We start from the raw sequence: 72,089 nt of genomic DNA on the forward strand, positions 1-72,089 counted from the left end.
CACCACGAATAACTCCGAAAGTATGATGGTATCTGAAAAGAGTGTGGGATAAATGTTGCATGGGACAACGAGGGCCATAATTTGACGTTGGTTTTTTGTTCCTAGGTGAGGGCGTTTCATCTACATCTACGTGGTTACTGTGCAATTCACACTTAAGTGCGTGGCAGACGGTTCATCGAACCATTTTCATACCACTTCTCTACCATTCCACTCTCGAATGGCGCGTGGAAAAAGGAACACCTATATCCTTCCGCTAGATCTCTGATTTCTCTTATTTCTCACTACGTAGGTGGGTCTCAAGAAAATATTTTCGCATTCGGAAGAGAAAGTTGGCGATTGAAATTTCGTAAACAGATCTCGCCGCAAAGAAAACCGCCTTTGTTTCAGTGATTGCCACCGCAACTCGCGTATCATATCACTGACACTCTCACCCCTATTGCGCGATAACACGAAACGCGCTGCCCTTCTTTGGTCTTTTTCGATGTCCTCAGTCAATCCTACCTGGTAAGGATCCCACACCGCGTAGCAGTATCCCAGCAGAGGACGGACAACTGTAATGTAGGCTGTGCCTTTGCCGCATCTTCTAAGTGTTCTGCCAACAAAGTGCAGTCTTCCTTTCGCCTTCCCCACAATGTTATCTATGTGGTCTTTCCAGTTTAAGTTTCTCGTAATTGTAATTCCTAGGTATTTAGTCGAATTGGCAGCCCCTAAATTTGTCTGATTTATCGTATACCCAAAATTTATCGGATTTCTTTTAGCTCCCATGTGGATGACCTCGCACTTTTCTTTGTTTAGTGCTAATTGCCACTTTTCGCACCATACAGAAAGTCTCTCCAGATCATTTTGTAATTGGAATTGATCGTCTGATGACTTTACTAGACGATAAATTACAGTGTCATCTGCAAACAATCTAAGGGGGCTGCCCAGATAATCACCCAGATCATTTATGTAAACCAGGAAAAGCAGAGGGCCTATTACACTACCCTGCGTAACCAATGGCAGCCCATACCATCACCCCGGGTGATACACCAGTATGGCGATGATGAATACAAGCTTCCAATGTGTGTTCACTGCGATGTCGCCAAACACGGATGCGACCATCGTGATGCTGTAAACAGAACCTGGATTCATCCGATAAAATGACATTTTGCCATTCGTGCACCCAGGTTCGTCGTCGAGTACACCATCGCAGACGCTCGTGTCTGTGATGCAGCGTCAGGGGTAACCGCAGCCATGGTCTCTGAGCTGATAGTCCGTGCTGCTGCAAACGTCGTCCAACTGTTCGTGCAGATGGTTGTCGTCTTGCAAACGTCCCCATCTGTTGACTCAGGGATCGAGACGTGGCTGCACGATCCGTTACAGCCGTGCGGATAAGATGCCTGTCATCTCGACTGCTAGTGATACGAGGCCGTTGGGATCCAGCACGGCGTTCCGTATTACCCTCCTGAACCCGCCGATTGGATCTCGACCAACGCGAGCAGCAATGTCGCGATACGATAAACCGCAATCGCGATAGGCTACAATCCAATCTTTTTCCTGATGGAACACATTTCTCCTTCTTACATGAGGCATCACAACAACGTTTCCCCACGCAACGCCGGTAAACTGCTGTTTGTGTCTGAGAAATCGGTTGGAAGCTTTCCTCATGTCAGCACGTTGTAGGTGTCGCCACCGGCGATAACCTTGTGTTAGTGCTCTGAAAAGCTAATCACTTGCATATCACAGCATCTTCTTCCTGTCTGTTAAATTTCGCGTCTGTAGCACGTCATCTTCGTGGTGTAGCAATTTTAATGGCCAGTAGTGCATTGCCTTCTTCTGATTTTTTGTTAAAAAATTTGTCATTGCGTCTGATAGACATAGTCTTCCTCTGCTCTCGGTTGCCCGCTTTCCTTTTAACAATATTACAAATTGTTTTAATTTTATTATCGGAGGTGCTAATGTCAGACATAATGCCAATATTTCTGCACTCATGCCACTCTAACTGTTGCAAGCTTTCCCTAAATTTTGCTGTTGCTAAATCGCTAATGGAATGCACTATTTTGGAGGACTGTTTTGGATTACTGTGCGGAACTACGTCATATACTGCAGCTAGCTATTCATCATGATCTGACAGACCGTCCTCAACAGGAAAAGTACTTATATCAGAACCATACCGTTAGGTGGTTTGGTTCAAATGGTTCTGAGCACTATGGGACTTAACATATGAGATCATCAGTCCCCTAGAACGTAGAACTACTTAAACCTAACTAACCTAAGGACGTCACACACATCCATGCCCGAGGCACAGGTCGAACCTGCGACCGTAGCGGTCGCCCGGTTCCCGACTGAAGCGCCTAGAACCGCTCCGCCACCACGGCCGGGTAGGTGGCTTGCAGAGTGTGACGTGGATGTAGATGAAACCAAAAAAAATAAAAGTAACATGGGAACTGCCCTCTGGGATGCATCTCGTAGCCATCGCGGTTTTCACAGTGTGTATTTATTTGTATTGGTGGCATTACAAGTTGTTGTGCAGTGTACTGATGTAGATTAAGTTGTGTAAAAGGCCTTGATCGTCTAGATGTGCGCAGTGTGCAAGTCTACGATCGAGGCGGTGCGAGATCCGAGTTGGAAAGCAGGTGAAGACGAGACACGGTAGGGCAGGTAACAGACTGCTGGCTGGTCCCAGCTATGGTTTTCCCTTCCCCAGGCTGTGCTCGCCACAGATATGCAGCCCTCAATGTGCCGCAGCTCGCTGGAACACGCTTCTGTAATCCGCTTCAGGCAAACTGACGGGCCTGTTAATCGAAGAACACTGGTCTAATGCGGCCGTAGGTGAGTAACGTCTGACCACACTGTTGGCATACGCGCCAGAGAGCCGCTCTGCGATTTTGAGTAAGGCAACTCACTGCGCATGCGCGGGACCCGAACCTGCGCATTCCACGCACGCGTTGCGGCTCTGCGATTTTGAGTAAGGCAACTCACTGCGCATGCGCGGGGCCCTAGTCTGCGCATTCCACGCACGCGTTGCGGCTCTGCGATTTTGTTAAGGCAACTCACTGCGCATGCGCGGGGCCCGAGTCTGCGCATTCCCCGCGCGCCAGTTCAAAAAACGGGGCGCCTGTGCGCAGATACCGTCAGTCATACCTAGCCACGAGCAAGGTTGAACCATCTGAAGATGTCGGACAGTTGCTCTGAGGAAAGGTTGTGGAATATGCACAACGTGATCCGGCGGCAAACCCGTGAAAACAGTTGTTGTTGTGGTCTTCAGTCCTGAGACTGGTTTGATGCAGCTCTCCATGCTACTCTATCCTGTGCAACCTTCTTCATCTCCCAGTACCCACTGCAGCCTACATCCTTCTGAATCTGCTTAGTATTGTCATCTCTTGGTCTCCCTCTACGATTCTTACCCTCCATGCTGCCGTCCAGTACTATATTGGTGAACCCTTGATGCCTCAGAACATGCCCTACCAACCGATCCCTTCTTCTGGTCAAGTTGTGCCACAAACTTCTCTTCTCCCCAATCCTTTTAAATACCTCCTCATTAGTTATGTGATCTACCCATCTAATCTTCAGCATTCTTCTGTAGCACCACATTTCGAAAGTTTCTGTTCTCTTCTTGTCCAAACTGTTTATCATCCATGTTTCACTTCCATACATGCCTACACTCAGAAACGTCTTCCCTACACTTAAATCTTTACTCGATGTTAAATTTCTCTTCTACAGTAAAGCTTTCCTTGCCATTGCCAGTCTACATTTTATATCCTCTCTACTTCGACCATCATCAGTTATTATGGTCCCCAAATAGCAAAACTCCTTTACTACTTTAAGTGTCTCATTTCCTAATCTAATTCCCTCGGCATCACTCGACTTAATTCGACTACATTCCATTTTCCTCGTTTTGCTTTTGTTGATGTTCATCTTCTATCCTACTTTCAATACACTGTCCATTCCTTTCAGCTGCTCTTCCAGGCCCTTTGCTGTGTTTGACAGAATCACAATGACATCGGCGAACCTCCAAGTTTTTATTTCTTCTCCATCGATTTTAATACCTACTCTGAATTTTTCTTTTGTTTCCTTTACCGCTTGCTCAACATACAGATTGAATAACATCGGGGACAGGCTATAACCCTGTCTCACTCCCTTCCCAACCACTGCTTCCCTTCCATGCCCCTCGACTCTTATAACTGCCATCTGATTTCTGTACAAATTGTAAATAGCCTTTTGCTCCCTGTATTTTACCCCTGCCACCTTCAGAATTTGAAAGAGAGTATTCCAGTCAACATTATCAAAGGCTTTCTCTAAGTCTACAAATGCTAGAAACGTACGTTTGCCTTTCTTTACTCTTTCTTCTAAGATAAGTCGAAGGGTCAGTACTGCCTCACGTGTTCCAACATTACTACGGAATCCAAACTGATCTTTCCCGAGGTCGGCTTCTACAAGTTTTTCCATTCATCTGTAAAGAATTCGCGTTAGTATTTTGCAGCTGTGACTTATTACACTGATAGTCCGGTAATTTTCACATCTCCAACACCTGCTTTCTTTGGGATTGGAATTATTATCTTCTTCATGAAGTCTGAGGGTATTTCTCGTGTCTCATACATTTTGCTCACCAGATGGTAGAGTTGTCAGGACTGGCTCTCCCAAGGCCATCGGTAGTTCTAATGGAATGTTGTCTACTCCCATGGCCTTGTTTCGACTTAGGTCTTTCAGTGCTCTGTCAAACTCTTCGACCAGTATCCTATTTCCCATTTCGTCTTCATCTACATTCTCTTCCATTTCCAGAATATTGTCCTCAAGTACATCGCCCTTGTATAGACCCTCTATATACTCCTTCCACCTTTATGCTTTCCCTTCTTTGCTTAGGACTGGGTCTCCATCTGAGCTCTTGATATTCATACAAGTGGTTCTCTTTTCTCCAAAGGTCTTTTTAATTTTCCTGTAGGCAGTATCTATCTTACCCCTAGTGAGATAAGCTTCTACATCTTTACATTTCTCTTCTAGCCATCCCTGCTTAGCAATTTTGCACTTCCTGTCGATATTATTTCGAGACGTTTGTATTCCTTTTTTCTGTGAAGACTATTTACAGTTTTTCTGCCGGGAAAGCTTGAATAGTCGCAACATATACTCTGCTCGAACATTATGAATTACCTCGGAGAAAACGATTTATTGACACATAGTCAGCCAGGATTCAGAAAATATCGTTCTTGCGAAACACAACTAGCTCTTTATACTCTTGAAGCAATGAGTGCTATCGACAAGGGAGGCCAAATTCATATGATATTTGTAGATTTCCGGAATGCTTTCGACACCGTTCCTCTCAAGCGTCTTCTAACCAACTGCGTGCCTATGGAACATCGCCTCAGTTGTGCGACTGGATTCGTGATTTCCTGTCAGAAACGTCACAATTCGTAGTAATAGACGGAAAGTCATCGAGTAAATCAGAAATAATATACGGCGTTCCCCAACGAAGTGTTATAGGCCGTCTATTGTTCCTGATCTATATTAACAACATAGGACCCAATCTGAGTAGCCGTCTTAGATTGTTTGCAGATGATGCTGTCATTTACCGTCTTGTAAAGGCATCAGATGGCCAAAACGACTTGGAAAATGATGTATATAAGATATATGTATGGTGCGAAAAGTGGCATTTGACCCTGAATAAGGAAAATTGTGAGGTTATTCACATGAGTACTAAAAGAAATCAGCTAAATTTCGATTACGCGTTAAGTGACACAAATATGAAGGCTGCAAATTCGACTAAATACTTAGGGATTACAATTACAAATAACCTAAATTGGAACGATCATATAGACAATGTTGTGGTTAGAGCAAACCAAAGACGGCTATTCACTGGCAGAACACTTAGAAGGTGCTACAGGTCTACCAAACAGACTGCTTACACCACGCTTGTCTGCCCTATTCTGGAGTACTGCTGTGCGGTGTGGGACCCGCATCAGGTGGGACTGACAGACGACACCGAAAAAGTACAAAGAAGGGCAGCACGTTTTCTATTATCGTGAAACAGGGGAGATAGTGCCACAGACATGATACGTGGATTGGAGTGGCAATCATTAAAACAAAGGCGTTTTTCGTTGCGACGGGATCTTGTCATGAAATTTCAATCACCAGTTTTCTCCTCCGATTGCGAAAACACTCTATTGGAACCCACCTACCGAGGGAGAAATCTACATCACGATAAAATAGAAAAATCAGGCCACGCACAAAAAAATTTAAGCGCTTGTTTTTCCCGCGCGCCGTTCGAGACTGGAACGGTAAAGAGACAGCTTGAAGGTGGTTTATTGAACCGTCTGCCAGGCACTTCATTGTGAATAGGAGAGTAATCACGTAGATGTACAGAAACCAGGCTGTAGTTGTAAGAGTGGAAGGACGTGAAAGGGGAGAAATAGGTAGGAAGGGAGTGAGACAGGATTGTAGCCTGTCCTCGATATTATTCAGTCTGTAAATGCAGAAAGGAAATCTAGGTGAAATTTGGTGAGGTAACTAAAGTTCATGGAGCAGGAATTAAAATTCTTCCGTTTGTCTGTAATTCTGTCAGAGACAGGAGAGGATTTGGGGAGTCAATTGAGCTGAATAAATAGTGTCTAGAAAAGATTCTAGCAGATGAACAGTAACAAAAGTAAATTAAAAGGAGTGGAATATATTCGAATTAAATGTGTTGATGCTGAGAGAATTAGGTTAGAAAACGAAGCACGAAAAGTAGTATGTTCGTTTTGCAATTTTGGGGCCGGCCTGGTGGCCGATCGGTTCTAGGCGCTCAGTCCGGAACTGCGGGACTGCTACGGTCGCAGGTTCGAATAGAGTAGCACTTGCAACCTACATCCTCAATTATTTGCTTGACTTATTCCAATCTCTGTCTTCCTCTACAGTTGTTGCCCTCTACAGCTCCCTCTAGTACCACGGAAGTCATTCCCTCATGTCTTAGCAGATGTCCTATCATCCTGTCCCTTCTCCTTATCAGTGTTTTCCACATATTCCTTTCCTCTCCGATTCTGCGTAGAACCTCCTCATTCCTTATCAGTCCACCTAATTTTCAACATTCGTCTATAGCACCACATCTCAAATGCTTCGATTCTCTTCTGTTCCAGTTTTCCCACAGTCCATGTTTCACTACCATACAATGCTGTACTCCAGACGTACATCCTCAGAAATTTCTTCCTCAAATTAAGGCCGGTATTTGATATTGGTAGACTTCTCTTGGCCAGAAATGCCTTTTTTTTGCCATAGCGAGTCTGCTTTTGATGTCCTCCTTGCTTCGTCCGTCATTGGTTATTTTACTACCTAGGTAGCTGAATTCCTTAACTTCATTGACTTCGTGACCATCAATCCTGATGTTAAGTTTCTCGCTGTTCTCATTTCTACTACTTCTCATTACCTTCGTCTTTCTCCGATTTACTCTCAAACCATACTGTGTACTCATTAGACTGTTCATTCCGTTCAGCAGATCATTTAATTCTTCTTCACTTTCACTCAGGATAGCAATGTCATCAGCGAATCGTATCATTGATATCCTTTCACCTTGTATTTTAATTCCACTCCTGAACCTTTCTTTTATTTCCATCATTGCTTCCTCGATGTACAAATTGAAGAGTAGGAGCGAAAGGCTACAGCCTTGTCTTACACCCTTCTTAAGACGGGCACTTCGTTCTTGATCGTCCACTCTTGTTATTCCCTCTTGGTTGTTGTACATATTGTGTATGACCCGTCTCTCCCTATAGCTTACCATAACTTTTTTCAGAATCTTGAACAGCTTGCACCATTTTATATTGTCGAATGCTTTTTCCAGGTCGACAAATCCTATGAACATTTCTTGATTTTTCTTTAGCCTCGCTTCCATTATTAGCCGTAACGTCAGAATTGTCTCTCTCGTACCTTTACTTTTCCTAAATCCAAACTGATCGTCACCTAGCGCATTCTCAATTTTCTTTTCCATTCTTCTGTATAGTTTCTTGTAAGCAGCTCCGATGCATGAGCTGTTAAGCTGATTGTGCGATAATTCTCGCACTTGTCAGCTCTTGCCGTCTTCGGAATTGTGTGGATGATGCTTTTCCGAAAGTCAGATGGTATGTCGCCAGACTCATATATTCTACACACCAACGTGAACAGTCGTTTTGTTGCCACTTCCCCTAATGATTTTAGAAATTCTGATGGAATGTTATCTATCCCTTCTGCCTTATTTGACCGTAAGTCCTCCAAAGCACTTTTAAATTCCGATTCTAATACTGGATCCCCTATCTCTTCTAAATCGACTCCTGTTTCTTCTTCTATCACATCAGACAAATCTTCACCCTCATAGAGGCTTTCAATGTATTCTTTCCACCTATCTGCTCTCTCCTCTGCATTTAACAGTGGAATTCCCGTTGCACTCTTAATGTTACCACCGTTACTCTTAATGTCACCAAAGATTGTTTTGACTTTCCTGTGTGCTGAGTCTGTCCTTCCGACAATCATATCTTTTTCGATGTCTTCACATTTTTCCTGCGGCCATTTCGTCTTAGCTTCCCTGCACTTCCTATGTATTTCATTCCTCAGCGACTTGTATTTCTTTATTCCTGATTTTCCCGGAACATGTTTGTACTTCCTCCTTTCATCAATTAACTGAAGTATTTCTTCTGTTACCCATGGTTTCTTCGCAGCTACCTTCTTTGTACCTATGTTTTCCTTCCCAACTTCTGTGATGGCCCTTTTTAGAGACGTCCATTCCTCTTCAACTGTACTGCCTACAGCGCTATTCCTTATTGCTGTATCTATAGCGTTAGAGAACTTCAAACGTATCTCGTCATTCCTTAGAACTTCCATATCCCACTTCTTAGGGTATTGATTCTTTCTGACTAATGTCTTGAACTTCAGCCTACTCTTCATCACCACTATATTGTGATCTGAGTCTACATCTGCTCCTGGGTACGCCTTACAATCCAGTATCTGATTTCGGAATCTCTGTCTGACCATGATGTAATCTAATTGAAATCTTCCCGTATCTCCCAGCCTTTTCCAAGTATACCTCCTCCTCTTGTGACTCTTGAACAGGGTATTCGCTATTACTAGCTGAAACTTGTTACAGAACTCAATTAGCCTTTCTCCTCTTTCATTCCTTAGGTTTAAGTAGTTCTAAGTTCTTGGGGACTGATGACCACAGGTGTTAAGTCCCATAGCGCTCACAGCCATTTGAACCATTTTTTTTTTTAGTTTTTGGCAGCAAAATAAATGGTCAGGGCCAATGTAGACAGGATGTAAAATACAGACAGCCTATAGCAATTGAAATATTTGTGAAGAAGAGGACCTTATTATCGGGGAATATAAGTTAGTGAGGAACTCTTTTCAGAAACTATTTGTCTCCTCAGGGTACAGATTGACTAAAACCTCGTCTAACTTCCTTCTCAACAACTGCATTCCTTTCATGTCCGTCTACTCTTATAACTGCAATTGGTTTCTGTATAAGGTGTAAATAACTTTCAGCTCCCTGTATTTTATCCGTGCTACCCTCATAATTCCAGTGAATTGATTGTAAAATTTTTCTTTAACAAATTCTATAAACTTGGGCTTGCCTTTCTTTAACCTACCTTCTAAGATAAGTTGTAGTTTCAGAATCGCCTCCCGTGTTCCTGTATTCCCCGAAGATCAATCTGATCTTCCCCAAACCCTACTTCCTTCATGTGCAGCGTACACGAAGTAAACGGGTGCTTGTTTTTGCTAATCACAATGTACATAGAGAACAGTGGTGGTTTTGTAACAGTCGCATGGAGTACACAGGAAGTTAATTTTACGTCTAAAGATCTCTCTCCGTTGACACAGATACTTTGTTCTCTTTGTTACGAGCTGTTCAGTCCAGTCACTGAAATTATTTAGTTTGATTATTTATTCGAGTTATGCTGATCCATTATGGATATTGTTAAATGCTGTGACTGCGTATTTATTGTATATAATTCCAGATAGCAGTGACGAGTCACATAGGAAATATTCGTTTATTTCCACAAACAAGTTTATGAGTATTTTCAGTATCTTCTACGAATGAGCCAAATAGAGAAGTTGCATAAAATGTACATCCATTTAGAGATGAGCCTGAAATAGGCTGTAAATAAACGAATATTTTATTTATACCAATAGGCGTTTCGTGCTTTCGCTCATCTTCAGTTGGCTTTACACCTGTTTAAATCTGTAGTTGGCACAACGTTGAAAACGTCGACTGCAGTCTGGATGTTGCAGCTGCCCTGTGCAAAATAACAATTTTATTTAAGGACTACACTTCGCGAATGTGTATTTAAGCTTCATTACTCTTTAGGTGCACTTATTTTCTATTCAGCTTGTTACGCCAGTATTCTTCTTCTTTTTATGTTGCGCAAAAGCAGCGATGTGCCAGCCATTTTTCCGTATGACACGTTTGTTTTCATCGAAAAATTGTGCCAATGGTCCAAGTTACGTTTTCCTTAAGGTTCTGACACTACTACTGAAGTCAGTTGAGTGTAGTCTACGCATTGTTAATTTATGTTTCTGAACGCCTGAACAAAATGCTTAGCGCGCAATGTCCTGAATGTTCTTCATGATTCTTTACTAACTACGGTAGTGACTGGTTAACTACATATATGGCATGTTACAAAAATATTATATGTACATTATGTATATAGTATAAAAGAATTATATTACACATTTTACCCACAGTTAAAGAACTTGTCATATTGGGGTGGCACTTAAACTAAATAACGACGGAACAATTGACGTAGATGGCTCACGTTATATACGGCGACAAAAATATACGGTCTTTCATTTATTAATACTGTTATGTTTTTTCACGGCTATTCCTGGTGTATGATTATGTGCGTAAATTATGGAAGTATTTTTAGAAACGTTTGGTTGGGTAACATTCTTTGTTCATTTAGATTGCATTCAGGTGTTGCACGTTTGTGGGAATAAATTTTTGTTTCTTCGAACAGTTTCGTTCTTTTACGTTAGTTGGCCAGATGAAGTTCGATTAATGTAAATACAGGGTGGCGCTCGAAATGTGTTACCATTTTGTTTTTGAATGTAAACTTTAGCTAGCTCTTTATTCGCACGAAGTAATGGCCGCTATCGACAGGGGATCTCAAGTTGATTCCGTATTTCTAGATTTCCGGAAAGCTTTTGACACCGTTCCTCACAAGCGACTTCTAATCAAGCTGCGGAGCTATGGGGTATCGTCTCAGTTGTGCGACTGGATTCGTGATTTCCTGTCAGGAAGGTCGCAGTTCGTAGTAATAGACGGCAAATCATCGAGTAAAACTGAAGTGATATCAGGTGTTCCCCAGGGAAGCGTACTGGGACCTCTGCTGTTCCTGATCTATATAAATGACCTAGGTGACAATCTGAGCAGTTCTCTTAGGCTGTTCGCAGATGGTGCTGTAATTTACCGTCTAGTAAGGTCATCCGAAGACCAGTATCAGCTGCAAAGCGATTTAGAAAAGATTGCTGTATGGTGTGTCAGGTGGCAGTTGACGCTAAATAACGAAAAGTGTGAGATGATCCACATGAGTTCCAAAAGAAATCCGTTGGAATTCGATTACTCGATAAATAGTACAATTCTCGAGGCTGTCAATGCAACTAAGTACCTGGGTGTTAAAATTACGAACAACTTCAGTTGCAAGGACCACATAGATAATATTGTGGGGAAGGCGAGCCAAAGGTTGCGTTTCATTGGCAGGACACTTAGAAGATGCAACAAGTCCACTAAAGAGAGAGCTTACAGTGCACTCGTTCGTCCTCTGTTAGAATATTGCTGCGCGGTGTGGGATCCTTACCAGGTGGGATTGACGGAGGACATCGAGAGGGTGCAAAGAAGGGCAGCTCGTTTTGTATTATCGCGTTATAGGGGAGAGAGTGTGGCAGATATGATACACGAGTTGGGATGGAAGTCATTACAGCATAGACGTTTTTCGTCGCGGCGAGAGCTTTTTACGAAATTTCAGTCACCAACTTTCTCTTCCGAATGCGAAAATATTTTGTTGAGCCCAACCTACATAGGTAGGAATGATCATCAAAATAAAATAAGAGAAATCAGAGCTCGAACAGAAAGGTTTAGGTGTTCGTTTTTCCCGCTCGCTGTTCGGGAGTGGAATAGTAGTGAGATAGTATGATTGTGGTTCGATGAACCCTCTGCCAAGCACTTAAATGTGAATTGCAGAGTAGTCATGTAGATGTAGATGTAGAATACAATCTGAAAGGAACATATACTACAATTAAGAGCCGTCCATGGAGATTTGTTCTAACTCAGCACATGCTCAATATGTCCACCATTTCGTTTCCTAACTTCCTTCAAACGAACACTGAAGTTAGTGATAACCCTACGGCACATGTTTTCCGTAATTTCACTGCAAGCTTGAAGAATAAGTCTTCTGAGCTCCATTAAATCAGGTGGACGTTTCGGGAAACGTCCAAAGAAAAAGTCACATGGATTGAGGTCTGGACTATTCGGGGGCCAATTTTGTCCGTCATTGTAGCGGCGTGGAAACCTGAGTGAAATGATCCGCATGTCGAAATGCTCGGGTAAAAACTCCAGTACAGTGTTTGCAATAGTGGCCTTGCTCCATCTTGCATGAACCACTGCGTGTTGAAGGGCAAGGCAGTAGCAAGAAGCTGTGGAATGAAGCTATTGCGAAGCATGCTCAAATAACACTGGCTGTTCACAGTTTCTTCAAAGAAAAAGGGTCCAATAAGTCCGTGACTGGAAATTGCTGCCCACGCTGTAATGCTCGGAGCATAATGTTGTCGTTCGTGAAGCACTTGTGGGTTTTCAGTGGCCCAAAAGCGTACATTTTGTTTGTTAACCACACCGTCTAAATGAAAATGCGCCTCGCCTGAAAACCAAATGTTGTTGAGAGTTTCTTCCCTATCCTCCGCCCACTGAGCAAACAGTAGCCTCTGCTGCTTGTGTTCTTCAGTGAGCTTCTGTGCACAGGTCATCTTGTGTGGGTACACACGGAGGTTACTTTTAAGAGTGCGTTGAACGGAGCGTCTGGATATTCCCAGTTGCACTGCTGCCTTTCTACACAATTTCCCGGGACTTCTCTGTACAGCAACTCGTAGCGCTTCAATATTCTCCGGTGAACGAACAGGCTTAGGCCGAGGTCGCTTCGCTTCCAATACTGTTCCTTCCTGTACAAATTTATCGTACAACCTGTGGATGGTCTTCTTTCAAGGGATCCATCGCGTGTTAAACTGTTGTCGAAAACGCCTCTGAGTCACAACAAGGTTTCTCGTTTCAGGAAAAAGTAACTCAATTGCCGATCGTTGCTGTGTCGTCAGTCTGCCATTGTCAGCCATTGCTGCTTACTAGTCTCCTAGCGGCAGTGTCGTGAATTACACGTCATTTCGTAACTCATTTGTTTTTCCAAGCTCTGCTGGTACTGCTGTGAAGATCCCAGCGGGATATCTAATGAGCGTCGTAAATTGTGAAAGAAACAATTGGTAACACATTTCGTGCGCCACCCTGTATTTCGTAACTGATTTGTCGTAGTTGTCTATTTTTATTCCCGTGGTGGTTGACTTGAGCAGATTTCGGTCGCGCCCGAACATCATGAATTCTCCGCGTTCGTCGGCGCACGTCCATTCCTCTCTGGGCGCGGCCCATTTGACTGCCATTACGTAACTGCACCGCTGCCGGCAGACCCGTGCCCTCTTAAGGCGCGCAACAGGTGGGAGGCGACCTTCAGCTGTCCGCGCATGCGCACGAGCCTAGAGTGCTGCCCCACTGCGAGGCGCGCACCTGCGCCCGTGTAAACAAGAGGCGATCGCTAATAACCACCTACCGTACAACCAGCACTCACCTTCCTGCTTCAGAAATAAGACTGGGAGGCTGCATAAAAACTGCGATAACCTAGCTTTGCTTCTCTCGCATCTGTTCGCAGCTGCGGAGAGCGCTTTTTATTGCTCCACAAATTATGCTTCTGCGTGGTCAGTTTGCGTATGAAAGAGGCGGGGAGGGGGGGGGGGGGGTTTACTGCTTGTGTACCTCAACGCGATCGTTTGTTGGTGCTACTTTACGTTCGCCATCTCTGGAGGTCGATATGTAGAAGAGCAGTAGTATATTTGCAGATTCTACGGCCGAGGTTCCAGCAATTAGAGAGGAACGAAGATACGCCGTGCGTTATGCTAGAATTGGATGTCTAGGAAAGAGTCAATTTATTGCGTTGTGCGATTATGTAAATGTATCCATAAGTCGTATGGAATAATTGAATCCATATAATCGATAGTTCAGTTAACTGTTGTAGTATGTCTTTATTGTTTTTTTTTTCTATACATAATTTCCGTATAATTATTTTCATCACTTTCTTATTGGGTGGATTTCTGTCTGTCTGTCTGGTACAATTATTGCAACTGATTTTAAACTAACTTCTCGATGAGCTATATACCTGAAATTTTAAACATTGCTCAGAGTTGTATGGCAATGCAATAATAATTCGGTTTTTTGTCTTGTATGTGTACCACTGCAATTTCCCTCTTTTACTGTTCCAATCGCGGAAGTTTCGCGGCTAGAACGATTGCAGGTAAGTTAGCTCGATTCTTCCAAGGAATATATTGGTTGGGTCAGCAGAAGACAAAATTAAATAAACCTGAAAATTACTTGTCTCTTTTGTAATGTCATAAAAGTGTTTGAAATCGACTGAAAAATTTCGCACACACGAGACTAAAAAGCGGGATATAATAATTAAAATAAAAGTAAATTTGTGATATACCACGCTTTTAAATCGGACTAAAAAGCATAAAATAATTTCTCCTGCTAGCATACAGATTCCTAAACAGATACAAACAGTACTGAAAATTTGTGACCGAATTTTTAATAGCTGCCGGCCGCTGTGGCCGAGCGGTTCTAGCCGCTACAGTTTGGAACCGTGCGACGTCTACGGTCGCAGGTTCGAATCCTGCCTCGGGAATGGATGTGTGTGATGTCCTTTGGTTAGCTAGGCTTAAGTAGTTCCAAGTTCTAGGGTACTGATGATCTCAGAAGTTAAGTCCCATAGTGCTGAGAGCCATTTGAACATTTTTTTTTAATTGGTATGAAAATACTGTATTGTAAGATTTAAAACGAAAAACGTGAAGTGCATGCAATACATAACTGAAGGCTGCTTAGTTAACCTTCTTAGTATTATTTATTGCATACGTCTCACTTTTTCTTTTGAAAACTTAGAAGCGTTTTCATAGCTGTTACAAATTCATTATCGCACGTTTTTAAGGCTCTCTGTACAGCGTTAGGAATCTGTACATAGCTAGGAGAAATTGCTTTACTCTTTTTAGTCCAATTTAGAGATGTGGCATATTTATTTAAATAAAAATGAATTTTTAATATACGATCTCTTACTAAAGTTCATCTGCGCTGTACCCGTCGTTTAACCACATACCACACATTTATTTAAATGAAAATGAAGTTTTCATATTTGCGATAAAAGGTGTGATCTAAAAAAAAAAAAAGCAGAAGTGATGGCATTACTCTAAATTCTCTCTTTTGTAACTAACAATAGGTGCTCAGTTTTACAAAATATTTTAGTACCATTTTTTATTTTTAGCAGAAATATATACTAATTTTACATGGTTTTTAATCCTGATACGGCAGCTCACAATATATATTGGGAAATGAGCTGAGAAACACTAATTTATATAATCATTCCAGTGTGTGGTGCGTGGACGAAAAAAGAGGAATTTTTACTTACTTTCGTGCAGTGCGGGAAATTCATGGGGCCGTGCGGTTCTAGGCGCTACAGTCTGGAGCCGAGCGATCGCTACGGTCGCAGGTTCGAATCCTGCCTCGGGCATGGATGTGTGTGATGTCATTAGGTTAGTTAGGTTTAATTAGTTCTAAGTTCTATGCGACTGATGACCTCAGAAGTTAAGTCGAATAGTGCTCTGAGCCATTTGAACCAAGCCAATTCATGGGTTCGTGCACCTCATACCGAACAACATGTATGTTATCATTTACGGCAGAAGTAACAATGTTTGGTAGAAGCACGTCACAGAGAGGTTCTTGTTCACTCTTGTTACATCATTCATTTGTGAATTGAGACACACAGCACAAGACTTCGCCACGCGTAAGAGTCACTATTGTTAGATCACTAATGTTGGCAGCAGTTGTAAACAGAACACAATCGATATGTTTTGTAGGGTAGAGCCGTGACAACTCTGCGAAACAGTCGCTGCCGTGACAAATGTAATTGTGTAATTGTACATGTTGACGGTGGCTCGATTATGAAACTAAACCCCGGAAGAGGACATGAAAACCCGAAAAATGGTTCAAATGGCTCTGAGCACTATGGGACTTAACATCTATGGTCATCAGCCCCCTAGAAATTAGGACTACTTGAACCTAACTAACCTAAGGACAAGACACAACACCCACCCATCACGAGGCAGAGAAATTCCCTGACCCCGCCGGGAATCGAACCCGGGAACCCGGGCGCGGGTAGCGAGAACGCTACCGCACGACCACGAGATGAAGGCATGAAAACCCGACGTGCGAGTCAGTCAACTGGGGGGGGGGGGGCAAAGTGTCAGAACACCACGTAGAGATGAGCATAGAGGAAAACACAATCAGCGCGATTGACGTAACAACTTAGCACACGGAACAGGGCGTGGAGCAAGGCGAAGGAAAGAAAGGTTCGAGGTATTTAATATCAGGGTAAAAACTGAGGTGCCTGGCATATCCCCGCCGATAAGTAAACACCTTGGTGAGTGGTTTTGCCTATGCGCTATTTTGTATCCCACCTGGCAGGCGGCGCTTCGGCAGGAGCAGGAGCAGGAAAATGGCTCTGAGCACTATGGGAACATCTATGGTCATCAGTCCCCTAGAACGTAGAACTACTTAAACCTAACTAACCTAAGGACATCACACAACACCCAGCCATCACGAGGCAGAGAAAACCCCTGACGCCGCCGGGAATCGAACCCGGGCGTGGGAAGCGAGAACGCTACCGCGCGGCCACGAGATGCAGGAGCAGGAAAAATACGACGTCACTACACGTGAGTAAAAGTAGTTTACTGGAGCAAGAAACAAGTTAATACATGGTTACGTAACTTGCAATGAGGTGCGACACTGTGAGACGTCGTATGTAGAGCTGAAGCGAAGTGTCCCGGCCGTCTGCTGTTGGTCAAATGGACAGAATGTGGAGCGGCGCTCGTAGATCTGCACAGCGGCGACCAGAGTGCGCTGTCGTCGGTGTCTGTCGTAGTGCCAACATAACAACTTTAAATACGCCGTGGCATCGTTGCTATCTATACCCGACTCTACTCGGTCACGGGACGAATGCCGGCTGATCTCTATCCGTATCAATGAGTACTGGTGGGAAAACTACATCCCTCTCTCCTGAAGAGGCCATGTCCGGCCAAAAAAAGGCCAGCTTTGTGCCGCACCGTCCTTCACAAAACCGCGGGACTCCCGACAACGCATCTAACAGGAAAGTAGGCAAAGCTGATGCAGCTGGCACCTCCGGAAGGAGTCGAAGATTGCAGAGGGTGGCATGCCTGCATCTATAGGGGGAAGGACTCAGCTACTGGCGAGTGGAAAGGCGCCGGTTGCAGCTCCATAGATTCGCTGGGGCGATACCTACTGGCGCACTGTTCATAGTTGGACAGCTTTTCATGTTTCGAGAGGTAGCGTGGAAGAAAACAAGACAAAAATCTCCAGTACACATGTGCGCTAAAGTGCATAATTTAAGAGCAATGACGTTCGCCGGCCGGAGTGGCCGTGCGGTTCTAGGCGCTACAGCCTGGAACCGAGCGTCCGCTACGGTCGCAGGTTCGAATCCTGCCTCGGGCATGGATGTGTGTGATGTTCTTAGTTCTAAGTTCTAGGGGACTGATGAACTCAGAAGTTGAGTCTCACAGTGGTCAGAGCCATTTTTGGAAGTTGGGCAGCTTGTCACCTGTCGGCAGCTGGGCAGGAGGTACGCCGTTGGGCCCCGATAATTTGTTGCACGAGTGATGGCATCGACGCGTATAAGGTGGAATGGCATCCTATGGCATAGGTATCCATTCACCTGTTTCTGAAGTTCATCTGTTGTGATTGGCATTGGGTCACAGCGCAGAACCCGTCGTTCGACCACATCCCACACAGTTTCGAATGCCGAGTACTCTGATGATCACGCGGGCTAGGGAAAAAGGCTGACATCCTGTGACACCACGAAGCCACGTGAGTATGCAGGAACATGTGATCGTGCATTGTCTTGCTGAAAAATGGCATCTGGGATGTTACAGAGAAGGGGTATGGCTACGGGTCACACGCTGTCATTCACGTAGGTCACGCTGGTCAGCCGAGCGGGATTAGCCGAGCGGTCTCGGGCGCTGCAGTCATGGACTGTGCGGCTGGTCCCGGCGGAGGTTCGAGTCCTCCCTCGGGCATGACTGTGTGTCTCTGTCCTTAGGGTAATTTACGTTAAGCAGTGAGTAAGCTTAGGGACTGATGACCCTAAGATTTCACACAGACATTTGAACATTTTTTGACACAGTCATCACCGGTTTCGGCCATACAACGACCATCTTCAGATTCTACAACAACAGAAAAGAAAATTTATATTAAAACCAAATATAAGTCCAATATTTAACGAGGTTTATTAGTGATCTACTGAATTTATGCGAAATACGCTACTGGCCATTAAAATTGCTACACCACGAAGATGACGTGCTACAGACGCAAAATTTAACCGACACGAAGAAGTCGCTGTGAGACGCAAATGATTAGCTGCATTCACACAAGGTTGGCGCCGGTGGCGACATCAACAACGTGCTGACATAAGGAAAGTTTCCAACCGATTTCTCATACACAAACAGCGGTTGACCGGCGTTGCCTGGTGAAACGTTGTTGTGATGCCTCGTGTAAGGAGGAGAAATGCGTACCATCACGTTTCCGACTTTGATAAAGGTCGGATTGCAGCCGACCGTGACTGCGCTTTATCGTATCGCTACATTGCTGCTCGCGTTGGTCGAGATCAAATGACTGTTAGCAGAATATGGAATCGGTGGGTTCAGGAGGGTAATACGGAACCCGTGCGGGATCCCAACGGCCTCGTATCACTAGCAGTCGAGATGACAGGCATCTTATCCGCACGGCTGTAACGGATCGTGCAGCCACGTCTCGATCCCTGAGTCAACAGATGGGGACGTTTGCAAGACACCAACCATCTGCACGAACAGTTCGACGACGTTTGCAGCAGCACGGACTATCAGCTCGGAGACCATAGCTGCGGTTACCCTTGACGCTGCATCACAGACAGGAGCGCCTGCGATGGTGTACTCGACGACGAACCTGGGTGCACGAATTGCAAAACGCCATTTTTTCGGACGAATCCAGGTTCTGTTTACAGCATCACGATGGTCGTATCCGTGTTTTGCGACATCGCGGTGAACGCACATTGGAAGTGTGTATTAGTCATCGCCATACTGGCATATCACCTGGCGTGATGGTATGGGGTGCCATCGGTTACAGGTCTCGGTCACCTCTTGTTCGCATTGACGGCACTTTGAACAGTGGACGTTACATTTCAGATGTGTTACGACCCGTGGCTCTACCCTTCATTCGATCCCTGCGAAACCATACATTTCAGCAGGATAACGCACGACCGCATGTTGCAGGTCCTGTACGGACCTTTCTGGATACAGAAAATGTTCGACTGCTGCCCTGGCCAGCAAATTCTCCAGATCTCTCAGCAATTGAAAACGTCCGGTCAATGGTGGCCGAGCAACTGGCTCGTCACAATACGCCAGTCACTACTCTTGATGACCTGTGGTATCGTGTTGAAGCTGCACGGGCAGCTGTACCTGTACACGCCATCCGAGGTCTGTTTGACTGAATGCCCAGGCGTATCAAGGCCGTTATTACGGCCAGAGGTGGTTGTTCTGGGTAATGATTTCTCAGGATCTATGCACCCAGATTGCGTGAAAATGTAATCAATCACCTATCACTTGTAGTATAATATATTTGTCTAATGAATACCCATTTTATCATCTGCATTTTTTCTTGGTGTAGCAATTTTATTGGGCAGTAGTGTACCTCTGTGGTGCTCTTATCCTTCCCAACGCCAACGTAATCGCCATCTAACACATCTTCTTCTCTGAAAGCTACTTATTAAATTGAACCGTGGACTGGAGTTCGATGCATAGAGATAGTGGCCACGAATGACCGCGTTCAGAGGTAACAGGTGTGTGCAGAAGTTGACAAGGTTGGCTCGCTACGGACTCGGTATTCCAGTTGAGGGGGCAGATTTCTTCTCGGGCCGTCGCAGACAAATATGGAGCGGGCGCCCGGGGAGAAAGCGGCGCTGCACCTGTAAACACGTCCCCACTGTTGCGACATCAGGGGCTGCGGGTGTCTTATGTCCGGCCGGACCTGTCTGCGCTGGTCGCGGGGCGGTTGGCGCTGCAGAAAGGGAAGCCTCTCACTCATTCGCAGCTAAAAGCGAAAGTGTCTGGTGCGAGGGCTCCTCTTGTCCGCCACCTCTCCCAAAAGTGCGTTTCCCGTGCCGCCCAGACAGTGCAGCCACTGTGCTCCGTGTGTTTACATGGCGGGTCCACTGCCAGAGCTATGCGAATCACGATAATGGTATGGTCTGTAGTACAGCTACTAATGAAATACCGATGTATCGATGATTGTCCAAAAGACATTGGCATCGGTCGGCCGTGCGCTACGCCCGATATATCGATATCAATTACTTCGCAGCCATCGATACGAACAGGGCGGCGCTGCAGTCGCTGACTGGGGCTGTTGATAGAAATGCAAATTATCGATGTATCGATATATAAAAGAAAATTTGCCTGATATAGTAGGCTACATCTATCAAGGGACGGCCAAACTTTAAGGAAACATTCCTCACACACAAATATAGAAAAGATGTTACGTGGACATGTCTCCGGAAACGCTTATTTCCATCTTAGAGCTCATTTTAGTTTCGTCAGTATGTACTGTACTTCCTCGATTCTGATGATCAAATTGTAAATTTTCACAATCGACCTGTGTGGGCTGGCGAGAATCCGCACGCAATTGCGCAATCACGTCATCGACACAGATTTTCTGTGAACGTTTGGGCAGGCATTGTTGGTGATGTCTTCATTGGGCCCCCATGTTGTTCCACCTACGCTCAATGGAGCACGTTATCACGATGTCATACGGGATACTCTACCTGTGCTGCTAGAACATGTGCCTTTACAAGTACGATACAACATGTGGTTCATGCACGATGGAGCTCCTGCACATTTCAGTCCAAGTGTTCGTACGCTTCTCAACAACAGATCCGGTGAACGATGGATTGGTAGAGGCGGACTAATTCCGTGGCCTCCACGCTCTCCTGACCTCAACCCTCTTGACTTTCATTTATGGGGGCATTTGAAAGCTCTCGTCTACGCAACCCCGGTACCAAAGGTAGAGACTCTTCGTGCTCGTATTGTGGACGGCTGTGATACAATACGCCATTCTCCAGGGCTGCATCAGCGCATCAGGGATTCCGTGCGACGGAGGGTGGATGCATGTATCCTCGCTAACGGAGGACATTTTGAACATTTCCTGTACCACAGTGTTTGAAGTGACGCTGGTACGTTCTGTTGCTGTGTGTTTCCATTCCATGATTAATGTGATTTGAAGAGAAGTAATAAAATGAGCTCTAACATGGGAAGTAAGCGTTTCCAGACACATGTCCACATAACGTATTTTCTTTCTTTGTGTGTGAGTAATGTTTCCTGAAAGTTTGGCCGTACCTTTTTGTAACACCTTGTATATACAGGGCGAGTCAAAAGTCCTTGGACACCGTCATAAGTTGGAAGATAGAAGAAAAAAAATTAAAATGTGATGATGTTAACATAGGTTTGATGTGGGGCCGCAACTTTTGGAGTGAATGTCATTCATGGCCAGCATCTTGAAATTCTTGTATTCAAGTCATTTTTTTTTAAATGGGAAGGGGGTATGTGTTACATCAGATAACACTCGTTTGAGCTCTGTAATTTGTTTTTTTCTATCTTGTGCAGTTTAGAGGCTATTCATGGTTCAAATGGCTCTGAGCACTATGCGACTTAACTACTGAGGTCATCAGTCCCCTAGAACGTAGAACTACTTAAACCTAACTAACCTAAGGACATCACACACATCCATGGCCGAGGCAGGATTCGAACCTGCGACTGCAGCGATCGCTCGGTTCCAGACTGTAGCGCCTAGAACCGCACGGCCACCCAGGCTGGCAGCCTATTCATGTGTCCATTCGTGTTGTCCATTCCGTGCAGTGCACAACTTTAGTCGCCGCAACCACATTAATAACTTCTAAACTGTAGAAGACAGAGAAAAACAGATTACACCACTCAGTTCCAGAGCTCAAGCGACTCCTATTTGATGTGTCATAGACACCCCTTCCCAGTTAAAAACAAATGACTTGAATCCAAAATGGCGGATTTCAAGATGGCGGCCATGAATGACATTCACTCCAAAAGTTGCGGCCCCACGTCAAACCTATGTTCCCATCATCACGTTTCAGTTTTCCCTTTAATCTTCCAACTTATGAAGGTGTCCAAGGACTTTTGACTCGCCGTGTATTTTTCGATAAATATTTGCTCATTTAAAATTGTAGTAGAACATAATTTTACTTTCACTGCGTGAAGAAGTCGTTCTACTTTTTGAGCTTTCATCACGTCCGATCTTTCTTTTTGACTGAGAGAAGCAAGTGTGTGTGGCATACAACAAGAGGTCCTAATGCACTGGGGGGGGGGGGGGGGGGGGGGGGTTGCGGTGTGAATGGAATAACAAGATTTCCGATATGAAGAAATAGCACTCTGCTGTTTTTTCACATCGGCATTCTTCGAAAACAGTAGCTGAAAATAGTGAACGAAAATGTAAATGACAAGATTGGTCTTTACGGTGGACGGAGACGCGTGAGGGAGATTCTGACGTAATCGGCGCTCAGAAACTGCAACGTTCTACGTCATTGCTCAATTTTGACCCTACAACTGCTAGGTCGCTGGCTTTGGCAGAAGTGCATAAACAGACAGACAAATCTGATACTTGACGAAACCAAAGCACAGACCCATCGGACACCTTTTATTGTGCCACTTACGTGCAGTTACCATGGTTACGAACGTGGTTATCACCAGGCATGGAAGTGCATCGTATTTCTTTCAGTTCTTGCCCTCATAGAGATAGGCAAGCTGCTACCTTGTTTCCAGAATGAGATTTTCACTCTGCAGCGGAGTGTGCGCTGATATGAAACTTCCTGGCAGCTTGTTGATGGACAGAATATCTAATAATAAATCAATACTTAAATAACCAGCTCTGAAACTGGTAGTATATTTACGATGTACAACCTATTGTTTTTGTAGGCAGGTACGTCGATATATATTCCTTCCGCGTCTTGATAATTTTTCGATATATCGAGATTCAATAATGATGCATTATGAACTATCGATATATCGAATACCCGACATTTTTAAAAATGTCAACAGTCCTAGACCGTATATCAAATTGCTTGCACGCTCTTGGTTGGTCTTGAAAGTGCACACAAAATGTAGTTTTTTGTGTGTATTTCACTTTCCTAGTTTATTTTCCTCTTTTCCAGGGATGAGCTATCTAGTTCCCCCCCCCCCCCCCCCCCCCCCCCCCCAAGGCATTACAGTGTCGCAGCACTGTTCGGATAAAACGTTTCTCCAGCAAAGCTGTAGTCCTTGCTATCTGCTGTTAGAAAATTTTAGTCTAAATTCCGTAACATTTTTGCTGTTGTTGATTGCACTGACACGAGAGTCAGAGGCATTCATTAATTGCTGCACGTACGCGGTTGTAATAAGGGTAGACGGCGTGCAGACTTACGCTGTACGTTGCCGTCGCCGCCATGTTAGTTACTCCAGAATACTGAACAGAAGGGCGCTCGTACACTATTTGATCAAAAGTATCCGGACACCTGGCTGAAAATGGACTTACAAGTTCGTGGCGTCCTCCATTGGTAATGCTGGAATTCAGTATGGTGTTGGCCCACCCTTAGCCTCGGTGACAGCTTCGACTCTCGCAGGCATACGTTTAACCAGGTGCTGGAATGTTTCTGAGGGAATGGCAGCCCATTGTTCACGGAGTGCTGCACTGAGGAGAGGTATCGATGTCGGTCGGTGAGGCCTGGCACGAAGTCGGCGTTCCAAAACATCCCAAAGGTGTTCTGTAAGAGTAACAGGTGCTCGATCGTGTTGGAAGATGCAATCGCCATCGCCTAATTGCTCTTCAACAATGAGAAGCAAGAAGGTGCTTAAAACATCAATGTAGGCCCGTGCTGTGATATATGCAAGCCCCCTCCATGAAAACGATGACACCACCGCCTCCAAATTTTACTGTTGGCACTACACACGCTGGCAGATGACGTTCACCGGGCATTCACCATACCCACACACTGCCATCGGATCGCCACATTGTGTACCGTGATTTGTCACTGCACACAACGTTTTTCCACTGTTCAATCGTCCAATGTTTATGCTCCTTACACCGAGCGAGGCGTCGTTTGGTATTTACCGGCGTGATGTGTGGCTTATGAGCAGCTGCTCGACCGTGAAATCCAAGTTTCCTCACCTCCCGCCTAACTGTCACAGTACTTGCAGTGGATACTGATGCAGTTTGGAATTCCTGTGTGACGGTCTGGATAGATGTCTGCCTATTACACATCACGACCGTCTTCAACTGTCGGCGGTCTCTGTCAGTCTACAGACGAGGTCGGCCTGTACGCTTTTGTGCTGTACGTGTCCCTTCACGGAAACAGTGGAGCTAGGGACGTTTACAGTGTGGAAATCTCGCGTACACAATGGTTCAAATGGCTCTGAGCACTATGGGACTCAACAGCTGTGGTCATAAGTCCCGTAGAACTTAGAACTACTTAAACCTACGTAACCTAAGGACATCACACACATCCATGCCCGAGGCAGGATTCGAACCTGCGACCGTAGCAGTCACGCGGTTCCGGACTGAGCGCCTTAACCGCGAGACCACCGCGGCCTGCATCTGGCGTACAGGCGCGCGACACAAGTGACACCCAATCACCTGACCACGTTCCAAGTCCGTGAGTTCCTCGTAGCACTCCATTCTGCTCTGCCTAACCTAAGTGGTTTAATGCCGCCAGTAGCTGGAGTTGGGATATAATTGAGTAAGTAAGGAGGGAGCTAGATAACAAGGCCAATTTTGACTGTTGTGACTTCAAATTGACTTTGCTGAAATATAACTAAGGCACGAACAACATGGTGATTTGTTCTACAATGTCAAACTCTAGGGACTGATCAGTGAGAGGATACGGAACAAAAAATGTCTAATGAACTTATGTCCGAAAATGCATGGTTTCGATGCATTCCCATTTATTTTATTATACAGTGTTACAGAGAGACCGAGCGAGGTGGCGCAGTGTTTAGACACTGGACTCGCATTCGGGAGGACGACGGTTCAATCCCGCGTCCGGCCATCCTGATTTAGGTTTGCCGTGACTTCCCTAAGTCGCTCCAGGCAAATGCCGGGATGGTTCCCCTGAAAGGGCACGGCCGACTTCCTTCCCTTCCTTCTCCTGCCATAGTTGCTGGTAATGTTGTGTCCCAAGATTCACTTGTCTTGCTGGATGTGATACAGCGTTGTTCGCAAACGTTCCGTATTCGAATCGAGAGCTAGCGGACACGGTGTTTACTTACAGAAAGGCAAATGACAACGGGCAGCAAGGTTGTATCAGGAGACCTATCCCAGCTGACAACAGCCACAGCATTCAATGTTTGTAGCAGTGTTTCGCCGTTTGTCTGGGACAGGGTCGTTTCAGGAGGCGGGAAATAACAAGCGACATACCAGAAATGTTCGGACACCAGACTTGGAGGAAAATGTGATTAACGGTGTGTCAGTACCAGGCAGTACAGGGTAAGCCACGCGACTGTGTGTAACATTCTCCACGACAGTTGTTACAGCCCTTGCCACTTACAGCGTGTGGAGGGCTTACTAGCGACAGACTTTCCACATCTATCTACATCTACATGACTACTCTGCAATTCACATTTAAGTGCTTGGCAGAGGGTTCATCGAACCGCAATCATACTATCTCTCTACTATTCCACTCCCGAACAGCGAGCGGGAATAACGAACACCTAAACCTTTCTGTTCGAGCTCTGATTTCTCTTATTTTATTTTGATGATCATTCCTACCTATGTAGGTTGGGCTCAACAAAATATTTTCGCATTCGGAAGAGAAAGTTGGTGACTGAAATTTCGTAAATAGATCTCGCCGCGACGAAAAACGTCTTTGCTGTAATGACTTCCATCCCAACTCCTGCATCATATCTGCCACACTCTCTCCCCTATAACGTGATAATACAAAACGAGCTGCCCTTTTTTGCACCCTTTCGATGTCCTCCGTCAATCCCACCTGGTAAGGATCCCACACCGCGCAGCAATATTCTAACAGAGGACGAACGAGTGTAGTGTAAGCTGTCTCTTTAGTGGACTTGTTGCATCTTCTAAGTGTCCTGCCAATGAAACGCAACCTTTGGCTCGCCTTCCCGACAATATTATGTATGTGGTCTTTCCAACTGAAGATGTTCGTAATTTTAACACCCAGGTACTTAGTTGAATTGACAGCGTTGAGAATTGTACTATTTATCGAGTAATCGAATTCCAACGGATTTCTTTTGGAACTCATGTGGATCATCTCACACTTTTCGTTATTTAGCGTCAACTGCCACCTGACACACCATACAGCAATCTTTTCTAAATCGCTTTGCAACTGATACTAGTCTTCAGATGACCTTACTAGACGGTAAATTACAGCATCGTCTGCCAACAACCTAAGAGAACTGCTCAGATCGTCACCCAGGTCATTTATATAGATCAGGAACAGCAGAGGTCCCAGGACGCTTCCCTGGGGAACACTTGATATCACTTCAGTTTTACTCGATGATTTGCCGTCTATTACTACGAACTGCGACCTTCCTGACAGGTAACCACGAATCCAGTCGCACAACTGAGACGATACCCCATAACTCCGCAGCTTCATTAGAAGTCGCTTGTGAGGAACGGTGTCAAAAGCTTTCCGGAAATCTAGAAATACGGAATCAACTTGAGATCCCCTGTCGATAGCGGCCATTACTTCGTGCGAATAAAGAGCTAGCTGCATTGCACAAGAGCGATGTTTTCTGAAGCCATGCTGATTACGTGTCAATAGATCGTTCCCTTCGAGGTGATTCATAATGTTTGAATACAGTATATGCTCCAAAACCCTACTGCAAACCGACGTCAATGATATAGGTCTGTAGTTAAATGGATTACTCCTACTACCCTTCTTGAACACTGGTGCGACCTGCGCAATTTCCCAATCTGTAGGTACAGATCTGTCGGTGAGCGAGCGGTTGTATATGACTGCTAAGTAGGGAGCTATAGTATCAGCGTAATCTGAAACATCGGGAGCAGTTTTGTCACTGGTTTCTTCAGCCGGTTACCACGATTCCGGGATTTGTGTCATCCTTCCTCTTCACAGATGAGGCTACCTTTACCCAGTATGGTATCTTCAGCTTTCATAACAGGCATTTGTGAGATGGCATGCAGAACCCCCACAGTATGGTGACAGCGAAGCGTGAGCATCGGTGCAGTCGGAATGTGTGGCGACCGTATTTTGGGTCCAGTCTTCCTTCCACGTCACCTAACAGGCCCGAACTATCGGCTTATCTTGTGGCTGACTTTGGTCTCCTGCTCGGAAGAAGTGCCTTTGAAAAACAGCACTGCGTCTTCAGGCCACGAGTGGCCTACCGGGACCATCCGACCGCCGTGTCATCCTCAGCGGAGGATGCAGATAGCAGGGGCATGTGGTCAACACACCGCTCTCCCAATCGTTATGAAGGTTTTTTTTGACCGGAGCCGCTACTATTCGGTCGAGTAGCTCCTCAATTGGCGTCACGAGGCTGAGTGCACCCAAAAAAATGGCAACAGCGCATGGCGGCCCGGATGGTCACCCATCCAGGTGCCGGCCACGCCCAACAGCGCTTAACTTCGGTTGTCTGACGGGAACCGGTGTGTCCACTGCGGCAAGGCCGTTGCCAAGAAGTGCCTTTGAGGTTTCGACGAATGAGATTTTCACTCTGCAGCGGAGTGTGCGCTGATATACAACTTCCTGGCAGATTAAAACTGTGTGCCCGACCGAGACTCGAACTCGGGACCTTTCCCTTTCGCGGGCAAGTGCTCTACAATCTGAGCTACCCAAGCACGACTCACGTCCGGCCCTCACAGCTTTACTTCTGCCAGTATCTCGTCTCCTACCTTCCAAACTTTACAGAAGCCCTCCTGCGAACGTTGCAGAACTAGCACTCCTGGCGGAAGTAAAGCTGTGAGGACGGGGCGTGAGTCGTGCTTGGGTAGCTCAGTTGGTAGAGCACTTGCCCGCGAAAGGCAAAGGTCTCGAGTTCGAGTCTCGGTCGGGCACACAGTTTTAATCTGCCAGGTAGTTTCAATTATTATGAGGTTGCTACATGATGGTGCTCCAGCCCACTTCACCGCTAACGTCCGGGCGCATCTCAGTCCTATCTCCACTGGCCTACGGATCTGACGAGGGGGGTCTAGTTTCACGGCCTGCTCTTTCACTGGATCTCAACCCATGCTATTTCTCGTTATGGGGCCATCTCTAAAGCGTGGTGTATGCAGAGCCCATTCGAGATGTGGAAACACCGGAGCAACGTATTCGTGCTGCCTCCAACACAATTCGGATGTAGCCTGGCCGATGTGAACGTGTGTGACAGAATGCCGTACAGTCCATACACGCATGCGTTGAGGCAAGTGGAAACCATTTTCAACACATACTGTAACTGTGGCTGCATACTAGAGCGTGTATTAGAACGCAGTCTCTGTAAATGGTTCAGATGCCTCTAAACACTATGGGACTTAACATCTGAGGTCATCCGTCCCCTAGAACTTTGTTCGTAGTAATAGACGGCAAATCATCGAGTAAAACTGAAGTGATATCAGGTGTTCCCCAGGGAAGCGTCCTGGGACCTCTGCTGTTCCTGATCTATATAAATGACCTGGGTGACAATCTGAGCAGTTCTCTTAGATTGTTCGCTGTAATTTACCATCTAGTGAGGTCATCCGAAGACCAGTATCAGTTGCAAAGCGATTCAGAAAAGATTGCTGTACGGTGTGGCAGGTGGCAGTTGACGCTAAATAACGAAAAGTGTGAAGTGATCCACACGAGTTCCAAAAGAAATCCGTTAGAATTCGATTACTCGGTAAATAGTACAATTCTCGAGGCAATTCAACTAAGTAACTGGGTGTTACAATTACGAACAACTTCAGCTGGAAAGACCACATAGATAATATTGTGGGGGAGGCGAGCCAAAGGTTGCGTTTCATTGGCAGGACACTTAGAAGATACAACAAATCCACTAAAGAGACAGCTTACACTACACTCGTTCGTCTTCTGTTAGAATATTGCTGAGCGGTGTGGGATCCTTACCAGGTGGGATTGACGGAGGACATCGAAAGGGTGCAAAAATGGGCAGCTCGTTCTGTATTATCACGTTATAGGGGAGAGAGTGTGGCTGATATGATACACGAGTTGGGATGGAAGTCATTACAGCATAGACGTTTTTCGTCGCGGCGAGACCTTTTTACGAAATTTCAGTCACCAACTTTCTCTTCCGAATGCGAAAATATTTTGTTGAGCCAATCCTACATAGGTAGGAATGATCATCAAAATAAAATAAGAGAAATCAGAGCTCGAACAGAAAGGTTTAGGTGTTCGTTTTTCCCGCGCGCTGTTCGGGAGTGGAATGGTAGGGAGATTGTGGTTCGATGAACCCTCTGCCAAGCACTTACATGTGAATTGCAGAGTAGTCATGTAGATGTAGATGTAGTAGATGTAGATGAACCTAACTAACCTAAGGACATCACACACATCCATGCCCGAGGCAGCATTCGAACGCATTCGAACCTGGGACCGTAGCTGAAGCGCCTAGAACGGTTCGGCCACCCCGGCTGGTAGGTAGCTGTGGTTTTATCCCATTGTTTCCGCCCAGTTTTACCCCAACTGTGCCGCACCAGTAATATTTTTTTTTTTTTTTACATAAGAAAGAAGTTGAAGAATCTTTTTAATTACATTTGTTCATAAAGCCTGCTAAAGGCATTATTCATTGTATTACTGGTATCGGATTGTAATACTACTGTGTAATTGTCTTATTGTCCGTCCCCAGTAGCTGAGTGGTCTATAGCTCAGCGTGTTCGGTCAGAGGGTTAGCTGCCCTCTGTAATAAAAAAACTGAGTTAATGGATCAACGATGAACAAGTTTCATAGGACGTCCGCCCCTAACAAATACAACGATCAATTACGAACAAAATGAGATTAAAAAAATAGCGTAATGAGTAGAGTCACTGACCTGTAGTGATTTTTAAAATGCCGGACGGTAGCTCAGCGTGTTCGGTTAGACGGTTTAATAAAAAAAACTGAGTTAAATGATTAACAACGAACTTAAATGGATGTCTTACGACGTCAGCCCCGAGCAGATGCAACGAACAGCAGCGAAGAAAATGAGATTTAAAAAAAAAGTGGTCAGCGGGACAGAATGTCAATCCTAAGGGCCCGGGTTCGATTCCCGGCTGGGTCGGAGATTTTCTCCGCTCAGGGACTGGGTGTTGTGTTGTCCTAATCATCATCATTTCATCCCCATCGACGCGCAAGTCGCCGAAGTGGCGTCAATTCGAAAGACTTACACCTGGCGAGCGGTCTACCCAACGGGAGGCCCTACTCACACGACACTTTTTATAGTTCCTTATTGAACACAAAATATCACAATAAATAAAAAACACTACCACAAAAACCTAACAAATTATTTTGCTGGAAAGACAGTACCAAGCTTCCAAAATAAGATTTTCACTCTGCAGCGGAGTGTGCGCTGATATGAAACTTCCTGGCAGATTAAAACTGTGTGCCGGACCGAGACTCGAACTCGGGACCTTTGCCTTTCGCGGGCAAGTGCTCTACCAACTGAGCTACCCAATCACGACTCACGCCCGGTACTCACAGCTTTACTTCTGCCAGTATCTCGTCTCCTACCCTCCAAACTTCACAGAAGCTCTCCTGCGAACCATGCAGAACTAGCACTTTCCCGCGAAAGGGAAACGTCCTGAGTTCGAGTCTCGACCCGACACACAGTTTAATCTGCCAGGAAGTTTCACACCAGCGCACACTCCGCTGCAGAGTGAAAAATCTCATTCTGGAAACACCTCCCACGCTGTGGCTAAGCCACGTCTCCGCAATATCCTTTCTTTCATGAGTGCTAGTTCTGAAAGGTTCGCAGGAGAGCTTCTGTAAAGTTTGGAAGGCAGGAGACGAGGTACTGGCAGAAGTAAAGCTGTGAGGACGGGGCGTGAGTCGTGCTTGGGTAGCTCAGATGGTAGAGCACTTGCCCGCGAAAGACAAAGGTCCCGAGTTCGACTCTCGGTCCGCCACAAAGTTTTAATCTGCCAGGAAGTTTCAGTACCAAGCTTCATGGTCATAACTAACGTTGCGGGCTGTCTTCGTGGTTTAACAGCGTAGAAAAAAAGTGTTGCCAACTAGTAAAGAGAAATATGAGGGTTCCCCGTTTCACCACCACACTCGATAAAACCGCAGCCTCCCTTACCTCATCTCCTACCTTCCAAACCTGACGTAAGTAATACCTCTCGAGAGCAGTACTGATAGAACAAAGGTTATTTCGGAGGAATTTTTCTAAGGGGACGTTTCAATGCGAATTGGTCAACCCTCTCTTGTAGCAATGAAGAGAGTTAATCCGCGTCCAAGATTAAATCCGCAAAATAGGGCTGCGAATGAAAAATCGAAATATCAATACTTTATCGAGAGAGAATATTTGCAAGTCGGCTGTATTTTTTTAACATGTGTATCGATATACCGATAGAGAAATCGCAATATCGAACACCGATATTTTTATTTTATATTATGTTTTTTCGCAATTTTCGGTAAATATTTGAAACCGTTCTTTTGAAATTGTAGTAGAGTGTAATTTTACTGTCACTGTGTGAAGGACTGTTATTTCTTTTTGAGCTTTCATCTTGTCCAGTCTTTCTCTTAGACTGTGTGAACCAGCGTGGCAGAAAGAAGAAAGAAACAAACTAGTGAGCTATTTCTTCACATAAGCATTCTTCGAAAGCAGCTGCTGAAAATGGTAAACAAAAACCTAAATTACAAGATTGGTCTTTGCGATGGGCGGAGACGTATGAGGGTAAATGCTGACGTAATCGGCCCTCGACGCAACCAACAGAAACTGCAACGTTTGGCTTCACCACGGAACTACACGCTGCAGCCGGCCGGAGTGGCCGTGCGGTTCTAGGCGCTACAGTCTGGAACCGCGAGACCGCTACGGTCGCAGGTTCGAATCCTGGCTCGGGCATACGTGTGTGTTCAGTCCTTAGGTTAGTTAGGTTTGAGTCGTTCTACGTTCTAGGGGACTGATGACCTCAGAAGTTAAGTCCCATAGTGCTCAGAGCCATTTGAACCATTTTACACACTGCAACAGCGAGGCCGCTGGCGTTGTCAGAAGTGAAGAAACGTGGAAGCGACATGAAGTGGACAAATCCGATGTGTGACGAAACCTAACGACGGACCCATCGGACACCCTTTACTGTGCCATTTACATGCAGTTACCATCGTTAGCAAAGTGGTTATCGCCAAGCCTGAACGTGCGTCATTTTTCTTCCAGTTCATGCTCTAAGGCGTATAAGCAGGACGCTAGTTTGTTGATGCAAAGAATATCCAATAATAAATCACTACTTAAATATACTGCACTAAACATGGCATATTTACAGTCGATCTTTCTGCAGACATGTGTATCGATACATTTTGCGTCACTATTTCTATGTCTCGATATTTTTTTTTTCGATACTTGCAGTACATGTAGTGATGTTGTTACAAGTCGATACATCGCATGCTCGATATTTTTAAAAATATCAAATGTCGTACAGAGAAGTACGGCGCGTAATATGCCTCGCGCACCACACATGGCTGAGAATATGCGGATTCTACCGCGGTCGTTGCGTGTGTGATTTCGTGCGATGCCAGGCAACCTCCGACGTACGGACGCAGGAAACGTTTCAATACCGGCGTAAGTGAAGCTGTGAGGGCTGGTCGTAAGTCGTGCTTGGATACTTCAGTAAGCGAGGCCGTAGCCCGCGAAATGTTAATCTCTTAGCTCCTGCGACAAAAAATTTCGCAGGAAATTTTTCTTTTTATGTTTTTCAGCAAACTAATAAATGAGCATGACACAACTGGACATGAAATATTTGCCTGATGATTCACCAGGACATAAATAGACGTCCACGTATGTGGACGTCACGTCTCACTTTCCGTGAAAACGTATCGGTCTTCACTTTGTGTCTCGTATCTCTTTTCTTCCATAAGAACATATATATATATTCCTGGAAATTGAAATAAGAACACCGCGAATTCATTGTCGCAGGAAGGGGAAACTTTATTGACACATTCCTGGGGTCAGATACATCACATGATCACACTGACAGAACCACAGGCACATACACACAGGCAACAGAGCATGCACAATGTCGGCACTAGTACAGTGTATATCCACCTTTCGCAGCAATGCAGGCTGCTATTCTACCATGGAGACGGTCGTAGAGATGCTGGATGTAGTCCTGTGGAACGGCTTGCCATGCCATTTCCACCTGGCGCCTCAGTTGGACCAGCGTTCGTGCTGGACGTGCAGACCGCGTGAGACGATGCTTCATCCAGTCCCAAACATGCTCAATGGGGGATAGATACGGAGATCTTGCTGGCCAGGGTAGTTGACTTACACCTTCTAGAGCACGTCGGGTGGCACGGGATACATGCGGACGTGCATTGTCCTGTTGGAACAGCAAGTTCCCTTGCCGGTCTAGGAATGGTAGAACGATGGGTTCGATGACGGTTTGGATGTACCGTGCACTATTCAGTGTCCCCTCGACGATCACCAGAGGTGTACGACCAGTGTAGGAGATCGCTCCCCACACCATGATGCCGGGTGTTGGCCCTGTGTGCCTCGGTCGTATGCAGTCCTGATTGTGGCGCTCACCTGCACGGCGCCAAACACGCATACGACCATCATTGGCACCAAGGCAGAAGCGACTCTCATCGCTGAAGACGACACGTCTCCATTCGTCCCTCCATTCACGCCTGTCGCGACACCACTGGAGGCGGGCTGCACGATGTTGGGGCGTGAGCGGAAGACGGCCTAACGGTGTGCGGGACCGTAGCCCAGCTTCATGGAGACGGTTGCGAATGGTCCTCGCCGATACCCCAGGAGCAACAGTGTCCCTAATTTGCTGGGAAGTGGCGGTGCGGTCCCCTACGGCACTGCGTAGGATCCTAGGGTCTTGGCGTGCATCCGTGCGTCGCTGCGGTCCGGTCCCAGGTCGACGGGCACGTGCACCTTCCGCCGACCACTGGCGACAACATCGATGTACTGTGGAGACCTCACGCCCCACGTGTTGAGCAATTCGGCGGTACGTCCACCTGGCCTCCCGCATGCCCACTATACGCCCTCGCTCAAAGTCCGTCAACTGCACATACGGTTCACGTCCACGCTGTCGCGGCATGCTACCAGTGTTAAAGACTGCGATGGAGCTCCGTATGCCACGGCAGACTGGCTGACACTGACGGCGGCGATGCACAAATGCTGCGCAGCTAGCGCCATTCGACGGCCAACACCGCGGTTCCTGGTGTGTCCGCTGTGCCGTGCGTGTGATCATTGCTTGTACAGCCCTCTCGCAGTGTCCGGAGCAAGTATGGTGGGTCTGACACACCGGTGTCAATGTGTTCTTTTTTCCATTTCCAGGAGTGTAGATAAATAACGGTGTATATTTAACATCATTTGTACTTGTTTGTACCATAAAAATTGTTAATGTTAAGGTAAATTGCATCTTAGTGAAAATGAACGAAATGTAACTACTTTTAATGAATATATCCTATGTATAATATCTTTATAATATATTTATTTTGTGTACTACCTCACAGACTACTACCTTCTCGCATTGTTTTGTTTTATGTATGGTGGTGTTATATAGGGCCTGAAGATGGCGTTGGCGCAACGTAGAAACTAGTAGCCAAATAAGTATAAAATCTTAAGTACAGCTGGAGGAGTTTCACTTTTAATAAAAATTATACCAGCTGTGTCTCACCTTGGTCCAATTTAAATATGGATGTACGAAGATTGCACATGAGTCGTTCCTTGCAAGCTGCTGCGGCCTGTTGCCGGACAGAGTGGCCGAGCGGTTCTAGGCGCTACAGTCTGGAACTGCGGGACCGCTACGGCCGCAGGTTCGAATCCTGCCTCGGGCATGGATGTGTGTGATGTCCTTAGGTTAGTTAGGTTTAAGTAGTTCTGTATTATAGGGGGCTGATGACCTTAGATGTTCGGAGCCATTCGAACCATTTTGCGCCCTGTTTTTACAGCTAAGAACTGAAAGGTACACGCTCGCAGACCGTCGGTCTATAGGCCAAATATTACACGTATTGACGGAGGAAAAAAAAAATGGACTCAGGAAACGAGGAGATTATGGTTACCGGTTCGAGTCCCTATCCGGTACACACTTTTAGTCTTCCAGCGCACGCTACCCTGCAGTGGGTACTATTCATTCTGGAGACAGAGTTGGGGAGAGAGAGAGAGAGAGAGAGAGAGAGAAAGAGAAAGAGAAAGAGAAAGAGAGAGAGAGAGAGAGAAAGAGAAAGAGAAAGAGAGAAAGAGAGAGAAAGAGAGAGAGAAAGAGAGAAAGAGAGGAAGATAGAGAAACGGCCCGGTTCTACATCTACATTTATACTCCGCAAGCCAGCCAACGGTGTGTGGCGGAGGGCACTTTACGTGCCACTGTCGTTACCTCCCTATCCTGTTCCAGTCTCGTACGGTTCGCGGGTAGAACGACTGTCTGAAAGCCTCCGTGCGTGCTCGAATCTCTCTAATTTTACATTCGTGATCTCCACGGGAGGTATAAGTAGGGGGAAGCAGTATATTCGATACCTCATCCAGAAACGCACCCTCTCGAAAGCTGGTCAGAAAGCTACACCGCGATGCAAAGCCCCTCTCTTGCAGAGTCTGCCACTTGAGTTTGCTAAACATCTCCGTAACGCTACCACGCTTACCAAATTGTCACGAAACGCGCTGCGTCCGCATCTCGTGGTCGTGCGGTAGCGTTCTCGCTTCCCGCGCCCGGGTTCCTAGGTTCGATTCCCGGCGTGATGACTGTGTGTTGTGTGATGTCCTTAGGTTAGTTAGGTTTAAGTAGTTCTAAGTTCTAGGGGACTGATGACCACAGATGTTAAGTCCCATAGTGCTCAGAGCCATTTTTTTTTAAACGTGCCGCTCTTCTTTGGAACCGAGCGAGGTGGCGCAGTGGTCAGCACACTGGACTCGCATTCGGGAGGACGACGGTTCAATCCCGCGTCCGGCCATCCTGATTTAGGTTTTCCGTGATTTCCCTAAATCGCTCCAGGCAAATGCCGGGGTGGTTCCTCTGACAGAGCACGGCGGACTACCTTCCCGTTCCTTCCCCAATCCGATGAGACCGGTGACCTCGCTGTCTGGCCTCCTTCCCCAAACAACCCAACCCAATTGTAGAATGAAGGCTTTCACGACCGGGTGACATGGCTGTTGATATACTTTCCGGGATGTGAGGCCGTGGTCCAAGAACTTTTTCTGCTCCTTACGTGTCGTGCAGGACTGCGCTGGACTTCCTCAGAGGCGCTGAGTCTTGCCGACAGTCGGCAAGACTCAGCGGAGCAGCGCCTCTGAGGAAGTGCAGCGCAGTCCTGGACGAAACGCAAGGAGCAGAAAAAGTTCTTGGACCACGACCTCACAGCCCGGAAAGTACATCATCAGCCAACCCAACCCAACCCATCATCTTTGGAACTCCTCTGGCCCGCTCGCCGTGCGGTAGCGTCGTCGGCGCGCTCAGAGCGCCGGGACCGCTGCTCCTCCCTCGGGCCGCCGTCCCGGATGCTGCAGCGCCGCAGCAGGTGTCTGGCTGGCCCGGAGGAGCTCCCGTCTCGTCTGCCGTCTGGGTCAGTGGGCCGCAGCCTCCCGGAACCTGCGGCGGGGGGCGCAGGTATGCCCGCTTCCTCAAAGGCGGCGCCGGCGGCGGTGTGGCCGGATGCGTATACATCATCGCGCGCCGACCCCCGGGCCGTGCCACTGGCATTCATTCCAGTCGCCGACTTCGCAAAGTCCGCTAGCGGGTCTCCCTGCGGCTGGCCTTGTAGCGGCCACAGCGCGATCCACCGCGCGATCATTGGAAATTCGATATAGCGATATTTTAAGAAACGTCAATTTCAGAATGAGATTTTCACTCTGCAGCGGAGTGTGCGCTGATATGAAACTTCCTGGCAGATTAAAACTGTGTGCCCGACCGAGACTCGAACTCGAGACCTTAGAAAGGATACTGTGGAGACATGGCTTAGCCACAGCCTGGGGGATGTTTCCGGAATGCGATTTTCACTCTGCAGCGGAGTGTGCGCTGATATGAAACTTGATGGCAGATTAAAACTGTGTGCCCGACCGAGACTCGAACTCGGGACCTTTGCCTTTCGCGGGCAAGTGCTCTACCACCTGAGCTACCCAAGCACGACTCACGTCCCGCCCTCACAGCTGTACTTCTGCCAGTACCTCGTCTCCTACTTTACAAACATCACAGAAGCTCTCCTACGAACCTTGCAGAACTATCACTCCTGAGAGAAAGGATATTGCGGAGACATGGCTTAGCCACAGCCTGGTGGATGTTTCCAGGATGAGATTTTCACTCTGCAGCGGAGTGTGCGCTGATACGAAACTTCCTGGCAGATTAAAACTGTGTGCCAGACCGAGTCTCGAACGCGGGACCTTTTCCTTTCGCGGACGAGTGCTCTACCATCTGAGCTACCGAAGCACTACTCACGCCCGGTACTCACAGCTTTACTTCTGCCAGTACCTCGTCTCCTACCTTCCAAACTTTACAGAAGCTCTCCTGCGAACCTTGCAGTCCCTAGGCTGCGACTAAGCCAAGTCTCCACAATATCCTTTCTTTCAGGTGTGCTACTTCCGCAAGGTTCGCACGAATGCTTCTGTAAAGTGTGGAAGGTAGGAGACGAGGTACTGGCAGAAGTAAAGCTGTGAGGACGGGGCGTGAGTCGTGCTTGGGTAGCTCAGATGGTAGAGCAGTTGCCCGCGAAAGGAAAAGGTCCCGAGTTCGAATCTCGGTCCGGCACACAGTTTTAATCTGCCAGGAAGTTTCGTATCACCGCACACTCCGCTGCAGAGTGAAAATCTCATTCTGGAAACATCCCCCAGGCTGTGGCTAAGCTATGTCTCCGCAGTATCCTTTCTTTCAGGAGTGCTAGATATGCAAGGTTCGCAGGAGAGCTTCTGTAAAGTTTGGAAGGTAGGAGACGAGGTACTGGCAGAAGTAAAGCTGTCAGGACGGGGCGTGAGTCGTGCTTGGGTAGCTCAGGTGGTAGAGCACTTGCCGGCGAAAGGCAAAGGTCCCGAGTTCGAGTCTCGGTCCGGCACACAGTTTTAATCTCCCAGGAAGTATCAATGTCAATATCGTCTCTCAACACTACGAAGAGACATTTCGGTATCTGGACGGAAAGCGGGTCAGCGTACCGGCCAATAAAAAAGAATCTGCTGCACATTGCAAAAATATACTGCGTATTTAAGTACTCATTTACGCTCATTAAAAGAAAGCCTTGCATCACCGTGTGTGTGTGTGTGTGTGTGTGTGTGTGTGTGTGTGTGTGTGTGTGTGTGTGTGTGTGTGTGTGTGTGTTTGTTTGACTGGCGGTCAACGGCTCGAAGACACCATTCCGTGGTATTCACCGTCAGTCACATTCGGTGATTGTACTAACAAATCTCTCATCTATCCCATCTTCATTTAATATTCTTCTTAAAAAACAACAAAATTTTATTCATATTTCAACCTTAAATTATTGTTATTTTGAAGAGCATCATTCTTTGTAAATGTTGTAGATAAAACAGAACGAAAGAAAACTGTAAAAAGATGAAAAACGAAAATTGTAAGATGCACGACCTGTTTTAAACATCAGGTAATAGGTCTATAATTTCGCATTAAATAAATAAATTAAATAAATAAATAAATAAACGCTGGTTCCGAGAACTCCTGAAGATAAACGTTGACTGTGGATATTGTATCACAGACACAGTCCCTATGACTGTTCAGAGATGTCACTAAGCCCGCTCAAGGATGTAAACAACCTTGCATGACCAGTGCCTATTAGCTATTAGACGGGAGGCGGGGGGGGGGGGGGGGGAGGGGGGGGGGGGTGACCGACAGCCCATCAGTTCGAGGCATTCCACCAGGAAGGACCTAAACTGCTTCAAATGGCTCTGAGCACTACGGGCCTTAACATCTGAGGTCATCACTCTCCTAGGACTTACAGGTACTTAAACCTACCTAACCTATCACACACATCCATGCCCGAGGCAGGATTCGAACCCGCGACGTAGCGGTCGCGCGGTTCGACTAAAGCGCCTAGATCCGCCCGGCCAGACCGACCGCCGATAGGAGGTACACGGCTCGTGTTGTCTGTATTTCAACCGTGCCTTGAGGGTCAATACCGCTGTTTGATTGCGTCCGCATTGTTCCTTTGTGCCAGGAATGGCTCTCAACAAGGGAAGTGTCCAGGCGTCTCGGAGTGAACCAAAGCGATGTTGTTCGGACATGGAGGAGATGCAGAGAGACAGGAACTGTCGATGACATGCCTCGCCCAGGCCGTCCGAGGGCTACTGCTGCAGTGGATAACCGCTACCTACGGATTACGGCTTGGAGGAACCCTGACAGCAACGCCACCATGTTGAATAGTGCTTTTCGTGCAGCCGCAAGACGTCGTGTTACGACTCAAACTGAGCGCAATAGGCTGCACGATGCGCAACTTCACTCCCGAGGTCCCTGGCGAAGTCCGTCTTTGCAATCACGTCACCACGCAGCGCGGTACAGATGGGCCCGACAACATGCCGAATGGACCGCTCAGATTTGGCATCACGTTCTCTGCACCGATGAATGTTGCATAAGCCTTTAACCAGAGAATCGTCGGAGACGTATTTGGAGGGAACCCGGTCAAGCTGAACGCCTTAGACACACTGTCCAGCGAGTGCAGCAAGGTGGAGAAGTTCCCTGATGTTTTGGGTTGGCATTATGTGAGGCCGATGTACGCCGCTGGTGGTCACGGAAGGCGCCGTAACGGCTGTACGATACGTGAATGACGTCCTCCGACAGATAGTGCAACCTTATCGACAGCATATTGGCGAGGCATTCCTATTCATGGACGACAAAACGCGCCCCCATCGTGCACATCTTGTGAATGACTTCCTTCACGTCAGCGAGAGCTCTCGACAAGAGTGGCCAACATGTTCTCCACACATCAAACCTATCGAACATGCTTGCGATAGTTTGGAAAGGGCTGTTTATGGGGAACGTGATCCACCAACGACTCTGAGGGATGTTCGCTGAATCGCAGTTGAGGAGTGGGGCAATCTGAACAAACAGTGCCTCGATGAACTTGCATTGATGCAGTCCTATATTCGTCGTGGCATACTATCCACAACAGGGTGTTAGAGGTGTCGGTGCGTACAACAATCTGGACCGTAAACGATGTTTATGTTGATTCCTACTCCAATTTTCAGTACAGTTTCCAGAACTCTCGGAGCAGAGGTTATGCAAAACTTTTTGTGTGTGTGTATCATTAGATTTTCTGTACATCTACAAGCTAGCAGTCTGCCTATCCCACTTACAGCAAGAATTGAAGGGGAAATGATGCACGTTTACGCTTGTCGATAAAGACTCTGCTAACAATCGCTAGCGCATAGTAAGCGCCACAATAAAAATGTGTTGTGTGTTGTATTCGAATTAAGAATATGTTCAAGGGTATTGCAGTAAACGGAAGTTAGGGATAGTGGTCTGTAATTTTGCAGCTCCGTTCTTTTACCCTTCTTGCATACTGGAGTCACCTGCGTTTTTTTTCAGTCGTTTGGGACTGTCCATACGATTTGTATACTGGAGAAAGACAGAACTACGTTTATCGCAGTTCTTATGCAGAGAAGACATTTGACAATGTTAACTGTGTAACAGTATCAGGGCAGGAACTGTAACGCTTGTTCCATAAAAAGTGCATAATAATGTGACAGGTGGGCAGGTTTGGATGCTAAGTATAATAAGAATCGTAAAATGTTAGGATGCCAACTAATATTGTTTTATTTGTCCAGTCGCAGAATTAGTAAGATTTCTAGCGCGTCTGTCGTTAATATTCGTAACAAGATTCCTGGTCAATAATAATTGGTTCCCGAGCACCACAGAAGCCACAAAATACTTCACACGATATTAGAATGCGCTTGAGATCGCACAAATATACTCGTATTTTCCGAGGTGACTTAATGCCATTTTTACTCGGAGGTGCACTGCACACGCTAGGTCGCGAGTTGCTACCTCGATAACCGATCGTAGACTTATTCGTTATACAACACTCATGTGATCCATCCTAGGATACTGCTCAAGTGTGTGGAACCATTACCAGAGATGACCAACAGGGGGTACTGAATATGTACCAAGTATAATTCGAATGGTCACACGTTTCTTTCATCCTTGAGAGAGCGTTATAAAGATGTTGAAAAACCTGACATGACTCTTGAAGTCAACTATTCCGCGAAAGCATGCTTCAAAAAGTTTCAAGAACCAAAATAAGATAACAGTCTAGGACCGTACTACGACAGCAAACGTATCGGTCTGGTAGGGCCGGCAAAGACAAGATTAGAGCGATGGTAGCGAGCTCAGTGGTGTTTAAACAGTCATTATGTATTCATGCTATACGTGAATAGAATGGGAATTAGCTCCATCAAGTTGTACAATGGGAAAAACCCTTTGCCGTTTACTTCACACTGGTTTGCGGAGTACTCTTGTGAAAGGCCTTACTGAACACAGGTGGAGACTTCAATGCACGCACAGAACACGAACTTTCACTGGAAAGCGACCTGGCTTAACGATCGCCGCTAATAATCTCTCCGTACTACCCTATTGTTTCGATATGGCAGGCACCGTTTTTTTTGGAAAACAAATTGAAGGTGAAAAATTTGCCCCGGAGACTTGAGGTAACTTGCTCTTTGGCTTATACTAGCGGCGGTGCATAGCGAGACCGCCGCTAATGCGCCATAGCTTTCCGGTTCGCCGACAGCCTCTGCGCGCACTCGCACGCTGTCTGCGCAGTGTGTTAGCAGGCGACCCCATCTGACCTCTGCTCCGCTGGTCACCAGGAAGTGCTGTAGCCGCTCTCCTTCGCACTCCACGTAACTCAAGCCGCTCCAGCATTGCGCAACTTACGCCCACTCGCATACCGATGCGTCTTTCGCACAGTACCTCGCTCTAAGACGCACCCAGCATTCGAACGAGCCCTAGCCGATCACTGATGTAATGGGTTCAGAAGGCGGTGACGCATGCGGAAAGCGCTGAAGGCTCTTGCGGGACCGTCGGTTAGCGTCAGCAGAAGGCTCGAATTTTTTTTTTTCTCCTAATGCGATGGGATGTTCCTTCAGAATTTTTGAAATCGTTGGTGGATGTGGCAGTGAAGCTACTATATAAGTTGGTGTGTAGTATCTATGAATATGGAGAAATACCATCGGATTTTAGGAAAAATATCGCCAGACAATCCCGAAGCTAGTAACGACAAACAAATGAGAGAATTATTGTACAATCAGTTTAACGGCTCACGCATCCAAACTAATGGCAGTAATAGTAAACAGAAGAATCTGTTAGGTTCAAATGGTTCAAATGACTCTGAGCACTATGCGACTTTTCTGAGGTCACCAGTCGCCTAGAACTTAGAACTAATTAAACCTAACTAACCTAAGGACATCACACACAGCCATGCCCGAGGCAGAAATCGAATCTGCGACCGTAGCTGCAGCGCGGTTCCGGACTGAAGCGCCTTGAATTGCTCGGCCACAGCGGCCGGCAATCAGTTAGATGAAGAGCAGTTCTATTTTCGGTAAGGTAAATTCATCACTGAAGCAGTCTTGACGCTGCGCTTGATAATAGAAGAAAGGCTTCAGAAAAACACAATGTAAAATACTGCTAGATTTTTTAAATTGTCAGGAAAATATGTGTCACCTACAGAAGAAGACAGGTTATGTAAATATGTACAAGAACCAACAGGGAATAATAAAAATTGAAGACCAGGAAGTGCTCGGATTAAAAAGGGAGTAACGCAGGGATGCAGTGCTGCTTGATCTGTACCTCGAAGAGCAATGAGGAATATAAAGGAACAGTCAGGAGTGGGATTAAAATTGAGGGTGACAGAACATGAATAATGAAATTTGCTGATGACATTGCTAACCTCAGCGAGTGTGAAGAATTACAGAACAGAATAGAATGGGAACAGAATCGGGACTGAGAGTATAAAACGAAGAAAGGTGAAAGTAATGAGCGATAGTAGAAATGATGAAATTTGAAACTTCCTGGCAGATTAAAAATGTGTGCCCGACCGAGACCCGAACTCGGGACCTTTGCCTTTCGCGGGCAAGTGCTCTACCATCTGAGCTACCGAAGCACGACTCATGCACGGTACTCACAGCTTCACTTCTGCCAGTATCTCGTCTCCTACCTTCCAAACTTTACAGAAGCTCTCCAGCGAACCTTCGCAGGAGAGCTTCTGTAAAGTTTGGAAGGTAGAAGACGAGATACTGGCAGAATTTTAAATCCTCTCCTGAACCCTGTCTTTTGTTTCCATCATTGCTTCTTCGATGTACAGATTGAACTATAGGAGTGAAAGACTACATCCGTGTCTTACATCCTTCTTAATACGAGCACTTCGTTCTTGATCGTCCATTCTTATCATTCCCTCTTGGTTGTTGTACATATTGTATATGACCCGTCTCTCCCTATAGCTTACCCCTGCTTTTTTCAGAATCTCGAACAGCTTGCACCATTTTATATTGTCGAACGCTTTTTCCAGGTCGACAAATCCTATGAACGTGTCTTGGTTTTTCTTTAACCTTGCTTCCATTATCAATCACAACGTCAGAACTGCCTCTCTGGTGCCTTTACCTTTCCCACAAGCAAACTGATCCGTCGTTTCACACAAACTCAATTTTCTTTTCCATTCTTCTGCGTATTACTCTTGTCAGCAACTTGGATGTTAAGCTGATTGTGCTATTATTCTCGCACTTGTCGACTCTTGCTATCTTCGGAATTGTGTGGATGATATTTTTTTCGAAAGTCGGATGATATGTGCCAGACTCATACATTCTACACAACAACGTGAATAGTCATTTTGTTTCCACTTCCTCCAATGATTTTAGAAATCCCGATGGAATGTTAGCCGGCCGCGGTGGTCTAGCGGTTGTAGGCGCTCAGTCCAGAACTGGGTGACTGCTACGGTCGCAGGTTCGAATCCTGCCTCGGGCATGGATGTGTGTGATGTCCTTAGGTTAGTTAGGTTTAAGTAATTGTAAGTTCTAGGGGATTGATGACCACAGATGTTAAGTCCCATAGTGCTCAGAGCCATTTGAACCATGGAATGTTAACTATCCCTTCTGCCTTATTTGAACGTAAGTCCTCCGTAGCTCTCTTAAATTCTGATTCTAATACTGGATCCCCTGTCTCTTCTAAATCATCTCCTGTTTCTTCTTTTATCACACCAGACAAATGTTTTCCGCCATAGAGGCCTTTAGGGTACTCCTTCCACGTATCGGCTCTCTTCTCTGCATATAATAGTGGAATTCCCATTGCATCCTTAATGTTACCACTCCTGCTTTTAATTTCACCAAAGGTTGTTTTGACTTTCCTATAGGCTGAGTGTGTCCTTCCGACATACATTTCTTTTTTTTTTTCAAGCAGCCATTTCGTCTTAGTTTCCCCGCACTTCCTATCTATTCCTCAGCGACTTGTATTTCTGTATTCCTGAATTTCCCAGATCAATTTTGTACTTTCTTCTTCCATCGATCAACTGGAGTGTTTCTTCTGTTACCCATGGTTTCTTCGGAAATACTTTGTTTGTGCCCATCTTTTTCTTTCCAACTTCTGTGACTGGCCTTTTTGGAGATGACAATTCCTCTTCAACTTTACAGCGTGTTGAGGTATTCCTTATTGCTGTATCTAAGAGAACTTCAAGAGTGTTTCATCATTCCTTAGTACTTCCGTATCCCACTTCTTTCCATATTGATTCTTCCAGACTAATCTCTTAAACTTCAGTATGAGAGCCGGGCGCTGTGGCCGAGCGGTTCTAGGTGCTTCAGTCCGGAACCGCGCGACTGCTACGGTCGCAGGTTCGAATCCTGTCTGGGGCATGGATGTGTGTGATATCCTTAGGTTGGTTAGGTTTAAGTAGTTCTAAGTTTTAGGGGACTGATGACCTCAGAAGTTAACTCCCACACTGCTCAGAGCCATTTGAACGAAACAAACGGCTTTGGGCACTATGCGACTTAACTTCTGAGGTCATCGGTTGCCTAGAACTTAGAACTAAGTAAACCTCAGAAGTTAACTCCCACTCTGCTCAGAGCTATTTGAACGAAACAAACGGCTTTGAGCACTTTGCGACTTAACTTCTGAGGTCATCGGTTGCCTAGAACTTAGAACTAAGTAAACTTAACTAACCTAAGGACATCACACACATCCAAGGCCGAGGCAGGATTCGAACCTGCGAGCGTAGCGGTCGCTCGGTTCCGGACTGCAGCGCCTAGAACCGCACGGCCACTCCGGCCGGCCCATTTGAACCATTTGATGCTGAAAACTAGGCGGTCTGGTAATGTAAGAAATGAGGAAGATCTTCCGCAGAATTGGTGGAGAAAGTAACATAAGGAAAACACGGACAAGGGGAAGGAAGAGCATGACCGAACGTGTGTTAAGACATCAGGCTATAACTTGTATGGTAGTAGATGGAGCCGTAGCGGGTGAAAGCTGTAAGGGAAGACAAAGACTGGAATACATCCAACAAATGATTGAGGACGAGCTACTCTGCAGCCCCTTTACTCCGAAGCGAACGTGGAACAGTGAACGGCAATTCTCCCTGGTATAAACAACAAGCGCGCGTGAGCAAACGGAATTCGTCGCGTTCGCTTCGCTTTCGCCAGTGATGGCTACTGTCCCACTGGGTGTCGGTCTTTAAGAGAAGTATCGAACGAAGATTGTGTCCTCTACGCTTCTGCGCTTCAGTACCGAAAGCCGTTGTCTGCTAGAATGAGATTTTCACTCTGCAGCGGAGTGTGCGCTGATGTGAAACTTCCTGGCAGATTAAAACTGTGTGCCCGACCGAGACTCCAACTCGGGACCTTAGAAAGGATACTGTGGAGACATGGCTTAACCACAGCCTGGGGGGATGTTTCCAGAATGAGATTTTCACTCTGCAGCGGAGTGTGCGCTGATATGAAACTTCCTGGCAGATTAAAACTGTGTGCCCGACCGAGACTCGAACTCGGGACCTTTGAAAGGATACTGTGGAGACATGGCTTAACCACAGCCTGGGGGGATGTTTCCAGAATGAGATTTTCACTCCGCTGCAGAGTGAAAATCTCATTCTGGAAACATCCCCCCAGGCTGTGGTTAAGCCATGTCTCCACAGTATCCTTTCTTTCAGGAGTGCTAGTTCTGCATGTCTAGCAGAAGAGCTTCTGTAAAGTTTGGAAGGTAGGAGACGAGATACTGGCAGAAGTAAAGCTGTGAGTACCGGGCGTGAGTCGTGCTTCGGTAGCTCAGTTGGTAGAGCAGTTGCCCACGAAAGGCAAAGGTCCCGAGTTCGAGTCTCGGTCGGGCACACAGTTTTAATCTGCCAGGAAGTTTCGTTGTCTGCTATCTTGCCTACTTTTGTTGTTGTGGGCTGCGTGTGCGATGGAGTTGTCCGAACAGAGTATAATGTTGCTGATGGAATACAGATATCATATGGGCTTTCGAGATCCAAGTGGACGGCAGTACAAATGCCGAAGAAAAACAAATATGATTGGTAGTTCAAATGGCTCTGAGCGCTATGAGAGTTAACATCTGAGGTCATCAGTCCCCTAGAGGTTAGAACTACTTAAACCTAACTAACCTAAGGACATCACACACATCCATGCCCGAGACAGGATTCGAACCCGCGACCTTAGCATCAGCGCCGTTCCGGACTGAAGCGCCTAGAACCGTTCGGCCACACCGGCCGGCCCCGAGGCACAGGCTTCGAACCTGCGACCGGTACCGGTCGCGTGGTTCCAGACTTAAGCGCCTAGAACCGCTCGCCCACATCGGCCGGCCTATGATTGGTAGAGAATTGTAGTAGCACTCCAGGATCCAACTGAGAACGTGACAAAGATAATAAATCCATTAGATGCTTGCATCGGGTGGGAACTTATGAATAATCACAAACTCTGTAGTTATTTTTATTAAAAACGAAAAGCTCAGTAAATTTCCTTGAAAGTAAACAAGAGCAGGATTATTCAGCTGCCCCTACCGATATCGTTCTATGCAACCCGCGATGTTATATGTAGCCTTCAAAAAGCACGCGCGAGATTTTCAAATTCTTTCGCTCGCTGACAGCAATCCACGTCGCTTTGATTTGACTGCAGGCCGCAGATGATTTTTTAGGACATCTGTGTATGATGCAGTGGTCTCTCTAGGCACGTAATGCTCCATAATGACGCCTTTTTCGTCCCAAAAGAGTCAGCATGACCTTCCCTGCTGATGGTTCTGTTCGAAACTTCTTCGGGTGATGAGGAATGGCGCCATTCCTTGCTCGCTCTCTTCGTTTCCGGTTGGTGGAAGTGAACCCAGGTTGTCCCCTGTAACGATTCTTGCAAGGAAGCCATCACCTTCTCGTTCAGAGCGTCGAAGAAGTCCTTCACGAGCATCAACACGTCGTTCTCTCATTTCAGGAGTCAGCAGCCGTGGCACCCATCTTGCAGACACTTCGTGAAACTGCAGCACATCGTACACAGTGTGGAGTGCTGACCCGTGACTAACCTGTAAACGTGCTGCAGTGTCATTCAGTGTCACTCAGCGGTTTTCCTTCACTACGGCTTCAACTGCTGCAGTGTTCTGTGGACTCACAACTCGTTGCGCCTGACCTGGCCGAGGAGCATCTTCCACTGAAGTCACACCATTTGCGAACTTCCTACTCCATTCGTAGACTTGCTGCTGTGACAAACATGCATCACCGCACTAAACCTACATTCGTCGATGAATTTCAATAGGTTTTATACCTTCACTACGCAAAAACCGAATAACAGAACGCTGTTCTTTTCTGGTGCAAGTCGCAAGTGGGGCGGCCATCTTTATACTGATACTGCGACGGTATGTGTGCGTCTGCACTATGCTGCCACCTACAGGCCATTCTGCATGCTGTTTGTAGTTCCGATGGCTCTGAGCACTATGGGACTTAACATCTGCGGCCATCCGTCCCCTAGAACTTAGAGCTACTTAAACTAACCCAAGGACATCACACACATCCATGCCCGAGGCAGGATTCGAACCTGCGACCGTAGCGGTCACGCTGTTCCAGAACCGCACGGCCACACCGGCCGTCTGCTGTTTGTAGCACGCTTACCAACTTACAGAATAACGGCGCGAAATTTCGATTTGTTATTACAAATTTAAGGTTTTCATTTGAGTCGCCCTCATACCACTGCGCAATGTGGAGTCCTTACTAGATAGGATTAACAGAGTACATCGAGAAGTCCAAAGAAGAGCAGCACGTTTTGTATTATGGAGAAATAGGGCAGGGAGTGTCTCTGACGTGCTATAGGATGCGGCCTGGACATCGTCAAAGCAAAGGCGTTTATCGCTGCGGCGGGATCTTCGCTTTCTCCTCTCGACGCAAAAAAATTTTGTTGACGCCAATCTACATTGGGAGAAACGATCATCACAATAAAATAAGGGACGTCAGGGCTCGCACGTAAAGATATAGGTGTTCATAGCGTGTAGGCTTTCACGGCCGGCATCGTCAGTAGTTAAAACTTCCGGGCTGAGAGGCCGTGGTCGAACAGTAGAACTTCTTCTCCCTGACGTTTCGTTGCCAGCTGCGGACAACATCTTCCGAGGCGAGTCTACGACTGGCTACCAAGCCGCGGAGGTCCTGTATATATAGAGCGGGTAGAGGGCACCACCACTCGTCACGTGCCCTCTACCCGCTCTATATATACAGGACCTCCGCGGCTTGGTAGCCAGTCGTAGACTCGCCTCGGAAGATGTTGTCCGCAGCTGGCAACGAAACGTCAGGGAGAAGAAGTTCTACTGTTCGACCACGGCCTCTCAGCCCGGAAGTTTTAACTACTGATACAGGTGTTCGTTTTTTTCTTCTTCGCGCACTGTACGAGATTGGAATAATGGAGACTTATTGTGGTTCGGTAAAGACTCCGCGCAGGCACTAAAGTGTGATTTGCGTTGTATCCGTGTAGACATAGGTGCAGATGTCCGCTTGTGACCGATTACATTGCCTATGATGTAAGGAGGCCTGGAGTGGATTTCGGGCGAGGCCGCAAATGAACAGTCAGAAATATGACAACCCCCCCCCCCCCCCAAAAAAAAAAAAGATACAGTGAAAATAGGGAGGCATTGTTTTGACCCGCGGTTTAGGGACGTGTCGCGCGTGCGATGTTCGCTTCCCAGAGAGCGACCTACGTGGAGATTGGTGCCTGAGCGCAGCTCGCGGCGCCATATACGCCGTCCGAGCTGAGCGTCTGCGTGCCGATTGCGGAACGGGGGCGATCGCTGTCAGAACCTGCTCCCACCTGACGGGGCAGGAACGCAAGGCCAGAGACCAGACCGCAGCACAGGAACTCGGCTCGCCGCTCGCTTCCCACGCGCCACCAGCACCTGCTAAAGCCTCTTCATTTCGTTTGATTTTATCGGCGAAGCAGAAACAGCAAATGATCAAGCCCGCTGCTGCCCGCACCGAAACGTAGTGCGGTGAAGAATTTGACACGCCTACTGCAGTAGTGGTCTCGCGGTCGCGTTCTCGCTTCCCGCGCAGTGAGTCCCGGGTTCGATTGCCGGCGTGGTCAGAGATTTGCCGGCACGGTGGCTCAGCGTGTTCGGTCAGAGGGTTAGCTGCCCTCAGTAATAAAAGAAACTGAGTTAATCGATCAACAACGAACTTAAACGGATGTCTTACGACGTCCACCCCGAGCAGATGCAACAAAGGAAACCGAAAAAAAAAAGACTGCAGTAGTACGGCAACGACCTTGCCGCGGTGGTTATACCGGTTCCCGTGAGATCACCGAAGTCAAGCGTTGTCGGGCGTGGCCGGCACTTGGATCGGTGACCATCCGGGCCCCCAAGCACTTTCGCCATTTTTCGAAGTGCACTCAGCCTCGTGATGAAAACTGAGGAGCTACTCGATCGAATAGTAGCGGCTCCGGTCAAACAAAACCATCGCAACGACCGGGAGAGTGGTGTGCTCACCACACGCCCCTCCTATCTGCATGCTCCTCTGAGGATGACACGGCGGTCGGAGGGTCCCGATGGGCCACTGGTGGCCTGAAGACGGAGAGCTTACTACAGTATTGCAAGTTTATATGCCAACTAGCGCTGCAGTTGGCGAAGAAATTGATGAAATGTATGATGAGATAAAAGAAATTATTCAGGCAGTGAAGGCAGACGAAAATTTAATAGTCATGGATAGTAGGAAAAGGGAGAGAAGGAAACGTAGTAGGTCAATATAGATGGGGGGGGGGGGTAAGAAATAAAAGAGGAAGCTGCCTGGTATAATTTTGCACAGAGCGTAATTTAATGATAGCTAACATTCGTTTCAAGAATCATAAAAGAAGGCTGTATACATGGAAGAATCCTGGAGATACTGACAGGATTCAGATACATTATGTAATGGTAAGACAGAGATTTAGGAACCAGGTTTTAAACGGTAAGACTATTGGTTATGAACTCCAGATTAAAACTGAGGAAACTGCAAAAAGGTGGGAATTCAAGGAGATGGGACCTGGATAAACTGACTACACCAGAGGTTGTACAGAGTTTCGGGGAGAGCATAAGGGAGTACTGACAGGAATGGGGGAAGGACATACGCTAGAAGAAGAATGGGTAGCTTTGACGGATGAAAAAAAAAAAATGTTTCTGAGCATTATGGGACTTAACTTCTGAGGTCATCAGTCCCCTAGAACTTACAACTACTTAAACCTAACTAACCTAAGGACATCACACACATCCATGCCCGAGGCAGGATTCGAACCTGCGACCGTAGCGGTCGCGCGGTTTCAGACTGTAGCGCCTAGAACCGCTCGGTCACTGCGACCGGCTTGAGGGATGAAGTAGTGAAGGCACCAGAGGATCAAGTAGGTAAAATGACGAGGGCTAGTAGAACTCCTTGGGTAACAGAAGAAATACTGAATTTAATTGATGAAAGGAGAAAATATAAAAATGCAGTAAATGAAGCAGGCAAAAAGGAATACAAATGTCTCAAAAATGAGATCGACAGGAAGTGCAAAATGGCTAAGCAGGGATGGCTAGAGGACAAATGTAAGGATGTAGAGGCTTATCTCACTAGGGGTAAAATAGTTACTGCCTACAGGAAAATTAAGGACACCTTTGGAGATAAGAGAACCATTTGTATGAACATCAAGAGCTCAGATGGAAACCCAGTTCTAAGCAAAGAAGGAAAGCAGAAAGGTGGAAGGAGAATATAGAGGGTCTATACAAGGGCGATGTACTTGAGGACAATATTATGGAAATGGAAGAGGATGTAGATGAAGATGAAATGGGAGATACGTTACTTACTGCGTGAAGAGTTTGACAGAGCACTGAAAGACCTGAGTCGAAACAAGGCCCCGGGAGTAGACAACATTCCATTGGAAATACTGACGGCCTTGGGAGAGCCAGTCCTGACAAAACTCTACCATCTGGTGAGCAAGATCTACGAGACAGGCGAAATACGCTCAGACTTCAAGAAGAATATAATAATTCCAATCCCAAACGGAAGCAGGTGTTGACAGATGTGAAAATTACCGAAGTATCAGTTACAATCCCGATTTGTGTGGGGCGTAGATTTTTTTTAATGTCACTCGTTCACATGGAATTTGTACGCGAGATACAGATTTGATTATAAATAAAGAAAATTCAAACTTAATTCTGAGTTCGGAGTCTAATTCTGTAACGGAAAGGATTGAATCCCCACTGAAAGATACGCAAGTGGCGTAAATAATAGAGAACTACATTGGTGCAAAGAAGTTCAGTGTTGCAAGAAGTTAAGTCAGTGCGGCAAAGATAAGTCAGTTATTCCAAGTTCCAAAGAGCTAGACTCAGAGAATCAATGTCTTACTGAGATTTTCATTACCATTTAAAATCAGTGGAAAAGGATTTAATTAGATTTCATTTAAGAAAAGACGAAGGTATTAATTTTTTTCTCTTAACGGTTATGTCAAAGAAAAAAATAATTAAGAAAGGGACAATAAGAAATAACGTTTACAGATCGTAAGATGGTTAATAGTATCGCTGAGTTAACTATCGCTATATCGCTGATTTGCAATTATAACTCTGATTGCTACCTTCGTAATGATCGTAACAAGAATCGGTTTGTTAAATTTAAGTGAGCAAGGCCGTAAGGAATTCAGACTTACCATAAGTGAAACATTGGTCACGGTAGATATTTATTACGTGTTTTCAGATGACTTTGTTTTATAGTAGCGAATGAAACATTTTCGCATAGTAAGCTACACCGATTGTTAGCGTGAATAATGTAAATAACCACCGATAGCTGTGGTTATTTCGGCTTGTAAGGTTGTTTGTTGTCATGAAGAGGTTATAATCATTTAAATTATGAATAATAGGCTGGTAGAATGAGATTTTCACTCTGCAGCGGAGTGTGCGCTGATATGAAACATCCTGCCAGATTAAAACTGTTTGGAAGGTAGGAGACGAGGTACTGGCAGAAGTAAAGCTGTGAGGACGGGGCGTGAGTCGTGCTTGGGTAGCTCAGTCGGTAGAGCACTTTCCCGCGAAAGGCAAACGTCCCGAGTTCGAGTCTCTGTCTGGCACACAGTTTTAATCTGCCAGGAAGTTTCAATATCGCTGTAGTCGGGCAGGTTACGGGTTATAAAGTACGCAATTTTATAGTTGGTGAACTTATGTTGTTAACAGAAAACCACTTCACGGCTCACTGAACGAGCGTATTTCAGATAACGTGCAGTATGCGCAAGATTTAATTAAATCCTATTTACTATAACGAGAAATACCAATACTAAAGCGTTTTGACCATCCACCACGCATTGCATCACTATTGACGTGTAGTATTGACAGTGTGTGTACGATGTAATAGTTGCATGGAAGCTGTGTACTGCTCCGCAGATCGTGGTCTTGCGGCAGCGTTCTCGCTTCCCGCGCACTGGGTCCCGGTTTCGATTCCCGGCGGGCTTAGGGATTTTCCCTGCCTCGACATGACTGGGTGTAGTGTCGTCTTCATCTTCATTCATCCCCATTACGATCGGAGGAAGGCAATGGCTAAACCACCTCCGCTAGGTCCTTACCTTGTACGGCGGTGTGGGTCTCCCGCATTGCCCCCTAACTCCTCGCACTATGGGACCGCATCATCATCAATCTGTGTACTTCTGTTTTAATCGGGTGCATTATTTGTGCACATTTCCTATTATAACACGTTTCTTGTAGTGGCCATTTTCGCAGCGGATGTGTATTAATTGCAGTTGTTCCAAAGAAAATGCCTTTTTTGCATGCCGCACATCGAAATTTTTATTTTTATCTATGCTCCCAGACGCGTTTCGCTTTTTTTTACAAGGCATCTTCAGCGGGTGACCTGAAATATTACACGGTTTGTCCATTTTTACACATAGGTGCCGGCCGGTGTGGCCGTGCGGTTCTAAGCGCTGCAGTCTGGAACCCCGAGACCGCTACGGCCGCAGGTTCGAATCCTGCCTCGGGCATGGATGTGTGATGTCCTTAGGTTAGTTAGGTTTAACTAGTTCTACGTTCTAGGGGACTAATAACCTCAGAAGTTAAGTCCCATAGTGTTCAGAAGCAATTGAACCATTTTTATTTTGCTCCCCTCAAAGCAAAACCCATCTACTACTTAAAGTGTCTCATTTACTAATCTAACTCCCTCAGCATCACCCGACTTAATTCGACTACATTCCATATCCTCGTCTTGCTTTTGTTTATGTTCATGTTATATCCTCCTTTCAAGACACTGTGAAACGTCCCCTTAGAACAATTATACAAGACTGTACTTACACTGAAACACAATATTTTTGGCGCAACGCAATCTGACTTCCAAAAATCTCTACAAGAGAATGGCCTTGACTAACAATAACCTATACCTTTCACAAATCACTTACCTCACAAAAATCTTCGTTACTCGAACTACTGCAATACAGCAAGCGCCGCTGCCAGCTAACTAAAAGTTTCAAACTACGGAAGTCACTAACTAATGATAGGCACAGTTAGCAAATGAGAGATTTTAATAGACAACAAACAATGTATTTTCCTTTATAGTCACAATATATATATATCATTTCATGACACCAATTCTTACAAATTTCAAAACTCCGCCATCTCTCTCCCCACGTCCACCACTGCTGGCGGCTCACCTCCAACTGCGCAACGCTACGCGCTGTTAGCATCCAGCTGCCGCTGCCCAACACTACAATGGCGAGTATTACAACAATGCAAACCAGCCACAGACTGCACACGGCACAGACAGTGATTTTCATACAGAGCGCTACGTGGTGTTGGCGTTACCAATAAAAATACTTAAACAGCCTACTCACAACTGTCCATTCCGTTCAAGTGCTCTTGCAAGTCCTTTGCTGTCTCTGACAGTATTACAATGTCATCGGCGAACCTCACAGTTTTTATTTCTTCTCCATAGATTTTAATAACTACTCCGAATTTTTCTTTTCTTTCCTTCACTGCTTGCTCAATATACAGATTGAATAACATCGGGGAGAGGCTACATCCCTGTCTTACTCCCTTCCCAACCACAGCTTCCCTTTCATGTCCCTCGACTCTTATAACTGCCATCTGGTTTCTGTGCAAATTGTAAATAGCCTTTCGCTCCCTGTATTTTACCCCTGCCACCTTCAGAATTTGAAAGAGAGTATTCCAGTCAACATTGTCGAAAGCTTTCTCTAAGTCTACAAATGCTAGAAATGTAGGTTTGCCTTTCCTTAATCTATTTTCTAACATAAGTCGTAGGGTCAATGTTGCCTCTCGTGTCCAACATTTCTACGGAATCCAAACTGATCTTCCCCGAGGTCGTATAGATGGCACAGAGAAGAAGTGAGACTGAACCAGGGAGTGGTATGACAAGATTTCCGATGTGAAGAAGTAACATACCATTGCGTCAAAAAGTAATTTATAACGCAACTAGTGTGCTATTTCTTCACGTCTGCGCTTTTGAAAAGCAGGTGCTGAAACTGACGAAGAAAAATCTAAATGATGAGATCGGTCTTGCGGTGGGTGGAGACGTGTGAAGGGGAAATGCTGACGTAATCGGCTCTCGGCGCTACCAACAGAAACTGCAACGTTTAGCTTCAGCACACAGTTTTGACACTTCGACCGCTAGGTCGCTAGCTTTTGCAGAAATAAAGAAAACAGATAAGTCGACAGGAAGTGTTCCAGACAAATCCGATATTTGACGAATCCGAACGACGTACACACCGGACACCTTTTATTGTGCCACTGACATGCAATTACCATTGTTATCAAGGTGGTTATCGAGAAGCGTGAACGTGCATCTTTTTGCCTTTCAGGTCTCGCTCTGATGGGGATAAGCAGGGTGCTAGCTTATTGATGTACAGGATATCTAGTAACAAATCAATACTTAAATATACAGCTCTGAAACTGGCAGTATATTTACAATGTGCAGCCGATTCTTTTTTTTTTTTGAGTGGTACGCCGAAATTTTCTCCATCTCTGTATCGATAATTTTGTTCGATATATCGAGAGCCGGTAGTGCTATTATTTTGAGTATCAATATATCAGAATACCGATATTTTTAAAAATATCAACAGTCCTCATGCAAGCATATAGAGTTTACGCGAAACTGACTAGAGTCGCATGCCGCCGTTGTACTGCTGCAATGTCTACTGCCGTAGTTGCAGGTACAACTTGATACATACCACCCATCTCAACAGACCAGGAAGCTGGCACTAACTACAATTAAAGAGCACCTGCAGACATTTATGGAGCTTCGACAGGTCTCCCCTCCCCCTCCCCCTCCACCCGTTCGCCCCTGCCCTCCCCCCTCCCCCGACTTGACCAAGAATCGCCACCCCCACTCTATTGTCTGAAATGCCACTCTCGCTCCCGAGCTGTTCCCAGGTGTAGACGTCTGGCTTCTCTAGCTGTGCTCGTCTTACCGCACCTGTCCTTGCCAAAACAGCTGCACGGCCCTTCTGTCCTGCGTGTTCTGGCCAAAGTAAGACAGGACTATTTCTAGTCGATTACATAGACGAGGGTCGTTTGAAAAGTCCGTGCAAAAATAAGACCTACTTACGTGTTTGGGCTAAACCTTTTTTTTTATTTTTCGACATAGTATCCTTTTAAACTTATACACTTCCTCCAACTCTGTTCTGATTTGTTGATCCCTTCCAAATAATAGGAATTGCCCAAGTCTGCAAAATAGCTATTAGTTGCTGCAGTCATCTCCTCGTTTGAATAAAATCTTTTTGTCCCTCCAGCCATTTCTTCAAATTGGGGAACAAATAGTGGTCTGAGGGAGTCAAGTCTGGAGAATAGGCGGGATGTGAAACGAGTTGGAATCCTGTTTACAATAGTTTTGCGACCAACACTGCTGAGGTGTATGCTGGTGCATTGTCGTGATGGAAAAGGACTTTTCTCCGGTCCAATCGCAGGCGTTTTTCTTGCAGCGCGGTTTTCAAACGGTCTAATAACGATGAATAAAATGCACCTGCAATAGTTTTACCCTTTGTTATATAGTCGATGATTATCCCTTGCGAATCCCAAAAGACAGTCGCCATAACCTTTCCGGCCGAAGGAATGGGCTTCGTCTTTTTTGGGTGCATATTGTCCTTTGGTAACCCATTGTTTAGATTGTTGTTTAGTGCGAAGAGTATAGTAATGTATCCATGTTTCATCCACAGTGACGAAACGACGCTTAAATTCCTGCGAATTCTTCCTGAACAGCTGAAAACCATCCTTGCAACACTTTACACGTTTCCGTTTTTGGTCAAGCGTGAGCAATCCGGGAACCCATCTTGCGGAGAGCTTTCTCGTGTCCAAATGTTTATGCAAAATATTATGTAGCCGTTCATTGGAGATGCCCACAGCACTAGCAATCTCACGCACCTTAAGTCATCCGTCATCCATCACCGTATCATGGATTTTACCAATGATTTCTAGAGTCGTAACCTCCACAGGGCGTCCAGAAAGTTCAGCATCACTTGTGCCCATATAACCATTCCGAAAATTTTGAAGCCACTTATAAACTGTTCTAATAGAATGTGCAGAGTCACCGTAATGTTTATCAGGCTTCTCTTTAGTCTCCTGAGGCGTTTTGCCTTTCATAAAGTAATGTTTAATCACCACACGAAGTTCTTTATCGTCCATTTTTTGACAATTACTCGACTTCTTCGATTCACACGAATGCCAAACACAAAGAAACAGACCAATATGGCTGAAAATTGGTGTGCGTTCTTTTACCAAAGATGCTACTAACTCAACATGACCTCGATACGCGCTGGTGGTGCCATCTCTCGGACTTTTCAACGCCCCTCGTATAACATCATCTCGTTTAACGACCTCAGAAACAAGCTTCGGACACAGATAGTCACAAGCAGAGGAACACATTTTTCGTACACGAATTATGCATTGCTACTGTGAACTAATAACAGCAACGCTCTACAAATGACATTGTTAATATTTGCAGGCAATATTCTTCAGTTGCTACTTCAATAACGTTTATCATTTAGATTTTAGATAACAGGTATGCCGTCTCTTACAACTGAGTGATCACTTTGCTTCTAGCCAAACGCGTTGCGTATATTCGTATCAGGCATCATTAGTGATGTACCAGTAACCACCCACGCCAATTCTGTAAAGAATCGAACCCACATGTAAGAAAAGTGATATCTACTGAACTATATGGCGTGCAATGATATAATCGCAAGTACATTCAGTGTTATATGCGGATGGCAAAATATGTCACGAACAGAATCAGTAGTAAAGAAGTAGTAAATGTAAACCTTAAGCCTGATGCTGGAGTTTATTGCATGAACAGCACAAACTTGGTAAGTGATCGTTATTTTGTGGGCGTCAATCACGAGAAAAACTGTCACGAAGTTTGAAGTGTGTGTGTGTGTGTGTGTGTGTGTGTGTGTGTGTGTGTGTGTGTGTGTGTGTGTGTGTGTAGTTTCCTGGAAGTCGCAGAGTGCTCTTGTTCTCAAACACTGGACGAATATAGTCTGGATAATTTGGGCGCCTTGACTTACGCTGCCCCGAGACATACGCACAGTTTTCCCGCTTTAAAACTTGACTTACAAGGCATATCCAAAAGAAACCGGAATTTTCTGTATCTTCTGTATACTTATAAATAGTAAAATTTCGTTATTTTCTATCCTTTCAGTTGTCGCAGGTTTAATAACCAGCATTGTAAGGCTAGGCGCAAATTGGAGACGCGTATAGCCCATGTGGACGCGACGGCGCGGTGGGCGAGCGGTTCTAGGCGTGCAGTCCCGAACCGCGCGACTGCTACGGTCGCAGGTTCGAATCCTGCCTCGGCCATGGATGTGTGTGATGTCCTTACGTTAGTTAGGTTTAAGTAGTTCTAAGTTCTAGGGGACTAATGACCACAGCAGTTGAGTCCCATAGCGCTCAGAGCCATTTGAACCATTTCCTAAACCGATGGAGACATCGAAGCGAAAGGTTGCCGAATGATAGCACACAAGGAGGAGAGTGTTCTGCCAATTATTAAACACACGGAACTGTCTTATCTATCGTGACATATCAGTACTTATACTTCCCTCTTTATTTATTTCACTCCAGTGACTGTAATTTTTTAAGATTTGTGGACAGCTAGCGAAACAAGAGCTTCCTGGTATGAAAATAAACACGAAATTTCTTCTTTTATGTTGTTGTAAACAGACACTACGAGGTTTTTCGTAAGCTATTGAGCTCTGTGATTGCCAATTACTTCTTTAAGCAGGCACTCCGTTTCGGAATTCTGTCGCAACAGCTGCTGTGAGATGAGTTTGGCAAATTACAGACAAAGAAAGAACAATTAAACCAGTCATCAAGAGAAATGTGATGCTTCTTCGAATAAAAAGGTTAACAACTGTCACAAAAATACGATTGCCAATTCTTTTGGAATCCCCGTAACCCATCGTATTTTTAACACTGAGCGACTGGAATGGAAACTTAGCAAAGGATTTTATTCCTTCTCTTGATCTGAGCAGTATTAAAATATTGACGAGCGTTCCTTCAGGCGGAATTATAGGCACATGCCAGATACTGGTTACTCACCTACGGCTTGCCAAACTGACAATGCCTGATCGCGAATAAAATAGTTGTTATTGAGAAAAATAAACAATTGATCTGTTGCACAACACAATGGTCAGTTATTGTCAGCAGCGAAGGATAATGCGCGCGGCTGGAATGCACAAGGTAGCCATGTGTGCTTTGTGAGTTCGAAAACATTGTCATGAAAGTACATCTGCCTTTGTCAGCAGTACACTTCAACAAAGTAAATATATCTAATCGTACAGAAACCAGATGGCAGTTATAAGAGTCGAGGGACATGAAAGGGAAGCAGTGGTTGGGAAAGGAGTAAGACAGGGGTGCAGCCTCTCTCCGATGTTGTTCAATCTGTATATTGAGCAAGCAGTAAAGGAAACAAAAGAAAAATTCAGAGTACGTATTAAAATCCATGGAGAAGAAATAAAAACTTAGAGGTTCGCCGATGACATTGTAATTCTGTCAGAGACAGCAAAGGACTTGGAAGAGCAGTTGAATGGAATGGATAGCGTCTTGAAAGGAGGATATAAGATGAACATCAACCAAAGCAAAACGAGGATAGTGGAATGTAGTCGAATTAAGTCGGGTGATGCTGAGGGAATTAGATTAGGAAATGAGGCACTTAAAGTAGTAAAGGAGTTTTGCTATTTGGGGAGCAAAATAACTGATGATGGTCGAAGTAGTGAGGATATAAAATGTAGACTGGGAATGGCAAGGAAAGCGTTTCTGAAGAAGAGAAATTTGTTAACATCGAGTATAGATTTAAATGTCAGGAAGTCGTTTCTGAAAGTATTTGTATGGAGTGTAGCCATGTATGGAAGTGAGACATGGACGATAAGTTGTTCATGGACGATAAGTTGTTTAGACAAGAAGAGAATAGAAGCTTTCGAAATGTGGTGCTACAGAAAAATGCTGAAGATTAGATGGGTAGATCATATATCTAATGAGGAAGTATTGAATCCGATTGGGGAGAAGAGAAGTTTGTGGCACAACTTGACCAGAAGAAGGGATCGGTTGGTAGGACATGTTCTGAGGCATCAACGGATCACCAATTTAGTATTGGAGGGCAGCGTGGAGGGTAAAAATCGTAGAGGGAGACCAAGAGATGAATACACTATGCAAATTCAGAAGGATGTAGGCTGCAGTAGGTACTGGGAGATGAAGAAGCTTGCACAGGATAGAGTAGCATGGAGAGATGCATCAAACCAGTCTCAGGACTGAAGACAACAACAACAACAACAACAACACTCTTTTAGCATATTCCTACTTTCGTAATAATACGGACCATTTTCTTCATTTGTGTAGCCTGTTGTTGTATAATTAGTTTATTAATGCTCATAATGTGCATTCAACAATTGAAATGTTTTTCTCATCACGGCGAACCAATTAAAACATTGTTATTTGTGACGGCTTTTCGACTGTTTCTAGCTTGCAGTGGAAATGTGATGTTCGCATGCATGTAGTACAGTGTGTTGTATTACATTATTACATCCATATCCGAGTAATCACGGTGAGACTTCTGTACTTCAGATCTTGGACGGTTTTTACCAGGAGCACAAAGGGATCACGGCTGTGGAGATTATCCCTTTCTAAACTTTTGTAACGGATCGTACAGATACGCCAGCATACTAGGCAGCGAGAAGATAACCTTGTCTTACTTTCCTGCCTCGCTACTCAATCACATGACTTTATAATAATCCTTGCTCCCTTATCCACTACCCTCTCTCCCGTCTTGCGATCTGAAAACATCGCGGAGGCATATTATACAATTCCAGCGGCTAATGGCTCACCAGTTACTGAGATATACGTTTTTCTTGGCAAAAGAAAAACAAAACAGAAAAAAACTATACAGATATAAATAACAGAAAAGTGTAATGTACTAACGAAGAAAGCTGGAGCATTTAAATGGCGAAAAACGAAACACTACTCATAGGCTTTAAAACTTAGTACACAGAGAGGCAAAAGTTATCGTATGGGCAATAATACCACAGCTGATATGCGCCGTTCCGATGTGAGCACATGGCCGGGCTACTTTTCCGCTCCCCGCCTCAAATTTGCCACGGTGCTAGCGGCGCGAGAAACTGTGCCGCAACCACAACGGCGCGCGACCTGGCGCAGGCGCGAGTCGCGTCCCAGTCGCGTCGCGTCCCAGTCGCGTCGCGTCGCGGTTTGCACCGCGGCCCCATTTGACTTGTGGAGTTACAAAAACGCGCGCTGCGCTGCGTCGCGGCACACACGCTATACGCGTTTCAACTTGCGCCTAGCCTAACTGATGTATGTATACGAGAAATGAATAAAGTAGGACGCAGTCACTGAGTATAGGTAATAGTTTCATAAACGTGCAGAGTGCTAGGGGGCGATGAAAGTAATCATCAGATAATAAGCTTGCTCCGAGCTCCTTTCAGGGTCGCCACATTCTGCTGGGCGGCCGGTCTGAGAGGTTTAAACTACCTGATGCGCAGCCGCCTGTTCAAGTGGCGAATGATGAGCTGCGACCCTGTAATTGTTTTCGGGCCTTCATGGACCGACACGAACCTTCGATGTGCCTCGAGGCTTCTTCCTTCGTTTTGCATTCCGGCCACGCTACGCTTAATGTGAGCAGCTTTCGCTGGAGTAGTTTGATTGCACCTATCGCAAACCGAAGGCCAGTCCATATCCTTCGCGTGCAGTACACGAGATGCATGAAGGATGCTGTTATGAAACTGTTAAGTATACGTGCTGTTATGATCATAGTGAATCACTCTCCATGGTTGCTAGAGCTACAGCTAGAGGTAATGGTAGATTGGGAAAACCGACAGGTAAAAACCGATACTGGTATTTTTTTTTCTTTTTTTGAATAACCAGTGTTTTCTGGTATTTGTTTGATTTCGATTATAACTGGATTTTTTTCATTTTTGCTACCAGTCGAGTAAAAAAGACCGAAATATCAATTAGGCATAGCAGCAGTGAATTTTTCGTTTTTAAATCAACATTTTTTTAAAAAAATAGTGGTTATTATACAAATAATTTGTATTGGTTTCAAATACTGCGTTATTAAAGAAAATGGGAAAAGCGATCAGTACTATTTTAAGAATGCCGACAGAAACGAGCGCCGGCAACCGTGGCCGAGCGGTTCTAGGCGCTTCAGTCCGGAACCGCGCGACTGCTACGGTCCCAGGTTCGAATCCTGCGTCGGACATGGGTGTGTGTCTTGCCCTTCGGTTAGTTAGGTTTAGGTACTTCTAAGTTCTATGGGATTTAAGTCCCATAGTGCTGAGAGACGTTTGAACCATTTGAACAGAAACGACCAACAAACTCGTAGCAAAAGAATTGCTACAGGATTGCAGAGACAATAATGTACGTACGTGTCGTGGCTTAATACACGCTCGTACTGAAGTGTGCAAGACTTCGCCGTCACCTGGTCTATGCGGCAGTTTCTCGTTGTCGTCACCAAACGCCCACTGTATTGCAGAATGCCACCAATCCTACTTTGGAAAGCCACAGATCAAAAAAAGTTCTGCATCACTCCGATTACCAGAACGCCTGAAGATAGACGTTGACTGTGGATATTGTATCACACACACACACACACACACACACACACACACACACACACACACACACACAGACATACACACCCCTTTTACTGTTCTGAGATGTCACTAAACCCGCCCAAACATGTAAACAACCATGCATGAGCAGCGCCTATTAGACGGAAAGGGTCCGACAGCCCATCACTTTGTCATTCCACCAGGAAGGAGGTACACGGCTCGTGTTGTCTGTAGTTCAATCATGGCTAGACGCTCAATATCGCATTGTGACTTTGTGCCAGGAAGGGCTCTCAACAGGGGAAGTGTCCAGGAGTCTCGGAGTGAACCGAAGCGATGTTGTTCGGACATGGAGGAGATACAGAGAGACAGGGACCGTCGATGACATGGCTCGCTCAGGCCGCCCAAGGGCTACTACTGCAGTGGATGACCGCTACCTACGGAGGAACCCTGACAGCAACGCCACCATGTTGAGTAATGCTTTTCGTGCAGCCACAGGACGTCGTGTTACGACTCAAACTGTGCGCAATAGGCTGCATGATGCGCAACTTCACTTCCGACGTCCACAGCGAGGTCCATCTCTGCAATCACGACACCGTACAGCGCGGTACAGATGGGCCCAACAACATTCCAAATGGACCACTCAGGACTGGGATCACGTTCTCTTCACTGATGAGTGTCGAATATGCATTCAACCAGACAATCGTCGGAGACGTGTTTGGAGGCAACCTGGTCAGGCTGAACGCCTTACACACACTGCCCAGCGAGGGCAGCAAGGTGGAGGTACCCTGCGGTTTTGAGGTGGCATTATGTGAGGCCAACGTACGCCGCTGGTGGTCATGGAAGGCGCCGTAACGGCTGTGCGACACGTGAATGCCACCTCCGACTAGATAGTGCAACCATTTCGGCAGCACACTGGAAAAGCATTCGTTTTCGTGGACGACAATTCGCGCCCCCATCGTGCACATCTTGCGAATGACTTCCTTCAGTCTAACGGCATCGCTCGACTACAGTGGCCAGCGAGTTCTCCAGAGATGAACCCTATGGAACATGCCTCGGATGGATTGAACAGGGCTGTTTACGGACGACGTGACCCACCAACCACTCTGAGGGATCTACGCCGAATCGCCGTTGAGTAGTGGGACAATCTGGACCAACAGTGCCTTGATGAACTGGTGGATAGTACGCCACGACGAACATAGGTATGCATCAGTGCAAGAGGACGTGGTATTGGGTATCAGAGGTGCTGGTGTGTACAGCAATCTGGACCACCACCTTTGAAGGTCTCGCTGTATGGTGGTACATCATATAGTGTGTGGTTTTCATGATCAATAAAAAGGGCGGAAATGATGTTTAAGTTGATCTCCATTCTGATTTTCTGTAAAGGTTCCGGAACTCTCGGAACCGAGGTGATGCAAAACTTTTTTTGTGTGTGTTTGTTTTCACGAAGCGACGTAGCCACGATGTTCAATGCTTCATTTGCTTTAAAAGATTTGTCTGCCATTTCTGTGAAATAATAATAGAGGAAGGAAATTATGGGAACAGTGATAAATTATAAACTTAGGAATGCGTTCATAGTATACTATAAAAATACAAAGTAGCTGATGTGCTGCTTGTGTCTACATTACATGCCTTTATCTGCTTGAAGCTCTCGAAGACGGACGAGCTAACACGAACCTCAACCACATTTTCAGCCTTTACCAGTGACCACAATTCGTATTACCCAAATAGCGGTACGAAATGCGATTAGAACATTATTTCTGAGCAGTTCCAAAAAAATTACAAACTGTAGTAGTTTTCAGTCACTTACCACTTTCCGAGAAAAGCTGCACACGATAGACGTACTAAAGTTTTATTTGCTTATTAAATTTCATATTTTTATTCTACGTATCTTGGACTGCAGCAGCCAAAGTTTTTCAGCCTTTTTCCGATTTCTACGTTTATTACAGGAAATAATAGAAATAGAAAACCGAAAATAGGTGGTTTCAGAAACTAGTTATTTTGAATAGTATTAACAGCCAGGTTAAACTGGCGTGGAATAATGCCTATATAATAGAAAACCATTTGTTTCAGCAATGGCCGGCATTAGAGGTGAGTGATTGTATTCTAGCAATTTACAGATTCTATTACAGACGCCTCGGGGTTGTAGAACCATCGGGCTTACCGCAGTGCCAACACTAGTTGCTGTCAGATCATCGAGGTTAAGCGCTGTTGGGCTGGGCTAGCACTTGGATGGGTGACCATCCGGTCTGCCGAGCGCTGTTGGAAAATGGGCTGCACTCAGCCCTTCTGAGGCAAACTGATGAACTACTTGACTGAGAAGTAGGGGCTCTGGTCTCGTAAACTGACATACGACCGGTAGAGCGGTGTGCTGACCACATGTGACCCTCCATATCCGCATCAAGTAACGCCTGAGGATGACACGGCGGCCGGTCGGTACCGCTGGGCCTTCATGGCCTGTTAGGGAGGAGTTTAGTTTGGGGTTGTAGAGGGGACTCGGTAGATAACATTTTGGTAAGAAAGTCATTTCGAAAAATGTGCCATTTGGACGTCAATTGAGATTGATGATCGAGCACTTCGAAATCTTCCGCTCTACTCGACGCACACAGCGGAGGCAGTGGGCCGTTTGAATAAAACTGAAGCACAAGTTTGGGAGATAAAGGTACGAGCCACAGCATTGCCTCGCAAGCGAAAGGGAGAAAACAAAGCTTTTTCTTCAGAGTGTATGAATAAACTTTACCTTTTCCTCGTACCTTTTAGTTCTAAGACAAAAGGAAAAAACTTTAGCTAACTGCTTCGTATGCATTGTCAGCAACCCCTGTTGAGTAAGCGCGTGCATCTGATTTTGCTGTTGCCGGCCGCGATGGTCTCGCGGTTCTAGGCGCTCAGTCCGGAGCCTCCCGACTGGTACGGTCGCAGGTTCGAATCCTGCCTCGGGCATGGATGTGTGAGATGTTAGTTAGGTTTAAGTAGTTCTAGGGGACTTATGACCTCAGATGTGAAGTCCCATAGTGCTCACTTGAATCTAGACACATGTTAGTTTGCCGGCCGTGGTGACCGAGCGGTTCTAGGCGCTTCAGTCTGGAACCGCACGACAGCTACGGTCGCAGGTTCGAATCCTGCCTCGGGCATGGATGTGTGTGATGTCCTTAGGTTAGTTAGGTTTAAGTAGTTCTAAGTTCTAGGGGACTTATGACCTCAGCAGTTGAGTCCCATAGTGCTCAGAGCCATTTGAACCATTTTGATTTTGCTGTTCCTTTGGCCGTAAGACTTCTTTTCGTGTTATTTGTTGTAAGTGACCGCACTCGAGTTGACGATTAAAGGTGTCTTCATCCGATTCAGATGAACGATCCTCATCGGAATCCTGTGCAGTATCTTCAGAATCTTCATCCTGAAAATTTTTCCCAACAGTCTGCAGTACAAACGAGCAAGCTGTAATTACTGGAACGCCACTCTACAGACCTGCTGCAAAATAGAAAAGAGCCTCTTCAAAACGACACACTCTCGTGACCTTTTGAGTGGTTTGTGACTGTGTTCTGATGAATTACGATAGCGTTCACCAACCATAGCTCTAGCCTATAGCCTTCATCACCGAAAAGAACAGAGTTCTTAAATTCACTTTACACCTCCAGGACAGCTGAATTTCTCATTACCTCATAAATGAAAATATGTTTAAAATTTTTTTCACTCATTCCACATCGATGATTATCATTCAATTTTGGGATGTCTGGAGGGCACATTAGCATATTTGTTTTTCGTTGTAAATATTTATTGTGTATTCTTTTTTTTTCTGGTATGTTGTTCATTCTGAAGGAGGATCTCCTCACTATGGATGAATTGGATCTAATCTAATCTAATCTAATCTTAGTTTTGCTGATGTTGATATTATGAACTCTTTTTGAAGATATGATCCATTCCACTCAGCTGCTCTAATAAGGCCTTGGTCGTGTCTGACAGAATTACAATATCACCGGAAAACTTCAAAGTATTTATTTCTTCACCCTACAATGTTTATGAAGATATCGTAGAAAGATGTAAAGAGTATTTCTCAGAAATGTTAAATTGCACTGATCCGCACACAACCTTCAATTAGGCAATGTCTCAGTGTGACAGCATTAATAATGACGAAGCCGGCCAAGGTGGCCGAGCGGTTCTAGGCGCTACAGTCTGGAACCGTGCTGCGGTCGCTACGGTCGCAGGTTCGAATCCTGCTTCGGGCATGGATGTGTGTGATGTCCTTAGGTTAGTTAGGTTTAAGTAGTTCTAAGTTCTAGGGGACTGATGACCTAAGATGCTAAGTCCCATAGTGCTCAGAGCCATTTGAACCATTTTTGAATAATGACGAATGTAGAATCACAGAACAGGAAGCGATCCACACCATTCAAAAGCCGAAAAACAACAAGGCAGCAGGCGAGGAGCAGATATCAGCAGAGATGTTAAAAGAGGGCGGAAGCAAACTACACAAAGAAATCTATAACCTTATCACAATGATCTGGAAAACTGAAACACAGCCGGAAGATTGGAAAACTGCAATTATTTGTCCAATACACAAGAAAGTAAACAGAATGGTTCAAAAATGGCTCTGAGCACTATGGGACTTAACATCTGAGGTCATCAGTCCCCTAGAACTTAGAACTACGTAAACCTAACTAACCTAAGGACAGCACACAACACCCAGCCATCACGAAGCAGAGAAAATCCCTGACCCCGCCGGGAATCGAACCCGGGAACCCGGGCGTGGGAAGCGAGAACGCTACCGCTCGACCACGAGATGCGGGTGTAAACAGAATGGAATGTGAAAATTGCAGAGGAATCAGCTTGCGGAACATAACATACAAAATCCTCTCAATGATCATTCTGGAGAAACTTAAACTTTATGCAGGAAACATTATTCAAGATAGCCTGGCGATTTCGAAAAAACCCTTCCACAACAGATAATTTGTTTACTGTAGGACAGGTCTTTGAGAAATAGTGGGCTGTACGGCTGGTCCCGGCGGAGGTTCGAGTCCTCCCTCGGGCATGGGTGTGTGTGTTTGTCCTTAGTATAGTTTAGGTTAAGTAGTGTGTAAGCTTAGGGACTCATGACCTTAGCAGCGAAGTTCCATAAGATTTCACACACATTTGAACATTTTTGAGAAATACTGGGAATTTAGCAAAAACATCCACTGTCTCTTTATTTACTTCCAGCGAGCCTACAACAGCATCCACAGAAGTAGCCTCTACAACACATTACGAGAATTTAGTATACCCAGTAAAATCATTAGAATGATACAACTGTGCATGGATGGCTCCCAGGCAGCAGTGAAGTTCAGAGGATACATATTCCCCAGTAATTTACATCTATAGAATGGTCTCCGATTCGAACACAGTGAAGTAAAACTCCTGGCTTATGCAGATGACATAGTGTTGCTGAGTGAAACTGAAGAAGAACTGAAAAACATGTAGAGATCTCTCGGGCACAGTGCCAGCAAAATGGGGCTTCTGATTAACCAAGAGAAAACCGAATATATGGAAATAGGTCGAGTCATAAACCCATATCCTTACTTTGAAATAGACCAGCATTCTAAGTCCAGAAAAGTTCTCCAGTTTAAACACCTTGGATCACATTTAAACAGTAAAAATGTCATAACAATGGATATAAATGAAAGAATAGCATCAGGGTCAAGATGTCTGTACTCGCTAAGCAATCCACTAAAAAGTAAAGCTTTGTCAATCACCACAAAGATGAAGATATACAACACTATCATCTGCCCCGTAGAATTATACGGTTCAGAAAGCTGGACACTTACAAAGAATGAAAGAGGAAAACTGAATGTTTTCGAAAGAAAAGCAACGAGAAAAATCTGGGGACCTGTGTTGGAGAATGGTGTGTGGCGAATTCGAAAGAACAATGAAATTTATCAGTTAATGAAGCAACTCACTATCATCCAGAAATTAAAAAGCAGGAGACTGCAATGGGCTGGACATGTGGCTAGAATGGAAAACAACAGAATCACCAAGAAAGCATTTGAAGAAATCCTCCAGGCCGACCTCGTACAAGGTGGAAAGGTGACATAAACAAGGACATGGCAGCAGTAGGAGGTTCCGCAGATCGTTGATGCAGCGCGTGGTCTACAGGGCCTGTTGTAACACCATAAATCTAATGCTCTACTGATTTATTTTGCTTTTGTTTCATTTAATGTTACGTGGTTGAGCTTCTGTAAATGTTGTTTGATTGAACCGATAACACAAAATTGTATACTCCTTTCTTTGAAAAAACTTTAATGTCATGGTTTGATTCTATGCAATGTAGTATATCTGTCATTTAAATTCTTTGTCCCAATTGGAGGGGGACAAAACTTACCGAATATATTTGGAAACTTTTTAAATAATTTTGTTTAGTACTACCTATATGTGCAAATGATATATTTTGTTTAAAATGATTGTTTGCTGTTACGTAAACTGCTGACCTTCACTCAGTGTTCTTAGTTATTTTGTGTGTAGCGCGCAAATTGTGGTTGGCCTAGGTAGAAAAGGTGAAACCAAGAGTCAGTCGGGGCCAAGCTACCAAACTGTCAACTCCCCATGTAAAAGTTGTATATTATGTTGGTTCTGAGAGAGTCTTTTCCTGGCGCTTTCCAATGCCTCAGATGGATGGATGAAGAGCTGGAACTATTCTGGAATTGGTATCTATCAACGGCACCAAGAAATGACAGAGTCCAGCAATTCTACCTGCAAATCCACCTACTAACATGCAATCGCCGCCACATTGCGCAGTCACTGTAATGGAGCAAAATATAGTAATGTACAGTGAAGGATCAGCTTATTGGATGTGTTAGTGTGCTCAAATATAAGGTAACTTATAACTGAATTTGTGTACCTACCTTGACTTTTGTTCCTTATCATAACACCTCTCACGTTCCTCTCCGTTTGAACTAAAGTGATTACCGAGTGTCCTTACTGAAAGAACATTAAAGCCCACTGTTTTACTAATTAATGTCTCTTGAACATAGTAAAAAGAAAGTTAAAGTTGATGTGGCAAGAAAGTGAACTAAAGTAATTGATGCTTGCGGAAAATAATTCTTCTCTTAAAACTGCTTATTAATATGTTGTTGCCAACTTCAAAATTAAAAGTTCTTAAGACTTAGGCTTATAAAGTTTTGTTTAGTAAATGATCACATTGCTGCTTGTTGTAAATCGCACAAGGTGAGTCAGTGTCTTACAAATATGTTAATTTTGTGTCTCACTGTAGTAAAAGTGGAAAACTGCAATAGTGGAAAGTTATATACACATGCTTGCTAAGCACTTGTTTCTTTTGGGTATTGACAGGGCATATTAATAGCGTAATAGCATCCACAGGTTATCGTTTATGCTCATGATAAGTAACAACTAACAGAAAGACCACGATTTACGGAAAACAACTTCTTTATTCAAAATTCAGTGAGAAATACATTTAACTTTCACTCTAAATAGAAAACTATTTAGTTGAGAGAGAAACTTAACTTATGACCAGTTCATAATTTTGCAGTGAACTAAATTTACAATTTTTTTTATAAGATAGGAAAATGTTTGAAAAGTAATATTGAACCTATGCCTATTTTATGATTCTACAGTCAATATTGATAGTAATATTATTGAGACTATTCAGTTTGAACAAGCCTTGAAGGCAAAACTAAATGTCGTTTTCTGTTGCCATTATGCCAATAGCCATGTTGTCTTATAACTGTTAGCATTTTTTTTAACGTGAACATATGCAGGTGCCAGAGTTCATTGCACTCACGTGTGGCAAAATAGGTTGTGTTTGTCCGTTAAAGTTACTCATATTTATATTCTTAAATGTCAATAATTCTCTTGCGTCATTAGGCTGCCAACCATTTTCCTTACTCTGTGAACAGTGTAGATAGGTAAAATATTCTTTGTTACTGTTCAAATATTTACGTAATTCTGACTTTCACTTCCGATAAACCATCCCCGTTAGGTACAACACGGTCAACATAACAAAATTTCACTCAAACGGTAACACTTCAATTGGCTCTGAGCACTATGGGACTTAACTTCTTTGGTCATCAGTCGCCTAGAACTTAGAACTACTTAAACCTAACTAACCTAAGGACATCACAGACATACATGCCCGGGGCAGGATTCGAACCTGCGACCGTAGCAGTCGCGCGGTTCCGGTCTGCGCGCCTAGAACCGCTCGGCCACCGCGGCCGGGAGAGGGTAACACTCCTCTGTTGCTTTATACTATAATTGCTCTAACAAGATAGTTCCATTTTACAAACTGCCTCCAGCTTTGAGGTTATGGTATAATAGAAGCAGACAGGAGTGTTATACGTGGCTTTTCCGTGACGTGGCTATTTGTTCTGTTGGGGCATAGTTCGTAATTAACCAAATTTGGTATTCGATTGCATAAGCTACTTAAAACCAGTTGCAGTGTTATAATGTGATCGCTGAGGAGAGAGAGAGAGAGGGAGAATTTAGTGCTCTTCGATAATTTCTCCTTTGATTCCTTTACCACTTGCTCAACGTACACATTGAGTAATATGGGAGATAGGCTACAACCCTGTCTCACTCCCTTCTCAAGTATCGCTTCCCTTTACGTATCCTTCGACTATGTAGTTATCTACTAGTGCTTAACCAATATAATGAAATAGCACACGATGAAGAACGGTGCAAATATGAACCACCGTTTATTTTTGATTTGACGTAATTGAAATTGAGATAATAACAGCTTTGTTTTCTTTTTATTGCAGGATATTCCGCTACACACGGTAAGTACGAGGAATTTCTTTTAACCTCAGTTCTTCTAGTTTTCTGCGGCAGTTCTTGCTCCTGCGTCCACGTTGCGGATGCTAGACTGAAAGGCTGCGATACAGGTAGGTGAACTGGTTAGACGCGAATGCAGTGTCACGACCAAACTATTGCTATCTGTTCGTGGATAACATGCCTGGTAAGAGACGTAAAGGAAGCAGGTAAGCAAGTGTAATACAGCAAAATTGAAAGTAAAGTGCAACAAATAAGAATAGAACAAGTAAAGCTCTATAACGGTAGACCAGAATTAGCGTTGTTCTTGCACTCGCGATATCATCCACTGTACACTGGAGATGGGCAAACTCGTTCATTCTTGGGAACCAGTTCACTGCTGATTGCTCTTTATTTGGGGAACCGTTCATTTTTACTCGTTCGCCGTTCATTGAGCTTGGTATATG

General features: G+C 45.4%; 1 non-coding gene and 1 pseudogene across 1 annotated transcript; one reads left to right on the forward strand and one right to left on the reverse strand.

Annotated features, from left to right (window-relative positions):
* Positions 1-27,892: 27,892 nt before the first annotated feature.
* LOC126295547 (5S ribosomal RNA) lies at positions 27,893-28,010 on the reverse strand (annotated as a pseudogene).
* Positions 28,011-46,653: 18,643 nt separating this feature from the next.
* Trnas-cga (transfer RNA serine (anticodon CGA)) lies at positions 46,654-46,728 on the forward strand. The gene has a single exon. It is a non-coding gene; the product is annotated as a tRNA-Ser (tRNA).
* Positions 46,729-72,089: the final 25,361 nt, after the last annotated feature.

This window comes from Schistocerca gregaria, chromosome 11, assembly GCF_023897955.1.
Source record: "Schistocerca gregaria isolate iqSchGreg1 chromosome 11, iqSchGreg1.2, whole genome shotgun sequence".
NCBI classification, from domain to species: Eukaryota; Metazoa; Arthropoda; class Insecta; order Orthoptera; family Acrididae; genus Schistocerca; species Schistocerca gregaria.